The sequence below is a fragment of the Apteryx mantelli genome, chromosome 4 (assembly GCF_036417845.1).
Source record: "Apteryx mantelli isolate bAptMan1 chromosome 4, bAptMan1.hap1, whole genome shotgun sequence".
Classification (NCBI taxonomy): Eukaryota; Metazoa; Chordata; class Aves; order Apterygiformes; family Apterygidae; genus Apteryx; species Apteryx mantelli.
The window spans coordinates 12,451,414-12,523,502 of record NC_089981.1 but is presented as its reverse complement, the minus strand read 5'-3'; the positions used below and the strand labels follow the sequence as shown (position 1 = coordinate 12,523,502).

General features: G+C 47.0%; 1 protein-coding gene across 1 annotated transcript in view; it reads left to right on the top strand.

Annotated features, from left to right (window-relative positions):
- Positions 1-71,201: 71,201 nt before the first annotated feature.
- The window catches only part of LOC136991802 (olfactory receptor 4S2-like), a 1,786-nt gene continuing 898 nt past the window's right edge, over positions 71,202-72,089 (top strand). The window contains exon 1 of the mRNA XM_067295257.1: positions 71,202-72,089. This exon is cut by the window's right edge and continues 21 nt beyond it. Within this exon, the coding sequence (XP_067151358.1) occupies positions 71,202-72,089 (888 nt within the window).

The following is a 72,089-nucleotide window of genomic DNA, read 5'->3' as shown; positions in this document are numbered from 1 at the left end:
TTGGCCAGAGAGAGGCCTCTGAAGTGACAGAGGGAGAGAGACTCTCCTGGTGGGCCAAGAGGGCCAGGGCTGAGTTTTCTGCGACCAAAAAAGCCACTGAGAGGTGTTGACCTGGAAAGCAGGGCTCAAAGGAAGAACTATTTTTCCAAGGACTCACTGAATTCAGAGGTGTGTGTTCAAAACTTTTGATTTAAATTGCTCCCCCAACAGCCCTGCGATTATCTGGGCCCAGCATATCATCAACTAGTGCATGCATGTATTCTCCAAATAGACTCCTGAGATTTTTTTTGTTTTAATTACTATTTCATCATAAAACAAAATGGAAGAACTTTAATTTAAAGGGCGCATCCTCAATTAGAAATTTCCTGTGGTGACCATACCAAAATAAGCAGATTGAGTAGTAGCAGGTGGCTTTGGATGATAGAGCCATTGGGATTAATAAGATCTGGAATAAGGAGTTTACGCTGCACTACATATATCCTGCAAGTTAGGCGTATGAAATAGTAACATTTGAGGGAGTTGCACCATCCAAGTACCTCCAAACTACTTTGAAGTATTCGTAGGTGAAGATTACTACCTGTGAAATGGGATTTTTATCCAAAGGCAGAATGCACTTTTTACAAGCAATATGTAACATCTACTTGCAACTGGGCTAAAGGCCTCCTTTTTTTTTCCTGAGTAATACTTCACAAGTACTGCAATTATTGCATACGGACTGAATATTTCAGTATCTAGAATAGAGAGAGGCTAGTAATGCTATTCTTATAAAATATTTCTCTACTTAGGTAAGATTCACTAGGCCTTGGTAACCGTATGACAAAGCTGATAAAAAGAACAGCATAATACAGACACAGCTGAGGACGCTTTTGGTAATTGCTGATATTTTCCTGAGGCCTTAAAGTCGGCATTTGCATTTGGTACATAATAGTGGCACATACAGTTCACAAGCATCTTGAGGATCAGTAACATCATATTCACAAGCCTAGACCTTTGTAGTCTTGGGCTAACAACATCACAACCAACCTGGTTAGTTGGAAGGCCTCATTAGATATGGCTAAGAACATATCTCAGACACTGCCCTATGTTTCTACTTTTAATTACCCGGTACAACTAAGAACATGCCTACAATGACACATCTGAAAACTAGAGGTGTCACTGAGAGCCAGCAGCCCAAAGCTCTCTCCATAGTCATGGGAGACTCTCACCTTGAAGGCGCAATGCATCCCAATCTGAAAGAGGTTTCTAAGATACATGACGTGAAGCTCTCCTTGAACTTGTTTATACTTTCACATACAACTACACCACTACCTTTTAGACATGTGCATTTTGATGAGATAGTTAGCTTTACCACGTACTTCATGCTGATGGCTAGCGATGTATGGTTTAGCAGAATGTCAGATGTTGCATTGTGACAGGATTGGATTATCAGCACTGGGATCTAGATGTAAGGTCTCAGGTTAGAAGTTCCAGAAAGGGAGCATCTCACAGGCAGGAGGTGCATTCGTTTGGCTAGTATTAGCAAATCATCACTTGACTATCTGTACAGCACTGTATTTTGGAGCCGTGTATCACAGAGAGATTTTGTATGAAGTATTGCCCTCTTGTGGCTGTCCAACAAAAGATGGGTAACTCGGAAAGTTTTCAGCTAGTGGAGAGCACATTAAGCCAGTTTGGGAAGACGGAAGGGCACAGCCCTAGTTCTCCTAGGAATACATGAAATGTATCTGTTCACTGTGTCCATTTCTGGCATCTGTTGGGTTTATTACATAATGACTAGCTCCATTCTCTGTTTCAAAACTTCATGGGATACTTGATTTCTGATGGTCCTAGGGCTTACTGCAGTACACACAAAGAGAACTCGACCTCATGCATTTATTCCAGCCAAAGGTCTATGCAAGCATTGCATAGGGTAGACCTGTGTTTGGTAATCCTTGGAGAATACCAGCATATCTTCTAACATATACATGGGAGTCTTAATTTTGTAAGAGGCACACACTGCAAACATAGAGAAGAGGCTTTAGGAGTGATTGATAAACAATATTATCCACGTTAACACTGTAAAAGTTATTGGTTGGTAGTGTTGGAACAGTAACATATACACCAAGCTGTGCATCCAGAGGGAAAGTGGCATTGCAATAAATAAATGCATGGATGCTTCCTGGAACAAGAGTGGGATTTTTTTGATTGTTCTCTGAAGTAGTGCTGGTAATTTGTGTTCATTCTTATGCCTGGCTACACATGCACTTCAAGTAGCGCATGGATTTCACAAGTGGTTTACCTCTTGTCATTTCTGGAGGGCCTATACAAAATCATAGCTGATCATAGTAATGAATTGCTAGAATGGTTATCAGTAAAGAATTTCCTGCATAAGATTCAGCTAGAATATTCTTGTGAGCTCTCGCTATAGAACCAGTGTGTAAGTCATTCCTGCAAGTACTGAGGTACTGTTTAATATAGTAATGCAAGGTATACGGAAAGATCCTTCAACGCCAAGTCTGCCTAGACTTCTATGCACTGGGAGAGGGGAAAAAATTAAATGTCTGAGTAGCTCCTAAAAATGATAATACCGTTGTTATGAAAGTCTACAGGGAAAAATTTATAGGAAGAAGTGTAGTCTTTTATCAGATACTGGATTATATTCCATTTTGTATCCCCCCAGATAAAGCCAAAAGAACAAAATGCATTCTGGGTACACCATCCCTTCCCTGAGCTTCAGTTTGTGCCCATTGCCTATTTTCCTGTCATTGGGCACCACTGAGAAGAGTCTGGCTCCATCTTCTTCACACCTTCCCATCAGATATTTATAAACATCGATAAGATCCCCCACCATGAGCCCTCTCTTCTCTGGGCTAAACAGTCCTCTGCCTCCCTTTGTAAGAGAGATGCTCCAGTGCCTTAATCAGTTCATGGCCCTTCACTGGACTTGCTCTGGTAAGAGGCAGAGTGCTGTGCAGACTCCTGGGCGTGCGTGTTGTGGCTATAAATCTGGGTGCATCTTAACTATGCTTCTGTGCTGCGATGATGAACACTCATGGCTGGAGATAGACCTCAGGTTTGTTAAAGCACTGTGGCATGGCATTCCAGCTGTGGTGCCTGGTGCAGAATAATTGAGAGGACTTTGTTGTTTGCACACTGCTCTGTACTGAAACCAAGTGTCAAGGATGTGTTTCTTAGGGGCCTTTTATTGTGGTTGCTGCCTTTCTGTAAAGGCTAAGCTAATGACTGTTTCCTGCTGGAACTCAGCTCTCAGTGCTAATGAATGTGCATTCTTAACAGTAAACCAGTGAAAGTATGAAAGTAGTTTAAGTTTTGTTCACCTTCAGCTGTGAGTCATCATGTTGACAAGGGGTTCATAATGCATTTTCTAATTTTTTTTAAAGTATATTTCAACAACTTTAAAAATAGCATGATTGTCCATTCCTATCCCAAACCATTTAAATTCCAAAGCCAGGCTTTAAGAAGTTGGTAAATGCCTCCATGAATTTTTCATGAAGCTTTTTTTTTGGGGGGGTGGGGGGGGGGAAGGGGTCTGCCTCTGTTCTCATGTTGACATCACAGCAGAGTTGTTATGGATGGGATTGATGGGAAACAGTGCAGGTGAGGCATCTGTACCAGGGCTTTCTGTGCAGTTCCCTGTGCAGCAGGTGAACAGAAATCAAGAATCGGCATTCATCTCATCCCAAAGTAAATATTTCTCCTACACCAGATGAACTGCACCATCATAGCACCTTTTCTCTCAGCTGAAAAAGAGCCTTGGAGCCACGCACGGATGTGTAATTTCAGGGTCCGAACTAGGCAATTCCTACATCTGCAGTTAAATAGAAACCAGCAGGGCATTGTCTCCAGAACTGGTTTGGTATGACTGTCACTACTTAAATAATACAGAGCCTATCACAGTGTTGGCATGCACCAAATCCATGTCCGTCTATCTCTTTCCCTCCCCCCTCTACCCCCAAGACAATGACAGCATACAGTGCCGGGTGACTGCTCATTAATAGTTTGCCCATGGCTAACCCCTTCTGAAGTGGTAAATGGGAGAAGAGAACTGACCCATTTGGATGTGAGCCATGCTATACTCTCATAGTTTTGGCAAACAATAGTCTGCATTGACAGCTGGAAGACCCTTTCTTACCCTTTTCAGTAAGGTCATACCAATGTAATATTCACCAACAAACTGAGGCAACCAGATCATTGCTTCTGGTACCAACAGGCTGTGCAGTCACCAACAACGTTTACTACCTCTATAAATGGAAGGAATCTCTTACGAATTGTGGACTAAACTAGCACTGTCTGAATACTATGGAAAAGTTTTCTGTAGCTACACCATCAAAAAACACTTCAGATGTTTCCAAAAGCTACAGGCAAGTTAATGACCATGAATTTCCAAACATTTGCTTCCGAGTTGGGAAATGAAGCAGACAGCTGGGGACTGGACAAACATATCTTTTCTCATTAATCAAGATTTTCAAAATGAATATTAACCCAGATGGATGACCAGCATAAGGCACTACACTTCCTAAAACTCTTTCTTCTGAAAAGAATATTCTGAAAAGAAATTTCTTTAAAGCATCTAAGACTGAGCTGTTGTGAAAGGTCTGGAACTAGGTTTAATAATATTTTAAAATGATATGTGTGTGTCATTGTTTTGGCCACAAACTATTTCACAGCAAATAAAAGCTTGAGCAAACGTTAGCTGTTTCCAACAGCCTCTTTCTAATCAAAATGATATGCAGGTGACTTTGAACTGCATATCAGACAGTTGTCTGAGAGTGGGAATGGACAGCACTGTCAAGGAAATCCTGATGTAATGGGTTTAAAAAAAAAAAAAAATTCTCTGCTGGGAGCAGAGGCCAAGGCCTTTAGAAGCTATAGGGATTAGCTTCTTTGTGCTTGAGGTAGGTTTGGTCATTGCTGCTTCTGTTGGGTTTAGCATGGATATCTGTCTGTTTGAATACCTGATCTAGAAGATTGGGGTTTTTTTGGAAGGAGATTGTCTGCTGTAGAAAATATAGCCCTACTAAGAGCAGCATGCAGAGATGCAACCAGACTGCAGCACCCTGAAAGCCTTGTGGGATTATACAGGAAAATGCGAAATTCAGAGATGCAAAAAACTTTTCTGACTCTTCTTCTCTGCCTCATATACAGTTTAAGAGTGAGTGGACCAAGGAAAGAAGTTGTGACGGTGTGCTCCTTTCTCCCCCCACTGATGGGCTCTCTCCCCCTCAACCTGACCTCCCTGTAAACAGCACGTATGTAGGGGCTAGTTGAGCATGCACCAGCTAAGACCTGTCTAGCATGCAAATACGACCATGAGTCAATCATCTCCCCCCCCAATAAATAGGGGGCAGCCCAGAGCCCATTGAGCTCTCCTGCACAGCAGCGGGCTGCACTGCAGAACCTCCTTTTGAGTAGGAGCGCCTCTCAAGGTCACTCCTCGAGGCTGAGAGATTCCTTACCCGCCACAGATCCTCGGTAAGTGATCAACAGCATGCTGAACTTTTGTGAACTTCGCAAAACTTTCCTGAGTTATATCCCTGACTGATAGCACACCTAATTCCTTAGACATAAGCCGTTGACCAAGTCTGAGACTAGGACTGGATTCTGCCGCACCTAGGCTTCTCTTCGGAGGAGTTTAGAAAGCAAGGGGGTCCAGTCTGAATCTTGTGACTCAACAGGAGGGTTCGCTTTGCACTCACCCCTTTAGACATCAACCGTTGACCAAGTCTGGGACTAGGACTGGATCCAGCTGCACCTGGGCTCCTCTCCAAAGGAGTTTAGAAAGCAAGGGGGTCAAGTCTGAACCTCGTGACTCAACGGGAGGGTCTCCATTGCACACGCATCTGACCCTGTCCTTCATGCAGTAAATAATTGAGAGAACCTTGCCAATCGAACCTCGTTAAATCGTTCTTATTTACGACTGAACTTTGTTAAGTCGCTGTCTTACTGCAGTAAACGTAGTGCTGCTTCCCTCTTACGAGGGAAGTGCATCACTCCTTTCGCGACAGAAGTCTTTTCTCAAACCTTTTGCAACTAAATCATAGGTGGAAGAGACAAAAGGGGCATGTTGTAGAATGTCGTGTAGTACACCTCTGTTTTCTTCCCTGCTCTGCTGTCGGATATTAGACCAATCACTTGTAAATCCCTATGGATTTCCTATCTATGGAATGAAAGGCCAGTGACGCAAAGGACTTAGAAACTTCTTCCATTACATGCCTGCTTTCCTGTAGTTTTACTCTTGTTGTTTATTTATATCCACCATATTTAATAAATACTGTCTGTATATTAAGATAATTCTCCAAGAATGAAATGAATCACCATCTAAAGGTTCTTCTGTCTCTCTAGTTTAGAGGGAAACATCCAAATCAGAGTCAATATATTCCGCTCCTCAGGCTGACAGTGCAAACAAAATGCATAACGTAAAATACTGAAAATCTTCAGTGGCATCTAAGCACACTGCAGGGGGCTTTCAAAGCATCCTGAGGATGCTATCAGCTCACAGAAAAGAATTTCTCCATCTGATAGCAGTCAGCGTGCTATATGCAACAGCTAGGTGCGTTTATGTTCAACCTCAGTGCAACAGCTCACAATGGCAAGGCAAAATTGGAGCAGTGTTTTATATGATGTCATCCCCATGCTAAATCTCTTGATCCACAGCCTGAGAAACACAGGTGGAAAGGATGCCCTGATGTCAGCTGTCACTGTCCACCTATGTAGCCTGAACTTCATCAGTTTCTCTAGGAGGATGTCATGAGAGACTGTGTCAAAAGCCTTGTTGCAACTGAGGTAAACAAGTACCTCTCCTCTCCCCTCACCCACCAAGCCAATCATCTCCTCAGAGCAGGCTGGCAGCTTTGTTAAGCAGAGTTTCCCCTCATAAAGCCATCCTCTCTACCTCCAGCCTATCACCTTTCTTTCATATCTCTGGAAATGATGCCCAGGATTAGTTGCTCCATCACCATCCTAGGGATTGAGGTGAGGCTGACTGGCTTGTAGTTCCCTGAATCCTCCTCCTTGCCCTTCTTGAAGGTAGCAGGGGCTTTTGCTCTCTTGCAGTCCTTGGGAATCTCTCCTGTACACTTCCTTTTTAGGTTTGAGGTCAGCCAGGAGCTCCTTGTTCATCCACATAGGCCTCTTGCTACCTTTGCTTGATTTCCTGCTTGTTGGAATGGACCACTCTTGAGCTTGGAGGAGGTGATCCTTGAATATCAGCCAGCTGTCTTGGACCCCTCTTCCCTCCAGGACCATAACATATGGAATCCTTCCCGAGCAGGCCAAATTCTCTTCTCCTCAAGCCCAGGGTATTGATCCTGCCTTTTGCCCTCTGCTCCCTCCTCACAGGATCCTCAGCTCCACCGTTTTGTGGTCACTGCAGCTAAGACTGCCCCCGACTTCCACATCTCCAATCAGTCCTTCCTTGTTTGTATGTATGAGATCCAGAGTGCCTCTCCTCCTCAGCTCCTTGATCACCTGCGTTAGAAAGCTGTCATCAATGCACTCCATAAACTCCCTGGATTTCTTGTGCCCTACTCCGTTGTCCAGCCAGCCAATATCAGGGTGGTTGAAGCTCATAGGACCAGGGCCTATGGACATAAACTTTATTCCAGTTCTCTGAAGAATGCCTCACCTATTCTTCCTGAAGAGACTGTCTACAGCAGACACCCATTACATGGTCACCAGTGCTGGTCTGCCCCCAGTCCTGACCCATGAGCTCTCAGCTGGCCCCTCACCTGTCCCCACAGAGAGCTCCATGCATTCCAGCTGCTCATTCAAGTATTTCTCTTCTCTTCACACTTGAAACAGATTGCATTTTAAGCAAGAGCCTAAATTTTGTCAAATTTAACTTGATGGCTTCAAGGAAGTACTTCAGCTGCTGCCTTGTACATCATACCCATTCAACTTCATCTGCAACATCTAAGTTGATTGTAGAGAGGGGCACACTATTTCTGTGCTCATCCTGCACCACAGGTGTCTGCCTCCTGACAATATAGAGAAAGAAGATTGAAATCAGTATTCAGAGATATGACATCCCCGCTGTTGAAGGGACCATGTCTGTACTTACCAACAGTTTGTGCCATTAGGGACAAATTCAAAAGACTCTTTTGCTCTTCCCATGAGTCTGAACAAGAGTGTACTAAGCTGTCACAGCAGAAGAGTCTGGCAGGTGAGCGTTCCACAGGTCAGCTGGTGACCACTGTTCAAACAGCCTACATAAGACTTCCTCCAGGAAAGCAAAGGTTCTTCCATGTCAAAACCATGATGCTACAGAGCCTCCCACAGAGTTCAGTGTCCTGACCAACAGTAAGGGTGGGATTCAGTTCTAAGAGACACTCACAGACACTAAGCAGCAGTGGGGTGAAGGGGGTGGTCATGGCCACGTATTTTTCATTCCATCGACGCACCCTCCAGTAGCCCACCTCCTGCTTGGGGTCCTCTACATGGCAGCTGGCAGACTCATAGCAGACACCCAGGGCCCAGTGGGTTTTGTCTCCTACTTCAGCCTCCCAGTAGCGGCAGCCTGATGAATAAGCAGATGATCCCAGCACACAGGGGCAAGTGGTGAAACACTGAGAGCTGTGTGGCAGCTCCTGGGGCACATCAGTGAAATAAACACTCTTGAGATTCTCCGAGAGCACCACACTGGCATGAGCTGTCTGAGGGTCCGGAGACACATCTCCTTTGGCAGAGCAGAGACTATGAGAAAGCAGGGAAAACCAAGGGGGAGGGAGCAATGGATTCACACACCTCACCCCAGAAGAATCAGCTAGAGAAGAGCAATTACACAGCTATTTGCCCATTGACCACAAGGCAGCTGGGCATCTGTCAACCCTCCATGCCCCATCTCCTCACCATACCACACACTTGAATTGCCTTCTCTGAGTCCCTACCCCAAACTGTCTTAGCTCTATGCTATGCCACCTTTCTCCTGAAGTTGCTTACCTTCCTCTGATAGTCTGCACTATCATCTGTTTCATCTCTCAAGCGCCCCACTCTAGACCCCTTATTCAGGCAGGCACCAACAATACTGGCACCAGGGGTCACTTCTGCACTTTGGCAGAGTGACAGGGGTGCTGTTGAGCACATGCACTGATATAATGGGCTTTCTCCACAAAGGGGCCCACAAATGAGCTCTCAGGTCCATTCATTGGGTTCACCAACAAGATAAACATTTAAATGAGAAGAGTCAAGTCTAGTCACTTCAACATTTTGAACCAGGCCTAGACATACAGGTGAATTCAGAATGCCAAACAGAAGACACTTTTCAGAGCCAAGGACTGGACTCAAGTCCCAGACCTAGGTCTCTATATAGCTTGACTACCAGGGTACTTCTTCAGCATCTTCTTAAGCTGAAATAATGGCCTAGGGAAACAGGCCGTTGCCCTCTTCAGCTCAAGAGGGACAGAAGGTAGCTCCAGGTTCTTAAGTGTTTCATGCCTAAGGAAAGAAGTGACCTCATCTAGTAATCGAATCAATCACAGTGTCTAGAAGATGCCATTCCCTAGTACAAAACACAGCAGCTGTTTCTAGGAATTATTGCTATGCTAAGGTTGAAATGCTGGAAGCTTACCAAAAGTCTATATTCCCACTGAGAAACCATGACAGGAAAAAATTAAGGGGAAGAAGCTGACAGTTCATATATAGAGAGATTGGGCCCAGAGTCAGTATAACTATCCTGGTCTGAGAAAAGGCAAAGGATGGAACTGACCACCAATATATCAGGTTTTATCTTCCAGGGGGATCATTCTATTACAGTGCAATGCAGCCAGTCTCCTAACACTGCACTGAAACACTGGCATGGCATTAATCCCAGAGGAAAGGGGCACTCCTACCAAGCAATTGCATCTTCAACTACTAACAGCTCCTTCCCTATCCCCTCCCCTCCCCCCAAACAGGAAGAGGAATAGGGTACATCACCTCTGCAGAACACTCTGCATGTCCTAGAAAAGGAGAGGGAAGACAACAAGTCAGATCCCACCAACCCCCCCCCTCCCCCCATCAGCATAAATATTGTAGGGTGTGTCTGCATGCCCAGCAATCCTTTTGCCTGTTAGTGCTGGGCTTTATCTAACCCAGGTGTCATTAATTCTGCTAATTATTTGGGGGAAATGGAAAGAAAGGCAGCACTTGTAAGGTCTGGCTCATGACATCTGGATGAGTCACACCCCATTTTTACCCTTTGAGTATAAAGTCTTGCTTTCCAAGGTGCAGACCTACCATGACTAAGTTTAAAGCTCAGCCTTTTCCTCACCTCACCAAGAAAGATGAAAGTCATGTTGCTCTCAGCTAGACCACATGGAAGAGATTAAACAGGGAGATCCAGGGCTCCTGGTTGCAGAGGGCCATACAGATTAATAGTGACCTCTCAAAATGCAAGGCAGAGCTTCAGCCCTGCCCCAGAGAAAGCGACTGCCACAAGAGCTTCTTTGAAAGGCTGTGACAGAGAAGTCACCAGGAGATTAGAGAGCATCTCCCAGATGGGGACTGACCTGAGGCAACACCCCTAGGGAAGAAAGAGCCCCTCTTGTCAACTCTTCTGAGCTCACCACACCACTCCAGTTCACTCCAGCTGGGTGGGCCTAAAGAGAAGGCCCCTACCCCACTCCTCTCAGCTCTGCCCCTTCTTCCACTTACTCTCAGCTCCTTGGGCTTTTTCTCCTCCATGGATAAATGTTCCTTCAAATCCTTTGCTTTTCTGCCCAGATGCTCCACGCAAGCTTGTAGCTTATCCTGGAGAGGGAAGGGCAAGAGATTCTGCTCAGGCAAAATGGTCCAAGGCATCATATGCTGAAGCAGCACTGAGAAGGCTTGGATCATACCAGCTGAGAATCATATACCAATTGATCTGACATGTCACTTCATGCACTTTGCTTTCATGGGGTGTCAATTATAAATTCCAGCAATCCTCTGGCTATTCACACTGAACATCTGCATCAGGTACTACACTGAGTGTTTCTGGGTTAAAGTTCTGAACACCTGTGTGTACAGCAGCAATACAGGCTACAATATTCCTCTGCCTTCAAAATTTAGCTTCTGAACAGCAGCTAGAAGTGCAGACAAGGAGTCAAAGCAAGATAGTTCTATACTGTATAGCTTAATTTTTTCTAGGGAGTCAATCACCAGAGCAACTTTCCAGGAAACCTACTGTATCTCTGAATCAAAATGGAACTTCTGACTCCACCCTCAGACATGGGACAGCAGGAATTACTCAGTGGAACATCACAAATTTTGCTCTAACACTCCCTCCTGCCTCTGAAAACGACTAATCGAATCCTAAGTTGTGATTCCGAGAAAAAAAAAAAAAAAAAAAGAATGGGCGGGGGGCCTCAAAAATGCCTCCAACATTTTGGATGCAACTTGTGCAGACACCTTGGCTGGGATTCTGTCCAAGATTAAGACATCTAAATTTGGATGAATTAGATGCCTAAATTCCACTAGATGTCAGTATAGTCACAGGAGTATTCTAGAAAGCTAATTAGCTGACCATGCATCTACTGTCGGGTGAAGTGAATAAGTACACTTGTCAGACTGCTGGTTCTAGCCACCAACACAGCTAGCTCAATTGGTTGAGGTTGCTTCAGAGGGTGAAGCACACATCCCACTCAGCTGCTGGAATGTTTCTTCAGCTTCAAGATGGAGAGCCCGTGAGCAGTAACATCAGTTTCTGATGTCGGAATCATTACTGTAGTTTTGGGTGGTCTCACCTCAAGCTGGCCATGAGGTATAGGCACATTTCTACATAGAGCTGCCTTAGTTCCCGTTCCTCCTTGCTCTATCCATTAGACTCCAGTTTCTTTACTGGATCATAGAAACGAAACCCTGAGCCCCCAGCACGTACCCTCCTCCTTCTGTAGCAGGGACTGTCTTTCTCCTCCCTGTTTGCAGAGAAGAGCGGAATCTACTAATAAGTTCTGCTTCGCTGCTTAGAGCGGGTAGGAGCCAGTAGTCACTGGGCCTACACTCAGCTCTTATGCCTAGATTAAACTCCTTCCCAGAACTGGGGAGGCCCTACATCCTCTTTCATAATCTACTCATGTTCTGATCCCTAGACTCCACTTCCAAACTGTGGTGCTTGAATACAAATTTCTCTAGAGCTTCTCTGGTCACTAGCACCCTTTTGAAATATTTAGCGTCAAAGTCAAACTAGAGATGCAACACTTGTTCCCAGACTGTTCTGCTGCATTCCTGTGACTTAACAAGTATTGGTGGGTCTGAACTGCCCTACTGCCTTACTTAGGATGAGATGGTTAGAAGTTTAAAGACTGGAGTGGAAGGCCAGGTATCTCAAACCTTGTGAAGGAAATGCTTTCTAGCAGTACCTCCGGGAGATACCACTTGCTTTCCTTGTGTTGTTTGAGGGCTTCATCCAGGGGCCCTCCTGTATGAGCGAGATGGCCGTGGGAGACTGCACACACCACACACATGGCTTCCTGGTCCTCCTTGCAGAAGAGACTGATGACCTCATGGTGCCGGCAGCAGAGCTTCTCGTTCTGCATCTTTTCCTTGACAAAAGGCAACTGCCGGGCTGTCTCCACTATGCTGGCCAGCTGCCGGTTGGGGTACATGACTTGCTGAGCACAAACATGCTGACACATTGGGCAGCTGAAGTCCTTGACCGCTGGCTCCCAGTAGTGGGTGATGCAGGCTCTACACAAGCTGTGGCCACCAGGAATCATGACAGGGTCCTGCAGGTAGTCAGACTGATGGAGCAAGTGGTGTCCATGTTAAGGACCTCCAAATGACTGAGGCAAGCCATTGGTGGTAGTGCTATGAGATGGGCACAGACTTCGGGAGACAGTTCCTATATCCTGATAGAGGAATAGTCACCTGGAGAAAAAAAAAAGAAAAAGAAAAAAAAGAAAACCACACCACAGAGCAAATAGATCACATACATGCATCATGCAGCATGTGGACTCAAGGAAGCCTAAGAATCAGGCCTCATAGATATTCTCTCCTAGCTTGAGTGAGGAGAGAAGACTAGAGAAAAGACATGGGCTATGTAACCCAGACACCTGGTTCAGCTTCATTGTCCTGTTCCTCACTGACCAAGGCAAGCAGTAATTTAAGTAACAAGCATTTATTGAATTCCCCAGTACATTGCAGGAGAAGGAGTTCTTTCCCCATATCAGACATGGGGGGGGTTGAAGGCAGGCTGGAAATAGCACGCATGTTAGCAAGCATAGTAGTACTGAATATTTCTGCTCTGTCACCTACATACAGACTTTTTCCCTTGAACACACAGAGAAACAGAAATGAGAGGTCCCACTTTCATACATAGCCCCCTGAAGGCAGTCTGGAAGAGGACTTATTAAAAGATAGCCCAGGCCTCATGGCGTAGACTAAATAGACTAGCTTCCCCCTCTCACTGTTTACACATGGTGCTTACAAGATGAAAAATTCCAATGCTAACAAGTTTGTTAACAAGGAAAACATTTTTCATCCAGAGGGTGACAAAACGCTGGGACAGAAGCCTAGAGAGACTGTGATATCTTCATACTTGGAGACAGGGAAAAACCAGCTGGATAAGACTCTTAATGTCTTAATCTAATTAGGCCTACTTTGAGCAAAAGACTAAATTAGGAGACCTGCAGAGAACTCATTGAACATAAACTAGTCCACAATTTCACAACCCTGTAGATCTCCACTTCAAAAAAGAAAAAGCATACTACAGTTGAAGGAAATCAACAGGAGCAGAACACCCCTAGACAGACTGAGAAAGAACAAGGCTAACCAAGTAAGACCTCTTGATAAAATTTTAAAAGCTAGAAGCACTACGAGCTAGGCATTCAGGGCATCTAAGCTTTTTGGTCACAACACTACCTTGCCAAGGATAACTTCCAAGCTAAAGAATTTGTTAGGCAATACACGTCCCAGGTGGACTGCCACAGACCTTTGCTTTCAGCAACTAGAGAACAATTCCCACTCTTCTCCTTTACAGAAAAAAACACAGATGTGGCTAACAATGGCATTTATATAGGAGCAACAGCTGTGATTGCCACCCACATGCCCTTTCCTACCTCACCCTATGAGTATGAATATGAAGCATATTAATTTGTGGTTTTAGGGATTAGTCATGGAATCTCTCTCCTTTCCCTCTACGTTGGATGTATATTCCCTGAGATGTTGCAGAAATCCTCTGCGCCCTCCGGGGTGACCCCTTCATTGATGTTAGGAGAAACAGTGCAGGTTTCCTTGACTGCAGAAGCAACTTTGACACCTGTGGTATGGTCAGAAATACAAGTTTATTGTCCTGTTCCAGGCTGTGTTGATCAGATTCAGGACTAATCAACAGGTACCCACAAGCAGCCCTAATGTCATTAGCTTATATTTCTCTTTCCTCTCTTCCCCTCCCAACTATGCTTTCCCTTTTGACTCCTGTTTTGCTCGTTTCAGACCTGTATTTGCTATTTATATGATTATGTTGGTAACTCTAGCCTTCCTGAGCAACTTTGCTAAGACAGCAATCCTATTTCACTGTCTTTCAATATCCTTCACCCATGGGGAGTTCCTGACAAGCCTCTTTCACTCTCTGTAATGTCCAGCAGTTTCTCCTGTTTTTATCCTACTAGTGTAACCTCAGGTCATGGAGAGCCACCTGCCCAGATAGATAAAAGCCTGTTCAGATCTCCTTCTTTTTCAGAGTGCTGGGTATTACCAAGAGTGGAATAAATCCAAATCTTCTCAACATTTTGGAAAGAGACCATCTCTGTTATACGAAACAGAAATAACAGAGATAAAGTCTGTTTCTATTTTTAAGTAGACTGAAATTTAGCAAAACATCATTTCAGGACAATGTGGAACTAGAAGGTTACAGTCTAGGAATCCTAGAATAGCCTCATTTTCACACGTGTTCTTTGTGGCTTGTATGTCCAATTTATTGATAGAATTGATACAGCAGCAGCAGACTGTAGTGATGTATTCTTCTGTGCAAATAAATTGCAGTTACTTACCTTTGGTTTAATAAAGACATGATAAGTGAAAATGGATATGCATTTAACTCTTTTCATAGTCGTGGAGTTTAAGTGCAGCTGACATCTGCTATGGAATATCATTGTAATCCCATGCAGACAAATGCATTTGAAACCTTAATTTCCCCAGAGATGCTGACCATCCATTTCTGTCTTCACAGGTAACTTTGTATATCCTGCACACCTTCAAAAGTCAGCTCAGGAATTCATACATCCATGTACCTACTAGTCAGACAGTCAGTTTGTTATGAGTGTGAATGGAGCTTGGTTTGGTGCAGGAACGAGCAGAATTAATCAAAGAATGTTTTCTATCAGGCATTTGTCTAGTAGAATGCCATCAAAGTTGGCTGGAAAGAGTTGGAATCCAAGCAGTGGACTTTAATATCTTTTTCTGAATAAAAAAAAAATATATTAGTTTCACAGTTATAACTATGGCAGTGAAGGAATAGTTGGTTTATTTGTAGTAAATCTGGAGTAGCTCTACATGCACATGCCTGCTTGTGGAATTCATCTCACCTAGAGATATACCTTTAAGCATGCCTTCGTTTCTGTCTTCCATCTTAGTTTCTTCTCAATAGGGAGGGGGAGGAAAAAAAAGTAACAGGTGTTTTTACAGAATGGTTCATGTGAGTATCTTAGACATCTGCTACATGATGAGATGAGTTATGCCATAGAAGTGCCCATTTTTTCCTTCCTTTTCCCTGTTCAGGATGTGTAGAATGATAAGTTCAGGAGGCTGCAGCCAGGGCCTGTCCCTCTGGCCCTGAGCCAGGTGGGCAGAGAAGACCTGGAGATGGTAGCCGAGTTCAACCAAGAGTGCAGATGACCAGGAGAGTTCCTGGTGATGAAGCAGGTATGAGGTCAAGCTGAGAAGTCAGCCTGCGGGTCAGAGTCAGGATCAGGCCTGGTGAGGGTAACCAGGGACAGAGAGAGTCCAGTGCCTACTGGGCAGGCCCAAAGTGACAAGATAGGTGCAGGGTCAAGCTGGGAAGTCAGCCCACAGGGCAGGGTCCAGAGCAATGGAGTCTGCACGCTGAGCTGAGCTGAGCTGAGCTGGAGATCAGTGCTCCTCTAGGGTAGCTCAGACAGAAACTGAAGGCCCGGGGTTGAGCTTGAATGGGGCTCCTGGGCCCATGGGTAGGAGGTGCAAGTGGCTGCCTCAGGCGAGGATGATCAGGCCCATTAAGGCCTGTTAGTGCCCTCAGACCCTGAAAACAGTAGTAATATTAAATATTAAAAATAAATATTAAATATTAAAAACTTTTCTGTAATAGCAAGAGCTACAGTGTTGCCGTGCTCTAGCTCGGTCCTATGGCGCCACCAGGGGAGCACTGCAGCCTACTCTACTGCAGGGCCACAAGCACAGACCTCAACATGAGAGATGCTAAAATGGCGTTTATTGTGAGCTGCGTACAAGCTTACATACCGTTGCACTTGGTTTCCACCCCTAGGCTACGCGTCACACCGCGTGATCTTCCGCTACGCCTAGTCTACCGCTTCTCATGCAAATATCTTGTCTATGCAGTCTCCCAAGATCCACCACATCTCCCCCCCTTTCTAGAACCTCTTTTTCTGTACCATCAATTGATATACTCTACGCTCATGTCTATCAAGCGGTTAAGGCCGTACATGCCGTAAGCAATAATTCAAAATTAGCAAGCCGCAGCATATCGCTATCACTACTGTGAGTACTACCAAGCCTAGTGTTATAAGCCATTTCTAATCAAATCGTGACAAGATCCACGCCCCTGTGTTGACTTGTTCCCCGTCAGGAAGGTCTCTGTCGGCCCCGTCTCGGGGTTGAACGGGATGCAGTAGTGAGCTGCTCTGTGCGCCTGTGCTCATCTCCTCCAGTATGACTCTGTGGTCCCCGGAATCAAGAAGCCGTCGATAAACATCAATGCAACCATGCAGCAGCATCCCCGTCTGGCATCACCCTGTTCAGGATGGAATCTCACCAAGAATGATTAGTTACACCCCAGACCCTTCCGTATGCACATTTAAGTCAGGTCTTATGCATTTCATTGGAACCCATCTTATCTGCTCCTCCCGTTTTACCGCAGCATACCCTCTTCCCTGTGATATCAGTTCCCATCCTGTCTCCCACTCCCCTTCCCCTGGGAAGCGGACCTTCACACCTGGACCCGTCGAGGGCGGTAGGTGCCCCCAATGTCTCCTCACTGGCTCCATGGGGCAATCCCCTCTGCTGTGATGGTTCAGCACATAGAGCGCCCGATGCAGTAGCATCGCCTGTTTCTCAGGAGGGATGCCTCCCCCACAGCCTTCCGCCTCAGCTAGGGATTTTATTTTCCTTTTCAGTGTTTGGTTGGCCCGTTCTACGATTGCCTGGCCTGTGGAGTTATAGGGCAGGCCTCTGAGTAGAGTAATTCCCCATAGCTGTGCCCATTCGGCTGTGCTCTGAGAGACAAAGCAGGGTCCGTTGTCCGTCTTTATCTTCACTGGCACCCCTAGCCACGCAATGGCTAGGTTCCAGTGGCTCTGTGCCGCTTGGGCCGTCTGGGCTGGAATGACCCCATGCCCATCATTTGGCTATTAACGGATCTGAGATCGTAAAGAAGTCGAAACTTCCCAGACGCCTTCTTCTTAATTACGAATATGGAAGTGTTCCAGGGGCTATAGCTCTCTTATAAGTGTCCTGCTTGTAGCTCATGGTCTACTATTTCTCTGGCGGCTTTCAATTTTTCTTCCGTAAGGGGCCACTGCTCTATCCACACAGGTTCTTCGGTTCTCCAGGTGATTCTCATGCCGCCTCCAGCAGTGGCCCTCATACTAAATTTGTGAGCTTGAGCCTCATTTGCGCCATGGCATCTCGACCTAACAGCGAGTCAGGGATGTGCGTGACGTACGGCCGGACCCGAGCTATCAGCTCGTCGCCGTCGTCGTCCTGCACGCGGATCTCCACTGGCATCACACTCCTGTACGTACTAGCCATTCCTCCGACTCCGGCTATGTAACCAGCATCTATCAAGGGCCAGCTCTCAGGCCACTGGGCATGCGCTATGCATGTCACGTCCGCTCCGGAATCTGCCAGCATGGTTATTATCCTCCTCCCCTCGTCACTGCATCCTCCCAAGCTCAGCGTTGCCTGCACCACCAGGCGATCACCTAATTTTACTGCCAGAGCCACGTTGGACGTCTTCCTCTTGAACCTCTGCCACTGTCGGGCCAACTCTGGTCACACTCCTGCGCGGGGCCAAGATCTTCGGGAGGGACGCCCCTTTGCGATGTCCCCCCCGCCCCCCGTTTCCCGGCAGTTTCCGCTGTTGATTTTTGGGACACTCTCGGGCTACATGCCCGTATTGCCCACAAGCCCAGCATGACCCCCAGCCTTGCCACGAGATCGGTCGGCCTAGCCGCTGACAGTGTGCGCTAATATGCCCTAATCTGCCACAAGAGAAGCATCGCTGTGGTCCCTTTCTCATTTGGTCCACCGCCGTGATAAGGGCCTGCGCTGCTGCTGTTCCCTGATTCTGTTTTTCCAGTACCGTGCGGATGACAACTGAAAGTGGTGTTCCTTTAGGGATCGTTTTCAGGATGTCCTGCGTCATGGCGTTACTCTGTTGCCAGAGGCACTCCATCATGACCGCACTCTGGGCCTCAGGGGGCAAGTCTGACTCTGCAATGGCCCATTGGAGCCTGTCACAGAATTCAGTGAAGCTCTCTGCGTGTGTCTGTTTTATCTTTGTCCAGGGTGGCTCTACTTTTACTAGCTTCCTGAGTTCTTCATAGGCGGCCCGCAAAGCCTCTGTTGTGGCCATGACCTCCCGGGCTCTTAGATTTGCTGCTTGCTGGTTTGGGGATGCAAGGTTTGCACCCCGCCCCACCAAGCGATCCAGTGTGGTACCTGCTAGGTGGTGGTTCGGGTTCCCGGCGGCAGCTGCAGCGAGGGCGGCACAACGGCCTTGCCATGCCTCCTTCCACAGTATCCAATGCGTGGGCGACAGTATCGCCCTCGCCAGCTGCCGTAGGTCGTAAGGCGTGCACGCCTGGGCATGCACACTATCCAACAGCATCTGAGTTTGCTGATGTTTCAGCCTGTTCTCTTTCACCGAGGTCATCAGCCCCTGTACTATCTTGGGCTTGAGCGCCATCCACTGGACTCCTCCCCCCGGTACTGCTCTTACGGGGCAGACTTGCGGCGCTTGCTCGAACCATAGCCCCTGAAGGGCACACGAATCGGCTATTAGCCACCAGTCAGTGAGCGGTATGGACTTTGCAGGGGCCGCTTCCCTTTTAGCTCCGCTGAGCAGGTCCCTCTGTTTCTCGACCTCCCGCCTTATTTCCTCTAATGCACGCAATAGAGTGTCGACCGGGGATGTTGTTACTTCCTCTCCGCCTTTCGGCCTCCCCTTCGGCTGTGTCTCTCCTATTACACACCCCCGCAGCCTGCGCGTAACTTCTCGCAAGCCCCCGCCTTCCTCGTCGCTACTATCTTCTCCGCTCTCCTCCTTAACCGGCGATCTCACCCGAACCTTCCTCCCTCCTCTCAAGGTCGAACTCTGGTCTCTCCGCTCTGATTGGCCGTTACCCTTCCTCCTTCGCTGCACTGCCTGACTCTCCCCGCCTACAGCACCCTCCTCTGCCGGGGCCCACGGCAGCAGGGTCCTATCTTCCTCACTAAGCACCTTCCTCAAAACTGCGCCAGGCACGCAATCCTCGGGTTCGGTCCCATCGACCCCCCATGCCTCTCCGTCTTGAGCGAGATCTTGCCAGGGGTACACCGGAGGCGGCTCCTGGGATTCCACCGGTAGGATCACTGGAACCTCCCCGCCCCCGCTCTCCTGTTCTTTCACCGGGGCCTCCCCGCCCCCATCGCTAGACTTCTCCTCCATTTCCGTCTCAGCCTTCTCCTGATGAAGCAACACGTCGCGGGCGGCCTTCCAAGTCTGTATTTCCTCCCGCGACTGCCTCAGAAGGCGGAGTATAATTCCCCACGTCTTAAGATCTTTAGCTGTGTTTGTGGACATAGCTCGCTCCGCCAGCACCGTAGTGCATTGTGGCCAGAATTCCGGCTGCAAGCAGCCCCCCGGCTTATTTATGGCTCCTTCTTTCTGGAGCCGCTCTACACATAGTGTAATATCTTTCGGCTTCACAGAAGCTCCCCATGTCTTAGCTAGGAACACAACTACCTTTATTAACGCCTCCATATCGTCCGGACTCTTGGCTATCGCCCGATGCTCGCCGTCACAGCCGCCGTTCTCCCTCAGGAGACAGCCCGCACCCCCTGGGTCTCACGGCGAGACATGTCGGTCCTGCCGAATCACGTCGGGGTCACCACTTGTTGCCGTGCTCTAGCTTGGTCCTATGGCGCCACCAGGGGAGCACTGCAGCCTACTCTACTGCAGGGCCACAAGCACAGACCTCAACATGAGAGATGCTAAAATGGCGTTTATTGTGAGCTGCGTACAAGCTTACATACCGTTGCACTTGGTTTCCACCCCTAGGCTACGCGTCACACCGCGTGATCTTCCGCTACGCCTAGTCTACCGCTTCTCATGCAAATATCTTGTCTATGCAGTCTCCCAAGATCCACCACACTACAGCTTTACTGTGAGAAAGTACAATTGTGACACTTTTGACGGTGATTATTTTCACCTAAGTTTTTACTTTCAAGTTTGATGCCTTGAAGATATCCCAGCTTTGTTTTCAACTGTTGCTAACTAGTACCAGTTCAGCAGTATCGCTTCCATGTTCTGTTTCCATTCCCTTACCTCATACATCCTTGTAGTCTTTCTTTTCCTGACTCACAGTCTGAAGGTGATCATTAACCTTTTAGCAAAAGTGGGTCACATTCATCAGGCACCTTAGACTCTTTACAGTATTAGTGATGTGGGCGACTCGAGTCTTCCATGCAAGAACAAAGTTACCACACAGCAGGTGGTCCTGAGGGACAGCCTACCCTCTTTTGTTGTGGGTGAATATCCTTGAACCAATTCACATTCATCGCAGGCTAAGAATGTGCACACAGAAGAATTTTTTACAAATGCTGAGGCTGGGATTCATCTTACCTAAGTTTAGACTTCTGTTAATAAGCTGCCAAAGCATAAACCAAACTTGTAGACTATTTCTATAGCTCATGAAGGCAAATAAAAGTCTGTTTGCCTCCATAGTTTTGGAAGAGAGATTGATCACACCTGTCTCTGTCTCCCTTGAAAGGTCTATATTTATATCTATGAATTACAGGAAGAGTGTAGAGTGACCAGCTCAGGTTTATGGAATTATTTCAAGTCCCCGTTAATGCAGCTTAATGCTGCCCTGAGTTCTGGTTTTGGATCACATTCCATCTGACTCAGGGAGCTGGCTCGTAGAGAACAAAAAGCCACTGGCTTCAGTAGAGAAAGACTTCAATCTCAGCTGCTTTGGCCAGGGAAGTAGCACAGAGAAGGAAACGGAACCTGCTATAACACTGCCTCAACACACAGAGTTATTAGACAAATGGGTGTAAGACCATTTTTCCCTATTCTTAGGAAGGACTGCAAGTAAAGGTCCCATAAAAAGCTACACTCCCTCTCACTGGGGGTCATCACTCAGAGCAACCCATTCTGCCCATCCTGAACCACTTAGACCCCTTAATGTGTAAACGTAGTGTCTGAGGAGGAAATATGTTCCACTCTTCCATATCCATAGCTTTATCGTTAAGACTGACAGGTGTCATTAAGCAATAAGCAGTCAGTTCCCAGAGCAACTCTGGCAGCATCTAGAAGTACAAATTTTCTGCAAGCAAACATTTTCATGCTTCCTAGAATACCATGGGTGTTTCAGATATTGCTGACTAAACTGTGAGAGAGGACATCAGCAAAGAAAGATAAATAACCCAGACAAGCAATACCTGTTGATCCACTTTTAACCCAGCTATCTCCTGAACACCACGGCTTTCACATAGTCTAGACGAGAACTCCGGAAGCCATTACATTGCCAGTCTAATGCAGTCTGGAAGAGGACTCGGTCCAATGCAAATACATTGCAGACCTCATGGTGCAGCCCAGACAGACGAGCTTCCCTCACTCATCATCTTACACACGGCACTGCACATTCATTGTCCCAGGAGTCGCCCCCACTCCACAACACGAGCAGCCACTGTAAGCACAGTCTAACTAAGGCTGCATTACCTGGGACATTTCTGCCTGCCTAAGCCCCGCTGATGACTTTCCCTGCTAGGGACAGTCAGAGCAGATCACTCTTCAGCTGAGTAACCCAATTCAGCTCTCTGCTCTGAAGGCCAACAGTTTGTCGAACAACCTCTAAGCCCTCGAAGTAGCACAAGTAATCTAGCTTTTCTGGCAGGTAGAGATGTCCTTAAATTCATGCCAGAATCAGGGGAAGGGTCTTTGTTCGTATGTCTCAAAGGCTCCTCAGCTTCCCAGAACAGCTGTCTTCATCATCTTATCATAAAGTAGTTTCAATAAGTGTCCAGTGATATTGCAAGAGCAGAGAGAGGTTAATGGCAAGCTGTTACTAAAGCATGATATCTATGTCAACATCTTCCAATAGACCATTATTTTTCTTTTCTTCAAAAGAGTTAATTATTCAAGGACCTTAGAAGAAAATTATATGTGGGATTAGGTGCAAGTGCAAAGGCAGTGTTAAGGCAGAGGCACCAGAACTCTAAGCAAATCACCAGCGATTACCTACTTGAAGAATTTTCTATCTGCATTTGAAGAAAAATCTACCCTGATGGATGGACACATAATCTGAGCCTAGATGGTCCACAGATGAACAGGTTATCACAGCAAAATATCTGCTCCACAGATGAGCAGGCTTCCTGAAACTAGATGGTCCATGAGCCAAAGAGGTTATCTAACAAAGGACACGAGTCCAAGGGTAGATGTGTTATTAGAGACAACAGGAGTCTTCTGTGGAAAAAACAGCTAACTGTGTATCAGGACTGTGCATTTTAATGAGAGGAAGAATTATCAAGTTTGATCACAATTAATAACAGAGGTGGATTCACATTCAGATGGCATACTTAATGCTTAAACTCCACAGAGTTGCACTGCAGCTCTTCAGAGTCAGATAAGCAGAACTGATTCCTCTGATATCTTACACTGTACTGCTATTTACATGAATATGGTCTTGTTATTATTAAAAGAATTTGTATTAAAGTTTGCAGTCTAAAGCTTTGTTAAGCTTTGTTTGTGAGTTGATAGGGACAGACATGACGAGGGTTCACTGAATTTGCTAGGACACTTATGTCATCAGTTTCACTAGTAAAAAGTAGTAAGGGCAGGGAATGAGACGGGCATGTCCTGTAATCAATGACAACAAAGACACCCTTAGAGGATGATTCCTTCTGCTTATCACACTTATCTTAAGATGGGATGAATTGTCCTTTGAAGGTGATATTGCTTCCTTTGTCTATAGGGGGAGCCTAGAATAGATGTTGACTGGACCCCTAACCAAGGGTAGGGGAAATTAATTCACAGAAAGATTCTTCATTACAGTGCATCTGCTGAGACTCCTGATTAAGGCCTGGTGTCTTGCAGGAGATCTAATTTACAGACATTAAACTGCATCGAGAGTCATAAATACACCAAGTACTTCAGTAACACCATTTTTCTGAAGAAAGAATTCCGAAGCGGCAAGCTGAGTGTTAGAATATCACATTTCATATTGAAGTTGTTTCTCAGCATGTCACTCCACTAATGTTTCACAACGCCCAGGCTGCAGGTCAGCTGCAACATACAGGGAAAAGAATGAGCTGTTGCTCCAAAGGCAGTACTGAATTGCGTAGTTCTGCAAACATCGAAGCAAAGAACCTTTATCTGGGCAGGTGGAGCAGGGAGGGGCTCTATTGCAAGTGTGAAGTCCTAAAGTTTTTTCTATTTAGATAAATCTTCTGACTTGTTTCAGTAAGATGTCTTTGAAGTGAAGAAGGAAGCTACTCACTCTTACAAAGGTACATGAAATGTTTGTAGCTTTTGAAATAAGAGTTTATTTCTGGGGTCAATACTGCATAAAATATCTCGCATCTCCATGCAAGGAAGGTAGGCCTATTTCTTCATTTTAGAGATCAAAAAGATCATTTTCAATCTGCAGATAGAATCATAGAATAATTTAGGTTGGGAAGGATTTCTGGAGGTCATCAAGTCCAACCTCCTCCTCAGAGCAGGTTCAGTCAGATCAGATTGTTCCGGCCCGATCCAGCTGAACTTTAAATGTCAGCACAGATGGAGATTCTACAAATTTGCACCTAATCCAGTGTTTGATCACTCACGTTGGGGCAGGACTCCTTCAGTTTCCCAAGTAGTCCATGGAAGAGAGCAACCTGTTGATAGCAAGCTCATTGAAGCCCTTTTCTGAGAATTAACTGGGCTAGTTGCTGTGCTTTGGGGCAGAAAAGGTTGGGTAGGTTGGAGATAAACAACAGCCAGCTATGCAAAGATAACTCAGTGTCTAAAGGCAGTCTGGTCTTTTGTGCATCTAAGCAGGGTAAGCATTTTGCTCACTTAAACTGTGTACCTAACCATTATAGGCTGGTTTTAATCCTGCTGTCTGCTTCTTGAAATGGGCAAGTACTTCTGAAGATTTGGCTCAAGCGGGGAATAAACTGGCTTGTTACCTACAGTACAGACAGTATCTACAGTATCTACAGTACAGAGTAGATACTATTGCCTTTCTGGATAAAACAGGTCAGTAAGAGAATAGTTTTGTACCTATGCAATACCTTGAAGCCTATGCTAGAAACAGACCTCAGCAAGAATTGAAACCTCCATTCAGTCACCCACATGATAAGAACTCTGCTTTGAGAGTGTCAGCCAGGTTACTGCTAACCTCCAATAGATTAACAATAATTTTTCATGTGAGCTGAAGCTGGTAGAACCTTTACAGGGATGACTGATTCCCTTCTTGTTCAGGATTCCTTCCCTTTTAGCATGAGATTTTTCACCTTCTAAATGGAAAGTATTTCATTTGGTGACTCTTCCCAATTTATTCCTGAGCAGAAGATGGCCACTTTTCCTTGACAACAGGGATGCAAGCAAATGAGAAATCCTTTCTCAGCCAAACCTGGAGGATCTTGTGGTATCTGCTCCTCTTTGGGAAGATGCAAAGCTGGGTTTTCCTGCTGCTGTTGCCATTTAGTGCTTGGCACCTTTCATTCAAGAGAGGAAACTCTTACTTTCTTCTGCCAGGATGTGGATGTGTTATTTGTATGTTTACGAGTTGCAGTCCCAAAGGTCAGGGTGGTGGAGGTCCATGTAATTAAGGCAGGTCTTAGCAAGTTGGCACAGCTGCAGCCTAACCATTATATTCCTATTTCAGCAAGGCTGAACAGGGGCTGCTTTGCCCTGTTAATGGACTTTGTGGCCCATACTGAGCTCTAACTACGCTGCTACCAATGCCCGGGAGAGTTAGCTAATAGGCAAAAAATGTATTGGTGATTGCAATACAGGAAGAATGATGTCTGAACTAGTGTCAAGACCATGTATCTTCAGGAACAAGCGGGCCATTGCCCTTGGAGTGGGCCATTTGGATGATACTGTACACCCAACCGTGGCCACGAGTGAGGGGAGAAGAGTGCTCCATAGATGTCCTCAAGAAAAGCAGACTTTTTTCCTTAAAATAGGCACACTAAAAGAGGGCACACGAAAACCATTGTAGTGCCAGACTAGGACTTGTGTTTCACAGTGCTGCAGCTGCCTTTTGAATAAATTATTTTATCTTTCTGCGCTTTCTTATCTCACCTGAAAAATAGGAACAGTACTCCCTTGTATCACAAGTCATTTCAATGCGTAATTAAAGAAGTCTAGTCAGAAGCTATGATGAAAATGCTCTGTACTTCCTTGTGGCTACTGAGACAATCAATTGTGTGTTGCCAGTTTCCCATTACTTCTAGGTGTTGAACCAGTTTCTTGTCGGGAGATAACATGGGTGTGCTAGCAACATGCCTGAGAGGAATCACTGTGTGGCCATTGAGTTTATCCTCTCTGGACTAACAGAAAGCCAAGAGGTGAAGGTAACCCGCTTTTTTTTAAGCACATTAATAGGGAATCTTGGAAGGATCATGTAGATGAAGCTTGATCCCCCGGCTTCACGCACTGTGTACCTTTCCCTCAGTAACTTGGCTTCTGTGGATTTCTGTTACTCCTCAGCTATCTCCCCGAGGTTGCTGGTGAACTCTTCAGCAGTGAGGAGAGCCACTTCAGTCAGTGCCTGTGTGGCACAGCTATTCACTTGTCTCCTCATGGCTAGTGTTAAGTGTCTCCTGCTGGCAGTAATGGCATATGACTGCATGTGGCTCTCTCTAACCCTCTCCTTTATGCAACTGTCATGTCCTCAAAAGCCTGTACACAGATGGTAATCATCTCCTGTTTCCCTGGCTTTGTCCACGCACTTGCGCAAACTATCTCCACCTTCACATTCTCTTTTTGTGACTTTGGTGTTATCGGTCATTATTTCTGTGACATCCCCCGAGGATCCAGCTTTCATGCTCTGACACCTATAGCAAAGAGATGGTACTTCACATTTTTGGTGTGTTTCGTGGCATCTTCACATCTCTGGCAATTCTCATCTCCTCCATCTACCTCATCTCCACCACCCTGAGGATCCACTCCTCCAAGGGCAGATGCAAAGCCTTCTCCACCTGTGCTTCCCATCTGAGAGCTCTCTTCTTGTTTTATGGGAGCACCGTTTTTATGTGCGGTAGCCCAACATGCAGCTACTCATTGGACTGAGATAAACGGGCCTCTCTGTTCTCTACAGTGGTGACTCCAGTGCTGAATCTTACCAGCTACAGCCTAAGGAATAAGGAGGTGAAGGATGCTCTGAGGAGAGTTTTAGGTCATATCAGAGAAACTTCAGCAGACTTGTTAGAAAGAGAACTTTGTTTGGGGAAAATTTATCAAAACCTTGGTACAAAGAGTAGGACTTCCAAGGAAGATTTGATCCGCTTCCAAGGGTGAGATTCAGAAAGGTACTTAATTGTTAGAAGGGATTTTAGGTGGACTTTTAACTGGTTGTATCTGCAACTTCTATCTTGAAAGACTGTCTTCCTCTGCTGCTGAAAGCTGGAGGAATCCTGACTCTTAACTTGCAAGTTCCAAGCACAAACAGGACTCCTGCCTGAGGAGTGCGTGGCACAGAATTGCAGTTCTCTGTTCTACTAGGAACGTTTGCTCATGTAGGAAAATCACCAGTCCGTCAAGATGAGAAAAAGCTTTCAAGGATATTCAAGAGGAGAAAAGAAATATGATTTGAATTTATGGCCATTTCTGCTACGTCTTCAGTATTTGAAAGGAGTAGCCTCTTCCAGTGCAACACACAGAACCTGAAGTCCTGGAAAGGAAATCTTGGAGAAGAGACACCCGTGTTTTTGCCCCCCAAACACTAGGGAAAGTAACTGTCCCTCTCCTGTTGAATCCCCCTCTTCTGCCACTCATTACTACCTCCTTTTTCCCCTTCTGCCTGGAAACATGAAAAAACTACAGAAATGCAGAAAAGATTGACTTCTAATTTTGCTACCATTGTGAAGTAACAAGACCTTATTCCTGCTTTTCATCTCCACATATCATCAATCCACTTGAGGCAACTGAGTGAATTGGTAGTTATTTTAAGGACACTGGACATAATCTGAAAGTTAATCAAGCTGCAGTGTTCTTTCACTTAAAAGAATGACGGAATAAGATGGTGACTTACCAACAACATGTCTGTCATCAATGTGATTTTGAGAATAAACGACCAATCATTTCTGGGAGATGAGAAAGTTGGGAAAGGCTTTGGAATCCTTTTATCAATTCAACTAAGCTAGCTCTAAGGATAGGTGTTCTAGCGCTAAACGATGTTTCATCGCTTCTGGCTGAGTTTACAAATGCTGTCCCTCAGTTGGCAGAAGGAGTTGACATCTTTATTGAGCTGAAAGTGACAGAATTAATCTCAGACAGGTGAGAGGTTCCTGCCTCTGCATAAGGTTTACAGTCAAAGGGGGATGGAAAGAGGTCTTGCAGATTCCCTTTGCATTTCACTGCAAGCCTGTTAGGGCTGTTATTTCCCCTGACTTCCTCTCCTTAAAGCTGTGCATAACTATAGCAAAGATTGTGTCCCTGTGATCATCTATGGCACCCTAAAGAAGGATTTTACAAGTCTCTTTCTTTCAAACTGCTGCCAGCATATTTTACAGAGAGCTGATATGACTGCGAAACATCATTATTTTTGCCCAAAGACACACGGCTGGGGAGAAAACTTATCTTCAGTATGTTATAGTCTGAATTTTGATCAAGTAGTGATGATTAAAGGCCATCACTATCTCAGAAGACATTTATCTCGGTAACGCCAAAATTAGAATATGTACGGGGTAGTAAAAGCATTTGGACTATATGCACTGTTATCCCACTGGCCTGACGGTCCCAAAACACAGGAAAAAGAATGTGAAAATGTAGCCTTTTGGTGCTGCTAGTTGTCATCTTTCTGTTGCTGCAGAGGCTGAAGCTCAAGGTTTATCTCTTGTTTCTGATTATTAAGTATCATCAGATATGTGAAGTTCACTGTTTTTACATGTATCAGTGTTGCGCTGTCCTTATCTTGAACAGAGATGTGAGATTTTTAAACCAGATTTCTGAGGTGTCCAAAATTGTCTCTTTCAGTGGGCTCCCAGCTCACAGGAAGGAAATAGCTTGAGAAGAAATCACAGGCATCATTTTATTTTCCTGTGTATGTTTACAGGTCTCTGGGAAGAGCAATGTACACTACTACTCTTCCAGAAAAAGACAGGTAGGTTGTCATCAGAGAGCTTCCCTGCACAGCAATGAGTCATGTCTGCACACCTCTCTCTGCGCTGATGTTTAAGATAGTCAAAGCCATCTAGAGCTAAGCAGCAGCAGAACCAGCAGCATGTTTCAATCAAGAATCACAGTCTCTAACCTAAGTATGCTTTCTGACAAATATCATCAAAAAGAACAGATTTTCATAAGCCCCGCATTCATCTCAGTCCTGCATTCACCTATGCCTTAGTCTCCACCTGGAGAAACCCAGACAAAATTAGGGAATTTAAAAAGTTAAAGAGCTGCTGTCTCTTCAAATCTACAGTTTGCTTTTCTAAGAAAGCCTTCTGATCCAACATCCAGAATCCTGTTCCTCTTCTTTCCTTCCCCAAATCTCAGTTCCAGGAGGAGATTTGGGAAAATCCCTGCCTTGAATCACTTGTCATGACAGCAATGCTAAAGTAAGTCTGTTTGCAGTAGAACAGCATTGCCCAGAGTCAGGAGGTCGTAGGGGCATTTGGGGGTTTCCCTGCTGCAAACAGTTGAGGAAAACTCGATGAATCAAGAACAGTACTGTTAAGAATTTTAGGGAAATTATCAGTGTTCAGCTAGGAATTAGGTTATATTGATAGATTATAAAGCTCAGCTATGACATAAGGTCAAGGCCTTGGAAAGGTGTTAGCAGAGCTCCTTTAAATGAAGCGTTCCCAGAGACACCAGGTTGGCACAGACTGATGAAAATCGGAGTGAATGCCTGGCATTGGGGAACGGCCTCTGTGTCCATCAGTGTTCCTGGGAGCCTTGGAAAGTCTAGTACAGTGTATGTCACCCTTCACTGTAAGGCAGACACCTAGAGCAGCATCCTGCTCCTCTCATGCTCCTATTTTACCATGCAATGAATCGCAGTCCCCTCAAAGATCTCTTGCTGTCTTCAGCAGCTCTCTCAAGTTGAGGCACCTCATGTCAGCACACCAATATATGTGAGATGAAACCTACTTGTGCTGTGCCATCCTGAAGGATTTGCTTTCTCTTGGAAGCTTAGCACCACCATCACTTCTTTTGTGTAGAAACGTGAGCAGACACCACTCTCCGAAGCTCGCAGGAGCTAGTGGGAAAGCATAACCTCTCAAAATACCTAGTTATTCCTCTTAATGCCAGGAGAAGCCTAGACCTGAGACTTACACAGCTCTAAGGTGTCTAAAGGTAAAAGCCACAATACCACCCCGAAGGCTCGGGTTTGACTGGTGACAATATCCTCACATCCTTGTGACTGACAATTTCCAAAGAAAGATGAGAGCTACATGAAACCTTGGATTTAGTTTCAGTTCTACTCTTGTCTGCTGAGAAGATGGTGGAAGGGCGCATATAGATGAAAATGCATGGCCCAAGGAACAGAAGTGCAACAGTGATATGGGAGGTGCAGATAGAGAGTGCTATCAGACGCCCTTTGGAAGAGGGTGTCCTCAAAGAGACCAAAATAATGACGTAGGACACAACAAGAACCACAAAAGAGCCCGAGGAAATCAGACCACTATTGGCAACCACGATGCAACCAACCACGTAGGTGTCAGTGCAGGCCAGCTTCAGCAAAGCGTGTACATCACGGAAGTAGTGGTCGATCTCATTGGGCCCACAAAACACTAGCTGAGCGGTCAGCAGGGTCTGCACCAGGGAGTGCACACAGCCTCCCACCCACGAAGCTGCCACCAGCCGGCCACACACATGCTTGTTCATAATGCTTGTGTAATGAAGCGGCTTGCATATAGCAGCGTAACGATCATACGCCATTGCTATGAGGATGAACATCTCCGTGCAGGCAAAGAGATGGACCCCAAAGAGCTGTGCTATGCAGCCCACAAAAGAGATGGTCTTCTTTTCAGCAAGAAGGTCATAAATGAGTTTGGGAACTGTGACAGTAGAGTAACTGATATCTACAAAGGACAAGCAGCTCAGGAAGAAGTACATGGGAGAGTCCAGCTGTTGACTGTTCTGTATAGTGATGATGCTAAGCAGGTTTCCAAGAATAACAGTGGCGTAGAAGACTAAGAAGAATGTGAAGCATACTTTTGCTAATGCATCATCTTGTGTGAGTCCCTGGAAGACAAACTCCGTCACATTGTTCTTCTTCTTCACATACGTCACGTAGACAGGACCTGAAGCACAGAATAAAGCCACCTGTGATGGCATTAGAAACACAGTGTTATCAGTACACATCCATGTCGATCACTGGTATGTTCAATATCAATGTATTCCTTTTTATGTCTTTTGGGGAAAGTTTCCTTTCAAAGTCAATGCTTCTCTCAAGGAGTGACAGTTGATGTCTAACCCAGAATGTATTACTGATGTGTGTAATAGCGAGTTCGGTTTGTTTGTTTGAGGGAGTTGGTGGAAATATCCTCCAGATTCATATTTCTGATCTTTGCCCCTTTTAAAAAGGAAGACTAGTTACTAGGTTCCCTAAACATCCACTTTTGAAGTGTTGATTTGGAAATGAAAAACTGACTGAGAAGGATAGTGCATGTTACCATTTGAGTCTCAACACGTTAGTCATGCCCTAAGGAATTCTGCTCAAGCAGTGAACGTACCTTCTTTTTCAACCCTCTGAGGGAATTCAACAGAACTAGTCCTTGCTATTGCTCTCTGACTCTGGTAGAATGTCCATGCATTTCTGTGCAGCCATCAATATTCACATCATGACACAAGGCAGCTGGCTAATTAACATCACTTCAGCTATCAGTGTAGATCCTTCTGGAGGAGGTAAAGTGGACACCTACCTCATGTCTGTTTAGCAGAGATGTGCCTTTAGGCACAAACTGTCTTTAAGGCGCCCTAAGTGAAATCAGACCATGTTCAAGGGATGCCAGGAAACCTGAAGCAGGAGAGTCATTGTCCTATATGTGCTGTACTGGGCTACATCTTGTGTGGATTGGTTCCAGTTATTGCTCATGAGTTTCTGGGTTGTGACCTCAGTCTCCAAAAGAGCGGGCTTGTGTTTCCTCAGACCACCTTTCCTACAGTACATGGGTGCATACTGGAGGTAATCTGCATTAACGATGTGTTAGTAAATTTTTTGTACACCTCAGCCAAGTTCTGGACTATAAATACACCGCTGCTGAATCTCCTTTACTCACCAACACCCTTGTATTCACCTTTGCTGCACTCTAGTGCAGTACGCAAGTATCACTAGTGTTCAGTTTCTACACTGAAAAGATAGACGGCAAGAGCTGCATAACAATGTCCACAATACTGGCAAGTCCTTTGGGACCTTAATCCTGTTCCACAAACACAGGTCAATCAGTTCTTTCTCACGAGATCTCTGCCTCTTCCACCCTCCAACTTCAGCAGCAGAGGAAATATTCTTTCGTGTCTCCAGCCCTATCTCCATGCCACTCCGTGGGCAGAGGGAAAGCAGTGTGGGGAAGCCCAAAGCGTGTGTGTTAAGAGCATTGTTGCCACGATGTGTACAGCTAGAGGGGACAAGTTAAGATTGAGTACACAGGAAATGCTGCAGCTACCTATTGAGTCCTTGACTCTGTATCACCAGAAACTTCCTTTTGACAGATATTTCTGGAAATGGCATATAACTGAAAAATAAGTAAAGAAGACACCAATTAAAACAAAGGGTAAAAAAATTGAGTTCTTTCTACTTCATAAAATGCACCTCACAAAAGCCACTCAACAGTAATGCCTCTTTTCAAAGGCAGGATTTCATAGTCACGCTTGAACAAAACAAAGAAGCAAGATCAGAAAACTTACACAGTTTGTATTTGCTAGTCTCCAACAGTTTGCCTGCTATTCTCCTCTGATGACCTCTCGGAGCACTTCAGGCAGTTTCATCAAAACCTCTCAGCTCCAAGCTGCTTCTTGTGTGTCACGAGAGCAGTCCACATCTCTGCCAGGGCTGAAAACTACAGGGGATGAAAGGGACAGCCTGAATGTCTAGCTCCATTTCTCATTCTGCAAAAACAACTTCCAAGAGCATCTGCAAGAACAACTCTCTCTCTCTCTCTCTCTCTCTCTCTCTCCAGATGGGGAAGTTGTGGCAGAAATATTTCAAGTAAATTGCACAGCAGAAGCACAAGCTTACCAGAAGCAATGAGATCGCAGAGGCATGTGAAGTTTTCTTTGTCAGAAAGAATCAGTGGACGGGGAGCTAAAATATATGTTTTGGACAGCTATTAGAGTAATCTCTACAGGGTGACTCTGGAGCATGATCACCTAGACCATGTCACATTGTGGGGGGGTTTGCTTGCTTTCTTGCTTGCTTTCCAATGCTGTCCAGATAAATGGACTTCATTTAGTATTAGCTATGTGCTTCTTTTGGAAACATTGCTATTTAAAATCAATGTCATGGCTGACCATTTGCCAGAGTTTGTGTTCACATTACCCTTGCAATCAAACATTTTTTGAGTAAAGATGTCTCTTACACGTGTCAGATATTTTTTCCCTTCGAAGACAATATTTCACATATGCTTTCTTCTTTCTTATTAACTTGCTCTTACCATTGCACGTTTGCAGCATAAATAGATATCAGAACTGTGCTATATGACTGTTGGCACTTAGACATCTGGTCTGTACACGTTTGAAACAAGAAGTAAACGAGGAAATCATTTCAAGACTTTAAAAATGTTTGTGGTCAGGCCTCACTACTTGCCAGGTATGTTTACTCAGGCAATGCAAAATACAGAAGCAGCTGGTTAGTCCTCATATTAAGTCATTATAAGAATCTGGGCCAATGTGTAGAGGAATCAAATGTTGTTGTTGTTGTTGTAGTCGCTTTCCATAAGCTATGGTCCCGCTGTTGCCTGCTAGCATCCGGCAGCTGGAAGAGAAATCAGAAAAATCATGGCGTTCTTCCCCAAAACATTTAAAAAAAACCCCAAACAGTTTTAAAATTATAAGCCTTAGCTTGAACTGGCCGTGTGCCCTAACCCCTTCGCAGTTTCAGTATGAAGGGGGTCAGTGGGCCCCATCTGTCTTTCTACCTGCCCCACCTACGGTGAGACAGACCAACCTCTGAAGGCGCCTGTCCCTCTCTGTTGACAATGGTGCTGAGCTAGACAACTGTCCTTCATTGCATGAAGAATTTAGACTGCTACAAATAGGTGGGGATGGTCCCACCTTTAGCTGTGCCCACAGAGTGTGAATGCTGGGTGAGGGACATGCTGACCCGGGCCTGAGGGACACTATCCCTCTAAGCCTTGAGAATCAGGATTTATCCCAGTTCCGTCCTGCTGGCTGCCATCCACATAACCTACCACGGTGAGGAGAAGACACTGAGACGTCCGCAGTGTACTGGTGCATGCCTGTGAAACGGGAACCCACTCTGCCACCCCCTGCATAGAGCAGAGGACATTCGGGGAACCAGTGCATTTCTGACATTGTCCCACCGTTTGGTCTGTAGATCTGCCGCTCTCCTGTGCAGGGAACACCTTCTTATCTTGAATCACACTTAAGCCATGTTAAGGTGCAACACAAGTGCAAGCAAGTGTTTACAGGGAACATGAAGTGAAGGAAGGAAAAAGAAAGTGCTTTATTTACTTTGAGAGTGCATTACACAGATGTCTTTCTCCCTCACGCAGCTCATTTGCTCTTTTCCTCCTGGCAAGGTAGGAGTCAGGGTCCCGTGGCTCCTCGTGGCTCCTTCGTCCTTGTGGAGAACCTTAGCTGCTACAACTAACCTCCCTGTGGCAGCTGTGACTGGCTCTGAGATGATTTAATCTTCCATCTTCACATTTCTTCTCTTCCCTCCTGCAGGAGTAGCTGCTCCAGCTATTCCCTTGGAATACATGTTTCTTCCTTTGCCTGGGCCTGTAGATGTGCCCTGTTGGGCTAGGAGTTATCCTGCGTACAGGAATTATTCCCCAACAACTCTTTTTTTTCATTGACACATAAAATTGTGCCCCCCAATGCTTTCTTTGGTGGCGACAATATCCTACAGTGAGCAATTTATCTTTCACTTGGATCTTTGATTCTCTATTAGTCTAAACAGTAAAATGCAAAATCTGAGGCAGAGATGAAGGGCAGAGGGGATGGCTAGGAAGGAGGGCATTAGTGATAGGTGAACTACTGCAGAAAGGCAGAGAGTTGCTGCACTGGAATGGGAAGGGGAGAAGCTTCTCCTCATATCACCTGCATCAGCAAATGACCCAACCAGCATCTAATATCAGCAGTTTAATTGCTAACCCATGGATTCAGCATATGACAATGCAGTACTCCTAAGAAGGCATTTACTCCAAAGTAAAGGGGAAGGAAGCCTTTGGTACAATTGCTTCCAGCAGCAGGTGACCAACAGCCTTGCAGACACCATGGGCCATTGTTTCCTAGCTGAGTAGATTACAGAGTAGATGGAGTTTGTCTGACGGAAAGTTTACACCTGGGAGAGCTTGGACTAATGGGATGCTCTGCCTGGAACACATTTTAATATTTTTGATAGCATTCATTTCTTTATTTGCTGGTGTCTCAGCAGTGCTTGGAAGCCCCAGTCCTGGGCCTGTGCTATTCAAAAAGAGAACATAAAGGGAAGCCCTGCTAGTCACAGAGTTTACAATGCCATTCCAATCAAAACATGAACTTTCAGGGTCTTCCTAATTACTGCAACAGCTAAAACCAAGCTTTTCTTCAGAAGGGAGCTTTCAGTAAATTTTCCAAAATGGAATTATAGTGAGAGACACTTGATTTTCTCAGCTCCTGAGAAAATGTTACCACAGTTCTACACCTCACCCTTTTCTCTCCAAACTTTTCTATTCCACAGTTTTCTCATGGCACTTTTCACCTCCTCATTTCTCAGCGTGTAGATGAGTGGGTTCAGCATGGGCGTGATGATACTGAAAAACACAGCTAACCTCTTGTCCTCCGAGAGACTGCTGGATGGGCGTAAGTAGGTGAATGTGCATGGCCCAAAGAAGAGAATCACCACAGTAATGTGGGACCCACAGGTGGAGAGGGCTTTGTACCGCACTTCGGACGTTTGCCTTCTCAAGGAAAACAAAATGACAATGTAGGATGTGAGCAGGATGATGAAAGAGACCAAACAAATCATTCCACCATTGGCAACAACAATGATGCCTGCAACATAGGTGTCGGTACAGGCCGGTTGTAGTAGGGGATTGACTTCACAGAAGTAGTGGTCAATTTTGTTGGGGCCGCAAAAAGGGAGACTAACGGTTATGAGGGTCTGCACCAGGGAGTGCACAAAGCCCCCCACCCATGAACCCATCACCATCCAGCCACACACACGCCTGGTCATGAGGGTGGTGTAGTGCAGGGGTCTGCATATGGCAAAGTAGCGATCATAGGCCATCACTGTGAGGATGAAGACCTCAGCGCCGCCGGAGATATGAAACCCAAATAGCTGTGCCATGCAACCCCCAAAGGAAATGGTTTTCTTTTCAACAAGGAAGTCAGCAATCATTTTGGGAGCTGTGACAGAAGAGAAGCAAGTATCTGCAATGGACAGGTGGCAGAGAAAGAAATACATGGGGGAGTTCAGACGTTGACTGCTAACTACAGTGACAACGATGAGCAGATTTCCTGCCACAGTAACAATATAGAAGAACAAAAACACCACAAAACATATTTTCTGCACCCCTTGGTTCTTTGAAAGGCCCAGAAGAATGAATTCCTTCACACTGCTTGCATTCTCCATGTTGATCAGTTGGGTGCCAATATGCAATATACAGCTTATACACCTGGGAAAATAAAGACAGACACATGATTCATCAGCATTTTTTCATTATTAATGATGAGTTCTATATCAGAAGTGGATACAAACCAAGAAAGATATAGCATTAGTATTAAGCTTTTGAAGTGTTTAGTTTCTCTCATGTATTTTTTAACGGCTATTTAATTCTCCACAGTACAAAACTTCTGCCATGGCTTTGGTGGCACAGAGATAGGTGCACTTTGTGATATGTTCCTTAATCCTGGTGCTCCAGGATTTTGAAGGACTGCCTCCATGGCTGGTAGCCTTCCATGCACTAAGGACAAGGCCAGAGTGTTCACCTTGGGCACTACAAGGCAGATAATGCAGCATGTTTGCCCTCAGGGGAGACAAAGTCCCTGACAGCAATCTTTGTAAAATGGGTGTCTTTAAGAATACCTGGAAATATTGCTCAGAATGATGATTTGTTTTATAAGTACCCACAATCTTTGAATTCTTGTTTAGAAGGGAAATGTACCCACAGGCAGAGAAAAGAACTCTCTTGTGTATATACATTTTGAAACGTAAATATGAAATGTCACAGGCTGAAAAATGAGTTCTGGGAAGGTTATCTATCATGGAGGAGAAAAAATTGCACATATGACTTAATGTAGCATTTCACATTGTTCTAAATCTCAGCATTGTTTCTATCAGAGGAAGGAAGAATGAAAGACTCTTGTGAGATCTTCTGTCCCATCACTGTACTGATTTTACCTAGTATGATTTTTGATACGCTCTGCGTGATGCTTTCAAGGGTTAACTTAGCTTAATGAAGCTAATCTAACTAAACTCCTTCAACAGCCAGTATAAGTCTCTCTATAGGTTGATTCAGAATGACTAAATTAGGGTCCTTTGCAGAACCCTTTTTTCCTCCACTCACTATGAGGAGCTTAAGCAAATTAGCACCACCAGCTTAGAATGAACTTTAGAGAATAATCCCTTTTGGTTCCTGAAAGTAGCTCAGAGCTTTTTGTAATGCCATCCACCTGTTTTAGGTTATGGCTGAGCTCCTTGTCCCTAGGCATTTCTACATCCATACAGTTTCTCATTCGAGACAAGGTCACATTCCAGCATAAACATGGGACTTCTTTGGTTCACCCTGTGTTCCAGCTACAACCCATCGAGCATTACATGTCACTAATAAATGAGTAGCCTACATCTTTAAAAAGAGTGTAACGTCTCTAGCTTGCCATTATGCACCGAGACCACCAGAGTTCCTTTGGTCAAAGAAGTCTGGGAACCACCAGATGAAAGTCTTCACAGAGAGTTTAAGGTCAGCCAAAAGCAGGCACTCTTTTAATAAAAATATCCCCTGTATGAGCTTCCTTCTAGGATCAAAACATTCCCCGTCAGCTGGTGTTAAAATGCACCATTTTAAGTCCTGCAGAATTACATCACAACCAGGTCTTCTCATTTGTATTCGTGATCTGTGAGCAAATCTGTGGAATGATTCAGTTAAGCCAAGTTATCCACCAACTACTTCCATCTGCAGCATAATCAGAAATTCTCGTGCAGGCACAAAGGGATCAAGCATCCACAGGAAACACTGAAACTGAGAAAAGACAAGATTACTTTCAAACCCACAAAGTGAAGCCGAGAGAGGAGGTGGGGAAAGGTAGGGACTTTTCCTATGCTTGCAGTTGTACTTACACTAGATGAAAGTTTTTCAAGCAGAAGGGTAAAATTTACATGGATGGTTCCCCTTCAGATATTTCTACAAGGAAAAGGATCAGTAAGAACAACGGGAGGTCAGTTTCTCCCTCGTCTTACCAGGTCGTGATCCTTTCTACCCCTCTTCCTTCTACTGAGCAACGACGTAGACTTCTCAACAAAATAAATGACAGGGATGAAATGAGCACACCTTTATGGCTGTGCAGTACCCAGTCCAAAAGAAATAGCTGGGCTCCATCCAAGCCAGAGCATGACTGGAAGCATACCACAGCAATCGCAGGGCCATATTTAGGCAGTCAGAAAGGAGTGACCAAGAGAGAAATGGTCAGGGGAAACTATATGCCTGAATACCAGCAGGTGGCAAACTCCTGAGCTAGAAACAAGGTGTGCTTCTACAAAAGGACCGATTCACAATTCAGACAGCTCGGCTATGTGTCTTTCTTGACAAGGTCCTTTCCATCACCACCAAACTGCATTTAACAAACTACCCATCTGTCTGATCTCATCTCATCGCCTTAAGTCATGTAGGCACCTGTACCTAAGCTAGGCATATTACACCTGACCAGTCTACTTGTAGATGTGATGAATCATGTGCTGCCGGTACCCGTTTCTCACTGCTGACTCCAAGAGGGTTACTAGAATGACTAATTCAGTAGAGGATTGCCACCAGTTATGGCTTATCTCTTCAAGTGCCTTTGCAGGGGTAGACCTGAGCTATATGACATAATGCAATCAGCTGCAAAATAAAATGAATCTCATGTGTACTCTTAACATCTCAAAAAGGGTGAGAAATTGCACCATCTCCTTACTGCATGCATTCTTCCCTAAAATCTCAGGTGGTTATGGGAAACAAAAGAATAATATCGAAGCAATCGAATCTGCGGCTGTAGAACTAGCTCTGTATATGATTCTAGCCAAAGATAACTAGAGACAGTTGATAACTTCAGTGGAAGTTCCTTTCTGTGTTTTCACATTTGTGCAAGAAGAAAGGAAAGGGAAGAGGAAAGCATAGCAAAGCAAAGCAAAGCAAAGCAAAGCGAGAAGCCAGAGAAGCTGTAAAACTTACCTCGCCTGTGTTTAGAGATCTAATTTTTTGTGCAAGGCTGTACAGCTTTATCTCCTCAACTTCTGTCTTCCCTGGTATGAATGTGTTAGAGCACAGCGCCTTTAAAGAACATAGAATGGCTTCTGGAAAGCTTCCAAAACTTGCTTAGGAGGTGGCTGTTAGTGTATAATCCAGTCCCATCTAATTTATTACTTGCTTTCGTGTGTCACAAGTGTATCTTGATGTTTCCTGCCTGTGTGAGAAGTGGTTTAATAGGCTGTGTGGATGATGTGACCTGGGTGTGCTGAATGATGCTTTCATATCCCAGCAGCTACACAAAGGGCTGAGAAGTAAACCATTTAAGTACCAATCTTTAACCCTCTCCCAGGAAATCTTCTTCCTGAAGGGCTCTTGGGGCTGGAGGAGGGAGGGGTGGAGGCTTAGTGAAGGGAAGGCGTGAAAGAAAGGGGCAAAGGAGGAGAATGAGTTCTGTCTTGACTGAAAGGTTTAAGTAAATATATTTTAAAGAAACAGTTGTCAGTCAATGCTTTTATAATGATATCACAAAGGCATTTCAGGGTTTCTCCATAAGAAATAACAGTCAAAGGAGTAGCTGAGTATTCAAGTGGACAAGCATATGCATGGGCCTATCCAGCTAACGCTTCTCGGAGTTCTTCCTTACTCCAAGCTGATAGTTGTATGGATTTCCCATGTGTAAAGGGCCATTAGGTCCACTGCTGTGGCTTCCTAGCATTGTGAATGCTAAAACAGTCCATTTGTAATCTAGATATGTTCTCTCCTTTTTTCACTTCTGTGTATTCCAAAAAACATGTAAAAGAGAAAACTTCATTAAAGGAAAAAAAGAAAGAAACCTCAAGCTGTAGGAAGAGTCACCATCCTCCAGGGATGGTAAAGAATTCCTATCGCAGGAGTCTTCTAAGGACAGGTTGGGCTCATTTCTCTCAGGAGTGGTTACGATGAAGTTTTTATAGGGACAGAAGATGTCCTGGGTGACCTCTTGATGACCCTCCAAGTCCTATCTCACCAGAAATTTCATCACTGGAAATCCAGTGAATAAAGCCTCTTTGCAAGAATTTGCATGTTTTAACAGAGGTCAGTCAATTACCAAGTCAGTCAAAAAAATCCTTCATTTACGCATTGGGAAACTGAGGGAGGACGTCACCTATTTAATGCCGATGGAAGCCAGCGAATTTAACCCTGACTTAGTCACTCTAGGCTCTTCTGCAGAAAAAAATGAATGTCTCTGGAGGCAGATTCATCTGATCTACCTCAGAACTGATTTTAGGATGCAATTAGGTCTGAAATAGACATCTAGCTTTTAAACAAAATAACTGAGGGCGGACAAATCTCACTGTCATGATGGGCCCCATCTTTCTTAACCTGAGCAGCTGCAGTCAAAGGTGAACCTATGAAATGAAACCAACGAAGGAGGACAGCAGAGAGGTCTCATGGTTTCTAGTGAAATCTCTGCTAAAGCAGTATTGTAATCAACCATTAAAGGGCTTCTCCAAACCTTGTTTACTGGCATGAAATGGCTTCAGGAATACTGCTACTCCATAGAATTAAAACAAACAAAAAAGAAAAGTTTTGACCCCTGTTAGTTCTTTCAATGTTCTGGTGCAGACATTTTCCCTTCTTTCTCTGCCCTCAACTTAATTTCAAAAAATCAGATTTAGATCCATTCCTTTTAAATCCAGCCCTTCACTTGCTCACAAACTGTTTAGTGTTAATTAGCTCCACGCACCAGCCAACCCAGAAAGAGTAATGGAGAAACAAAGGAGGGAAGGATTGAGGGCAGGAGCCAAAAAAAAACAAACAGAAAGTCTGGAGGGCTGGCTGGAGAGGCAGAGAAATGCCCTTTCAGCCCTGCAGCAACAGGCAAGTGCCAGTGCCAGGAAGAGAGGTGACCCTCCCAGCAGCTACTGGGAAGACAGTGAGATAAGGTGCTGTGGCTGGGAGCTGAAAGCTTTCTCAGAAGCACTAGGGTGAGAGGCCTTGCATGGCACTGCGTAAGGGGAGCGAGGCATCCCCAGTGTGGGGCGAGACGGTGGTGGGGAAGAGATTTGGCACAGGCACAGGAGGGTGGCTGATGGCTCAGCAGGAGCTGTGTGCTGCAGCCACACAGGGAAGGGAAAAGCTCCTTACAAGCACCTTTCTCTCCACTGCCTGTACAGGCAGCCTAGGGCAACTAACTCATCTGGAGATGGCCATCTTGGGCGAAAGCTGGGAGAGATGAGTTGAGATGTCCTCTGGGGACAGCGATGGAGAGGCTCAGGGTGTAGGTGAGGAATTGGTGCTCTTCTCTACACACACAGAAGCACCACGCATCACTCCAGGACCCCTGTGTGTTGACCAGAGCAGCCGTGGCACCAGCTGAATGGTCCCCTAGGTGTTCAGGCCTGAAGGATGTTTCTATATAAGCCCAAAATAGCCAGGATGAAACTCATCCCTGCTGAGAGTGGCCTCCCAGGAGCTGCCAGAATGCACTGGAGTCCTGCAGGCCTGACCTCAAGTCAAAGTGAGGGAAAAGACTCCCTGTAAGGTTCAGGGTCCCAAAGACATGCCCAGCATCCTGTGTCACTCTTCCTCCCCACGCTCTGCATGCTCTGCATAGCCATGCTCTGTGCACCATGTCCCCTTCCACAAGGGGGGACCACGTAATGAGAAGAGGCACTGGCATGGTGTGCAGACAAGGATCGCTCTCACCCAGCTCCCTGGTCCCCAGCACAGCCCTGCTCGGAAGGGGCACGTCACCAGCTGAGCTGCTCCCACCGCAGTGGAGATGCCCTGGCTCCGCTGGGGGCTGAGCACTGCTGCCCACCTCCCCTCAGTCCCCTCTGCAGGCTGCCCCACCCTCCCACACCTCCTCGCCAGCAGGGATTTATACAGCAGTCTCTGCAGCAGTGTCTCTGGGCACTTGGCTTCCTTCTCCGCACGTTGCTTTCTCTGCAAACACTTGTCAGAAGGTGACTTTCCCAGAGCCATGGAGCCGGTGCTGATAGTTCCTCCTGACCAGAAAGTAAATGACCGGGTTGGTGCTGCTGTCCCAGAGAGATGAGCCAGGGACAACCAAAAATGGGAATTTACCAATGTTTGGCATGCAATGGTAATGCTTTTTCACTACTTCTCCCTTCTTCAGACAGTCTCACGATATAAAGAACACAAGAACTGTCTGTCCAAAGTTATAGCTTGACTCTTGCACTGATGCTTTGCTTCCCAGCTGCATCCATGAGCAGCTCTAGTTTCACAGACCTTGCAGAAGATGGCCTACTGCTGCTCAGGGTCACACAGATTGAGAAATTGTCAGTCCTCTTCCATAATGCCTGCTGCTGATTTCACAACCTCCCTCAACACAACTTCTCATTCCCCAAGGGTCCACTGTCACTGCAGAACCTCCCTTAGCACACTCACCACTACCGAGTGTCCTCTTCTGACCTCAAAACCTCTCCCAACACAGGTTGTCACCATACATTGTCCCCTACTACTTCACACTACCTGTTCTGCTGTAGGGTCTCCTTGAACTCTGTAGCCAGCCTTATGACACCTCAGCAGCCACAATTCTGCAACCTCTCCTAGTGTTACCCTTCAATAGCACCTGTTCCAACTCCTTTGGAGGTTTTATTGACTGACAAACAATTTTCTCCATGTAACAGTCTGTTCAGTGCCACATTTACCTCCTTAGTCCTCAAGCTGTAGACTGTGGGGCTTACCATTGTATAAAACACAGACATCACCTGGTCTTGGTCAGGCAAGGAGCCAGAGCTGTGGGCTGTGTAGCTGGAGTGCCAAAGGATATGGCAAAAACTCTCAAGTGCTCAGGATGCACAGGTGGAGAAGGCTTTGTGTCCCCCCTTCCCAGGATGGCAGAGATGATGTAGATGTAGCAAAATGCATACCTCCAGTATGACAAAGATGTCACCTAAGATGCAAAATGCTACAAGGTTGATCTTGTTAACCCTGATGTCAGAGCAGGAGAGGCTCATCAGGGGTACCACACCACAGAAGTGACTAGTGATGCTGGAATGGCAGAAGGACACCCAAAAGGCCCAGCTGCTGTGTATCATTGAGATTAGAGACCCACAAGAGTAAGAACCAAGTCACAGCTGGATGCTGAGGCTTCAAAACATGACAGCTTTGTATAGCAGTGGTTTGCAGCTAACAGACCTTAATGGGCCTGATCATCCTCGCCTGAGGCATCCACTTGCACCTCCTGCCCATGGGCCCAGGAGCCCCATTCAAGCTCAACCCTGGGCCTTCAGTTTCTGTCTGAGCTACCCTAGAGGAGCACTGATCTCCAGCTCAGCTCAGCTCAGCTCAGCGTGCAGACTCCATTGCTCTGGACCCTGCCCTGTGGACTGACTTCCCAGCTTGACCCTGCACCTATCTTGTCACTTTGGGCCTGCCCAGTAGGCACTGGACTCTCTCTGTCCCTGGTTACCCTCACCAGGCCTGATCCTGACTCTGACCCGCAGGCTGACTTCTCAGCTTGACCTCATACCTGCTTCATCACCAGGAACTCTCCTGGTCATCTGCACTCTTGGTTGAACTCGGCTACCATCTCCAGGTCTTCTCTGCCCACCTGGCTCAGGGCCAGAGGGACAGGCCCTGGCTGCAGCCTCCTGAACTTATCATTCTACACATCCTGAACAGGGAAAAGGAAGGAAAAAATGGGCACTTCTATGGCATAACTCATCTCATCATGTAGCAGATGTCTAAGATACTCACATGAACCATTCTGTAAAAACACCTGTTACTTTTTTTTCCTCCCCCTCCCTGTTGAGAAGAAACTAAGATGGAAGACAGAAATGAAGGCATGCTTAAAGGTATATCTCTAGGTGAGATGAATTCCATAAGCAGGCATATGCATGTAGAGCTACTCCAGATTTATTACAAATAAACCAACTATTCCTTCACTGCCATAGTTATAACTGTGATACTAATATTTTTTTAATTCAGAAAAGGATATTAAATTCCACTGGATGGATTCTAACTGTTTCCAGTCAACTTTGATGGCATTCTACTAGACAAATGTCTGATAGAAAACACTCTTTGATTAATTCTGCTCGTTCCTGCACCAAACCAAGCTCCATTCACACTCATAACAAACTGACTGTCTGACTAGTAGGTACATGGACGTATGAATTCCTGAGCTGACTTTTGAAGGTGTGCAGGATATACAAAGTTACCTGTGAAGACAGAAATGGATGGTCAGCATCTCTGGGGAAAATAAGGTTTCAAATGCATTTGTCTGCATGGGATTACAATGATATTCCAGAGTAGATGTCAGCTGCACTTAAACTCCACGACTATGAAAAGAGTTAAATTCATATTCTTTTTCACTTATCATGTCTTTATTAAACCAAAGGTAAGTAACTGCAATTTGTTTGCACAGAAGAACACATCACTACAGTCTACTGCTGCTGTATCAATTCTATCAATAAATTGGACATAGAAGCCACAAAGAACACGTGTGAAAATGAGGCTATTCTAGGATTCCTAGACTGTAACCTTCTAGTTCCACATTGTCCTGAAATGATGTTTTCCTAAATTTCAGTCTACTTTCAAATAGAAACAGACTTTATCTCTGTTATTTCTGTTTTGTATAACAGAGATGGTCTCTTTCCAAAATGTTGAGAAGATTTGGATTTATTCCACTCTTGGTAATACCCAGCACTCTGAAAAAGAAGGAGAACAGGCTTTTATCTATCTGGTTAATGATGGAGCTTCTATATGTGTGTATGGACATCTGGAGATCAAGGGTCTAAAAGCAAATCTGGTAAATAATACAGTCCTTATCTGGAAAAAAAAAAAGCAATTACATAGCAACTTATGCTTGGATCATACAAGAACTTCCAAAGTGAACACAGATGTTACTGGCTGGGGAGGCAGCACAAGTATTTGGGGAAGCAGAGTAAAGGGAAGACAAGAGGATTTTCTTCTGTGAGGTGAATTGAATAACTGTGAAACTTCCGCCTTGCAGGAACTAAGTTACTGTGCTCCTTCAGCAAATTATCCATTATGAACGTATTAATTATGTCACCAAATACGTCAAAAGTTCAACATCTGGCAACAAGAGAAATACAGGGAGTTACATTATCTGTTTGTGTTAGAGTAACTGACTCTTAGGATTCAGTTCTTCTCACCTAAATTCAGGCATCCTACTGAAGTACCTCATGCTGGTGCCTAGGAGGTTGGAGATCTCTCAGTAGAGATAAAAGGGAGAAATGGGTGAGGATTCTGGGTGAAAACACTCATGTCATCTACCAGGAAGCACCTAAAAGCTTTGTCTGAATCTAATCTAGTCATCTAAACCCCCTCTGGACTCAACGGAGAGAGACAGGCAGTTCCTGGAGATGATTCAACTTGTCCTAAGGAAGAAGCGCTCTGTGAAGATGCTAACTTCTTTCTCTCTGATGAACACAGAGGAAGCCTGATGAGCTTTAAATAGGTCACTTGCATACAGCTAAAGCTCAGTAAGGAAGTCTTCCTGTATGTTTTCCCCAAGTGTTTCACACCCATGAGCATTTGAAAGACTAATCATGGAGCCTGGCCTCCTGCATTGCTGTGGTATGGAAATATGGTGTGATGGCATGGCGCAGAACTGCAGGCTTGGGAGGGTAAGGCTGGTGGATTTCCGGGGCAGGATTTTTGTTTTTGTTTTTTTACACATGCACGTGCAATTTCACACATGCTTTCTCCATGTCATGTGGATTAGGCTCCATGCATCCCAGATTTCGGGATGTGCATAGTTTACCGTGCACATAAAGACAGTCAGAACAGCACACGGTGCAGCTCAGTGTGATATTTCAGAGAACGTGAAATGCATCTCCTGGACAGAGCTGTGCAGTAGATCCAGACCCAGCATGGATCTTGAGCACATGCCACATGTCTATACAGCAGTGAAGCAGATGGGATTCATCTCCCTGCAGTTAAGCTATTTAAAAGTTAGGTGACTGAATCTAATCTAGTTGTCTAAGCTGCCTTTGTAGTGAAAGAAGGAGGCAGGCCATTCAAGAAGATAATTCATCATCTCTCTCTTGCAAACTCATCTTACAGGGACGTGGGACATTTTCCATTTCCACTCATTTCCTGCTGGTATTTTAAATGCTATCTTAAATTTGCCCTCACTCCCACACCTGCAGAAAGAGAAGGAAGGTCAGAAGCAGTGGGGGAGTCATTGGTATTCCTGGTGGAGGCTGCTCTCCAAAGATCTCCCATCTTTGGGCAAATAGTGTTTCTCTTCAATGGTGAATTCCTACTTCTCTAATCTTCCTTTTGCATGAGAGAGCAATGTTGAAACATTGAAATGTCTTCTGGGTCAATTATGCTAAATTTCAATTGAGAAAAATCAAAAAGCTTCATTTTGATCATTTTGATTAATTTAATTTCAATAAAGAAATTATTAGATATTTCAGAACGTATACCATAGACATTGCAATACAGTCATATAATATGTAATAATAGAGTGTGTTTTGAATTAAATGAAGCTAGACAAGAAAGTAGGTATGAAAAATGCTTTGGAAACTGGAAGTACTTCTCCACCTGAAATGTAACAATGGATCAATTTCAAACTATACCAGCTGACTAGCTGGGCAGTTGGTTTAAAAGGAAGTGCTAAAAACCTGGGAATAGGAGCACTTACAGAGATGATTTATTTATTTATTTATTTATTTTTCCTTGGGAGATGTTGTGCTGGAAGCGGGAAGGGGACCTGTGGGAAGACAGAAGCACTGTGGGATGCGTGGAGGAATACTGGGACTTTTAAGTTAGTGATAATTCTGCATGCGTGTCCATCACATGCACCTCTAAGCGCACGAGGTTTATCAACTGGAAATAACTGAGTATGTAATTACCTCACAGGAACAGCTTTTGCGAAAGAGGTCTTCAGATATGCATGGGGGTGAGGGCAGACTGAAATAGCAGCAGGTGGCTATGGCCCAAAAGTGAAGGGGCTCAGCTGGACTTCAGGGAGAAATAACAGAATGGTGGAAACAGTGAATTTAGGAGCAGAGTTAGCCAGCTACAAACGAGGGACATGTCTGCAGAGGATGCGCAAATGACTTTTTTGCAATTTCTGATTGCCTCACAGCCTGTCTTTGCTTGAAACAAGGTAAACCCTGGCCTCAGCTCAGTTCTGCCATTACCAGCATTCAAAGTATGTGTCGTTACCTGTGGAGGCTAGGTTGAGTGCCAAAGAGTTGTGCAGGGACAGCCCTGAAAAGCTGGAATTCACTACCCGCTGCTAAGGATAGAGAAAAAAAAAAAAAAAGACACAGTTGCCAGTTTGGGGAGGGGGCTGTTCTTCCTTCCCTGCCCCACTCCTTCAGTGACCACCTCCATTTATGCCCCACTGAAATTTTCCAGGATTCGGCTCTGTTGGGGTCTTGGTAATTTTGCTGCCATTACTTAGAAACCCAATTTTTCATTTAATTTTAGAATAAAGAACATCCTGAGGGAGCCTAGCAGGGAGGATGGAGCCCACCTGCAATGTGAGCTGCAGGGAGGGATTATTCCCTTGCAACAGAACTACCTCAGAGCATCTTGTCTCTATGTCTGAAACACAAATGGCCATGAAAGAAAAAAGGATCGTTCTCAGCCCCATGTCTAAAGGCAGCAGCTAAGTCTGTAACTGGCCTGGGGTCATAACGAGCATCCTTAGTTGGACAGCTCAAGACCTGACAAAGCTCATTAATCCCACTATTAGTCAAAATCAGATTGCTTTAATCGCATTGCTCCAGGAACATAGTCCTGGTGTGGAGGCCAGAGTGCACGGTGGTCGAAATCTGCCACAGTCACTGCCCCTGTGGGCCCCTGCTGTGGAGGTTTGAGCCGGGGCCATGGGGCAGGAGGTCTCTGTGTTGGGCTCTGTGGGGCACCGGGACAGAGCTGGGGCCATGGGGCAGGAGGTCTCTGTGTTGGGCTCTGTGGGGCACCGGAACAGAGCTGGGGCCTTGGGGCAGTGAGTGGCAGCTGGGGCCATGGGGCAGGAGGTCTGGGCTGGGGCTGTGGGGCAGGGGGAAAGAGCTGGCCGGGGCTCCATGGGGGCAGGGGCCGCATCTCCCCGGGCTGAGCCATGGTGCCCCATAGCAGCCCTGCTCCCAGCATGCCGTGGGGATGCCCCAAGGCATGCTGGGAGTGTGGCTGCCACCAGCCAAGCCCTGGTGTGGCAGAGCCGAGGTGCTGGCAGCCTGAGGGCGCTGCCTTCCTGCCAGCTTAAAGCCATGGGCTCTATGCAGCCAGTGCGTCGCTGTCTGCTTTCCGGGGGCATGCAGTCGTGTGCCTTGCAACCTCCTCGATCGCCTCCTTGGCACACTCCAGGCTCCTTTGTGCGACCTTAGATCCCTTCTCCATGCATGTGCTGATGCTCTGGTCCCCTCGGATGCTCCTCGGACCACCCTCAGGGCAGACTGAGAAGTAACCAGAGAGGGTCACCAGAATGTACTATGTGCAGGCATTATTCCCGTGCCTCGTTCGGGTGTGTGATACTGCGTTGTCACGCTGTAGACGGGAAGCTGCTCTCAGTCTCCTCCACTGGGAACCCAAGCAGTGGGATGGCACTGCGAGTGTTGCAGGCCCCATCTGAGCATCACATTTTTCTTCTGCAAAACGAGTGACTTTAGAATGGAAATGGGCTTTTGGGGCTCCAGTGATAATCTCCACCTGGCGCCACCCTTCTTTTGGTTTTGCCCTGTTAGGATCACATCTTCAAAACCCCCCCAGTTAGAACCCACCCCAAGACCAGGATTCACAGACGTCGTCTCTAACGCAGAGAGAATTTAGTGCCGAGGGAAAGAAATGACCTTTCCGATAAGCACTTTTATTTTTCTTGATTTTCCCAGGCTTTGACACCGTTTGGAGGCATTCATGCTGGATTTGCCTTAACACAGTTTTCAGGGTGAGAGAGCAAACCCCTCTGCTCCTTCGCTAGGCCATGCCATCTCCATGCCTGTGGCCTAGGGAAGCAACAGCTAGGAGTTGGCCCTTCCTCCCCAGAGGCTGAGAGAGTGCAGTCACAGTCTTCCTCTTTATTCATCCACTTGCTCATTTAGGCCTTCCTTCCTGAGCAGAGCCTCTCCTTGCCAGCAGTTGTAGCTCCGCAACCCTGATCTGGGGACACTGCGGGAGTGGCATGCCTGAGGTGAGCCCCAGCCTGGGGGACCCCTCCTGTGGCTCCCCGTGCCCCCTGTTGTCCTTGGGGAGTGGGCAGTGAGGTGCAGGCAGCTCCCTAAAGTGCCCCAGGCAGCTCCCCTTGCCCTTGCAGGGCCCACCTTGGCAGCACCTGGGGGGTCAAGGGGTCCTGCAGCCTCTCTGTGACATGGCCTGGGGCATCACGCAGTGCATCGCAGCAACAGCTGCGCCCTCCCCATATGGCCCTGGCAGCCTGAGCTGAGCCCAGGTGCTTGGGGCTGCTGTCGCCACGACTCTGCCCTGCCCTGCCCTGCTCTGCTCTGGAGCAGCTGCTGTGCAGCGAGCAGGAGAAGGCGAGAGGAGGTGGTGGCACAGTGCGAGATGCTGTTTGGTGACCTTCCCAGCAGGTTGTTGGAGAGGAGCGTTTCTTCCTGCCACAAGAGCTCTTTGAACTAACTCGGTAGGCTGGGAATTCCCGCTGTGCCCCTAGGGAAGTCCTCGGTGCTGCTGGGAATTGCTGCCTGCGGGAGCCCTCCATAATATGGCGCTGTCAGGGCTGCAGAACTTGCACGTTTAGAATCTTTGCTCCCCGGCAGCGCGTCCACCCCCGTGTTACTAGTCCCTTGTCAGCTGTGGTCATAGGACCTTTGGTCCTCGCTCCAATAACTCTTTCCTCCTTTGCCGCTGTCACCCCTGTGGTCCTTGGCACTGTGGAGCCAACCTGGTTTGACAGGAGTGTTTTGGAGGTGGACAGTCATGGCTACTGGAGTCTTTGAGCACTGGGAAGGTGCATGAGAGGAGCACTTGTAAAGGTGCTTCATGTCTGAAGAATTTGCAGACGGCTCCTGTGTATTTCCCTGTTGCTGCTGTTTTCGGTTTTGGATCATCTTTCCAGCCAGACCTTCCAACTTCTGCCCCTCATTTCTGTGGGCTCAGTAATTTACGTATTCTCTTGTGAACCAAACGCTTGCTTCACTCACAGGAGATTTACCTTGTCCTCTTCAGCAATTTTCTTTGCCTGAGAAACTTCTGCAAAAGTAAAGAGCTTTACTTCTGTGCTTACAAAAGTTCATTTGTGGTTCATATGCTCTTTGAGTTCAGGTTCTGAGGAAGAATGGACCTCAGGCAGACTGAGCGAGTCCTTGCAGAAGTCAAAATGACTTTACCTTACTCCTTTTCGGTAAGTAATGGATTTCACACAGCACAGTGATGCCAGTGCACTTTTCGCTCAGCTGAGAAGAACTTCCTCCAAAGTGTACCACAGTCTAAAAGAACCTGCATCTTTGCTCCCTACAGGCACGCTATAGCGTGAGAGAAAGGAAGCCTGTTGTATGCTATCAAGCTCCACTGGAAAGTAGGTTATAGGCACAGCTTCTCAGAAGGGCTAATCTCTCGTGTAGAAGGGGGATAGAAGATGTTAAACGAAAATGTAGCTACGCACAGCGCAATCAGAAACTATGTCTAGGTTCTGTAATTGTAGGGCCATCAAAGGCCGGTGGACACCAAGAAGGGGAAGATGGCCAAGATGCTCACAAGGAGTATAACCTTCGGCGCAGGAATACTGTTGTCCAGTATCAAGAGCCTTTGGAATGTGGGTTACGCACGCAGTTTGTCAGAAGGGCTGATTCCTTGTGCTTAAGGGTGGAGCTATAAGTTCTTGAATGAAAATGTGCATATGCAGAGACAAACAAGAAATGATGGCTTGGTACTGTAACGACAGGGTCCTCAGAGGACGATGAAGAGCAGGAAGAGGATGACGGCGAAGATACTCCAAAGCCATCTAACCTGCGGCAAACTGCTGAAGACACTCAAGCCCCACTGGAAGGTAGGCTATATGCAGAGCCTCTCTGAAGGGCTAATTTCTTGTGCAGAAGTGGCATACAGGGTGTTGAATGAAAAGCTATACGCGCACAGACAAATAAGAAGTTCTCGCTAGGTTCTATAATCATAGGGGCAACACAAGAAGGTGAAGGCCGAGAAGGGGAAGATGGCAAAGATCCCTGCAAGGAGTATAACCTTCAACCCAGGAAGACCATCATGTACTTCCAGCATCCACTGGAAAGTAGGTTCCATGCACAGTTTCTCGGAAGAGCTGATTTCTTGTGGATAGTGGGCTAGAGGTTGCTAAATGAAAAGACATATACCTCCCACCCAACCCCCCCCCCCACACCTTTCATTTAAATTCCTTGCCTTCATTCTGCAGGTAAAACTCTCCCTTTGGGATCGAGATGCCTGTATCCTGCGCACACTGCAGTTCTTGGCCAGTGTGCAGGCTCACTGCTGCTTTTCATTTCTTCAGGGCCATCTTCTCCTGACAGGCAAAGGGCTGCTCCGTCGCAAAGCCCATGCTGCAGAAGAACAAACAGGTTGGTGTACGGATAGTGATAGTTCTCAGGGATCCATAGCAGTGCCACTCCCATCACTCAGTAATGCTTGAAAAGATCTTCCGATTGATGGCCGTGATGGGAAAATTGCAGCATTGTAGCTGGCACAGCTGGAGGGTCTAGAGGAAGCAAGGCTTTTCCTTTGGGGGAGAAGATAACTTTCATTAGCCCACAGCTTTTAAAAAGGCAGGATTTGGGGGTCAGCGATGAGATGATTGCGGATTGTCCTGGCTGAGATTGGGGATCTGCAATTCTTCTGTTCTGCACTTGAAGCCAGAATCCCCTTCCACAAATTGTCATTAGATGATTTCATCGTGCAGTATAAAAATGTCCACCTGCCTTTCTTCATGCTTGCATAGTGAACGCCAGTCAAGACTAGGGAATATTTCATGGTTTGGGAAGTTTAGGCCAGTGTATAAACGCTTCTGCACTCACTTGCCAACATGAAAACCACAGCAATCCCGCTAACTGCATGTTCAGTTAGAAAGCCCCTTTCCCTTTCTCCTCCATTCACATCTGGTGTCTTCCCCAAAGCTCTGGGAAAGACGAATTCAAGGCAAAGCACGTGGATGGAAGGAAAACCGGAAGCACCCTGCCGGAAGCTGATCCAGTGCAAATCCAGAGTTCGGTAAGCAGTGGTAACTCATTGTGTCAGTGGGGACTTTTCCAGGGGTCAGGAAAACCTTCCCTACTGTGCTGCCGACAGCTCCCGGGCTTTACACTTTCCTCTCAGGGAACTTCAAGATCGTCCTGAGCCTTTCCTTTGTGCTGGCATAGGAAAAATTTGGAGGAAGCCTTTTTTTTCCAGGTGGCAGCTTTCTCTGACCTCTGACATGTCTTCTGTTGCATGTCTCTTTAGGTATGCTTTGATGGTGTGGGTGGTCTCTCTCACCACATTTCAGCCTTAAAGGAGATGGTCCTGTTCCCACTGCTTTACCCAGAATTCTTTCAGAGATTCCAAATCCGACCCCCCAGGTAACGGGCAGTGCATTTGAACTACAGAGCTAACTGCTGCAATATGCTTTTCAACATGAAAAGTATTCTCCTTTTTTTAACTTTCTTTTTTTTTTTTTTGGAGGGGCAATATCTCAAGACGAAATGGTTAGCTTTATATATTCTTGGCCAACAAAGCTTGACTCACTGGATGTTGAAATATGACTTGAAATCCTTCCCTTTCCATACCTTTAAAAGTGTGCAAATCTTCAGATGCTTTGCTGCTTTGGTCACAGGAATTCCCTTTTCTGGCTGATGTTTTAAGGAGGGTGTGGAAACACAGAAGACCTTTTTTGGCCTCCCAGCTGAAGGCTTCCTCCCCAGTGCTTCCAACAAATTCTGGCAGGCACAGTCCAAGAGACTCCAACTGTGGCAGGGAGAAAGACAGGCTTTGCTCTCAAATCTGTCTAAGACGGGAAGTGTTCTGGTTAGGAGGGAAGGCCGCTTTGCTTTCACAACGGGGGCTGTCATGGGCACTTTTCCATGTCTTTGTTGTAGCTACGTACATCTCTTCTTTTCATGTTGCAGAGGCTGTCTGTTCTATGGCCCACCAGGCACTGGAAAGACACTGGTGGCTCGAGTGTTCGCAAATGAATGTAGGCAGGGAGACAAGAGAATAGCATTCTCCATGAGAAAAGGTGCCGACTGCCTCAGTCAGTGGGTGGGAGAATCCGAGCGACAGCTGCGCTCATTATTTCGGCAGGTAAGGAGGAAATGCGCAGTAGGTTGGGTCAGAGTTGGACCTCTACTTTTCCGGGGTGGACGTCTTCCAGGAGGACTTGGCCTCTTGGGCAGTTTGGCAGTGTCTCCTGTTGAAAAGGGAACATCGGTGTTTCCTTTTCCCGTGCCGTGCTGCTTTGCCTGAGGGGCTGGAAATCTTGCAGATGTTGGGTCCAGCACAGTGCCAGTGCCTTTGCAGCCATAATGTTTATCCTGCATGTTCTCGCTGCGTGGTGCTCTGTTTCACATACGTCAGTATGCCTTCATCTGTACTTCCCTTCCAGGCCTATGAGATGTGGCCTTCGATTATTTTCTTTGATGAGATCGACGGTCTCGCTCCTGTGCGCTCCAGGCGCCAAGACCAGATTCACAGGTACTTCCTTTCGCTTCCATCTCCACGTCATCTGCTTCATCTCTAGGAAAAGAAGACCCACCTGCTTGCCTTTATAGGACACACACACACACACACACACACTCTGAACTCCTCGAGTACAATGACACAGAGCTTCATAGCAGTTTAAAGGCAGGAGTTGAAATCAGGTCACTAAGCTTGGTGTCCGGACAAGGTCTCTCTCGAGACCTTGCCTCGCTTTTTCTGTCTTACCATGAGTCCTTTCGCTAACAACAGCTCATCCAGAAAAGCTTCTCCTTTCTGAGCGACGTGACTTTGGAGAAAGGCATGCCAAAGGTAACAACAGCTACTAACCCAGGGAATCCAAACAACATTTGTTTGGTAGTTCTATTGTCGCAACGCTCCTGGCGCTTATGGATGGCTTAGACAGCAGAGGAGAGATCGTGGTCATTGGAGCCACCAACAGGCCAGACTCCCTGGATCCTGCTTTACGAAGGCCTGGACGCTTTGACAGGGAGTTCCTTTTCACCTTGCCAAACAAAGAGGTAAGGCTGTTTCATCAACCTTCCTGCTACTGGCACAGAGCCTTGCTTGACAAGAAAACCGGCTTACTCCACAGCATCTCTGAGAGCGAGCAAGGAAACAAGTGGCATACGTGCTGCACACCTCCGGTTCCCCACACAGAACTGGCAGGAAGGCTGCAAACAGGAGTTTCACTCCGCCTGGAGCACATGGACATTCTTCCTTGCCCAAGGGCTTGCTCTTTGCTTAGTTAGTGAGTCCACCTAGGCTCTTGCCTTCTGAGGTTGCCGCCTTGTTCTCAGTTCTCCATTTCGGAAAGCCTCGGGGGAAAACTTGGGCTTGAGTGTGGCCGGGCTGGGAATCCTCGGAGCCACCCAAAAGCATTTAGGGAGCTGACATTGTTACTGGTATTAGCAGGGAGCTCGGGCTCTTTTTCTTTTTCTTTTTCTTTTTTCTTGTTTTCTTCTGGCTACCCCAGATTCTTTTGTCTTTAGTTCGCATTTTGTGGGGAAAAGGACAAAAAGGTTATTGGATTGAAGGCTAGTAAAAATGCACAACAAACTATACTGGACAGAAACAGGAAACACTTCACTGAAGCTCTGGCAAAGAGCAGCGATGAACATAGGCACAGCTTGACATTTGCTCGTTCAAGGACAGCAGCTGGAGTCAGAATTCTTGCTCCTACTACTCTACTTACTCTTCCTATCTACTTGAAAAGTACTGAGCTTTGAAAAGCAGGCAGTGTGTTACTAGAATGTAAACATTTCTTAATTTTAGCAGAGGAAGACAAGCAATTACGGGAATGTGACGGGGGGAGGGGGACTGCGCATTGCTTATTTGCTTTTTGAGAAAGAGGCTTAAGACAAACCACAGTGTGACCACCTGGTTTGTAGGCTCGAAAAGAGATTTTCAAGATCCACACCAGAGACTGGAGCCCTAAGCCCCTGGACGCACTGCTTGAGGAGCTTGCTGAAAAATGCGTCGGTAAGATGAAAAAACTCACCGAGTTCCTGCCTGTGCCTGGCTCCTGACAGCGTCTGAGCTTGTGCCAGGCAGTACCCAAGCTGCTTCTGTCTCCTTGCCTTCCCTTGCCTCTGAGAACATGGAAGGCTCTGGGGGGCGTCTTCCTCAGGAGCTAAGGTTGGCTCAGAGGCCTACTTCCGAAGCACAGGCTGTAGGGCGCTGGGCCTCCCGTAATGCAAGCTCCCCAGCAGGGCACTGCTCTGCAGTGCAGGAACTCTTTTGCCATTGCGCATGAAACTCTTCCCCTTTGGGCCACATGCAAAGACTTTGCGAGTGTCCCTCTGCAAAGCCTGTCCTTGACTGCTTTCTGCTGCCTGAGACTGACATCCCTTTGGATTCTGCTCTTGTTGCTCAGGATACTGCGGGGCCGATATTCAAGCCCTCTGCGCTGAAGCTGCCCTCTGTGCTTTGCATCGACACTATCTGCAGATCTACACAAGCAGTCACAAGCTGCACATCGATGTTGCTGCCATTGAAATCACAGCAACAGATTTTCTTGTGGCTATGCAGAAGACTGCATCAGCTTCACAGAGGGCTGTGGCTTCCCCTGGACAACCACTGCCACCCCTTTCCAAGCCACTGCTTCAGAACACGCTACAGAGACTCCTAAAAGGCCTCCAGAGGGTATTTCCCCACGCAGCACTTGCACTCCAGCAGGACCAACAGCCAGGTAGGGCTTCACTGCCTTCACTGCCATAAAACTCTCCCAAAGCAAACACTGCTAGTTTGTGCAAGCAACAGAAACAAAGCTTTCAGTCAGGATGAGGTGAAACTGAATGGTAGAGAGGGCAGAGCCAGGAACTCCTCCCACTTCACAGTACAGAACTCTATGTTCTCCACTCAAGCATCCAGTTTCCGAAGGCTGTCAGCATCATCTTTCCCATTTGCAAGGAGAAAAGGAGCTTTCACCGCTAGCAAAACATAGCTTGCGCAAATCCAGACGCCTAGGAGAGCTCTGTAGAGACTGAAGGCTTTGGAAAACGGCATTCAGCGTATGCCCCTCAGACGAAGAAATACAAGGCCCCGGGTTTCAGCTCGCATTTAGAAGCTGTCTTAGCGCAAGAGAAGGTTGCAGACTCTTCAAGAAAGTTAACAAGCGTCTTTTGCCTTCTCATGGTACCACTCATTTCTTAGAAAATGACTGCATGGACAGTGATGAGGAGTCACCTTCTGGTCCTGAAGATGAGCCGTTTCCTCCAAGGCCTGGCCAGCAAAAGCAAACCTTCCTTAACTGTAACAGGTAACTGCCCGTGTCCTTTCATTGAAATTCTTCTGATTGCTGGGGCTTTCCAAGCTGTCGTGGCCATTGCAAGTGGGAGGGGCGTTAGATGAGGGAGGACAGAAGAGTTAGTCCAGGGTGCTTTGGTATCAAAAACTGCAAGCAGGAAGCACGGAGATATAACTAGGTGCTACAGTTGTAGGAAAGCAAGTAGCTCCAGCCGATCATCCGGAAGGAGCCAGCCTCCTTTTCCTCCACCAAAGACATCCACAGACAATTAGGGCATGCTGATTTCACGCATGCTGTTCTTCTAGGATTCAAGGCCAAAGAAATGTGTTGTCTCTCCTCTTAGCTAAAAAAATGCAGTGTGGGTTTGTGGAGTCACCTAGCTTCCCAGATTGGGAATGCAGGAGTGACTCAAGAAAATTGAGGAATGGCCAGCTAAAAGGGCATAATAAAAACCCTGCAAAAAAGGCTTCATTTGCGATCTTTAAGCCACTATGCTTACATTCATATTTTGATATTGCAATGGGAAAGTAATTCAATCCCACAGTGGAGAAGTTAGCTTATGGGGTCCCAGCTGCATCAGTAATTTTTCTCACTCTCTCTTACTGTGCTGCTCAGGAAGGCTTCTGACCCACAGAACTTGGTCCAGTCTCTAGGCTCCTTGGCCTGAGCCAGAAAAGGTCTTGCAGTACTGGGAGGGCAAAAAAAAAGAAAAAAAAAGGTGCTGTTCACAGATGTATTCCATGATAACAGAGCAAAAACCACGAGAAAGTTGTATTTGCAATCTAGGAGAGAGCACACAAGGAAAGATGAAACCATCTGAATGAAGGAATCTAATAAATATCCTCCAGTTCTATGGACTCACAGGAATGTTTTGCACTTTGTTAGATACAGCTAAGGCCTTTCAGAGTCCACGGCATTTCTTTTCCCACAAGGTTCTTCTGCTCCTTCCTGACCACCTTCTCCATTTCCAGTGGACCCCCTGCACCTAAACTTGACCAAGGCAGAGGCCTCAAGGCTGCTCAGTCAAGACATCCTGAACATAAGAGCCTCACGGCCGGGGGGAAGAGATCCAGACCAGCGTGTGCTGGACAAAGAAAGACACCTTGAACATCTGTGTCTTGACTGATCACTTTCTTTGCAAACTTCTTGTTTTGCAGTTGCGCTCCTAGCAATGCTTGTTGCCAGCCAGCATGTCACAGGCCCAGGTTCTTAATCGCTGGAGAGCCCGGGTACGGGCAAAGTTCCCACTTGGCGCCTGCACTAATACACGCGCTGGAGAGGTTTGCGGTTCACGTGCTGGACCTGCCGGCTCTCTTTGCTAGCAGCACCTCACCCAAAGAAAGATGCGCACAGGTACCTCTTCTCTCTGCAATCTCACAGGATGAATAGACTCAGGGGAAGCAGGCAGACCTCCCGTGGTTAATGGTGGTGGCCTGGCTTTCCTCTGCTTCCTGTGGTGTTTATTTCACGCTGAAAGAACACTTCTTGTACGCTGAACAATGCAGAAGAAGGATGTTGTGCATGAGCACATTTTCCATTCCAGGCTAAACAGTAAGGATGTTGCTAGCAGCTCAGGGAGCTCCAAGATGCTCTTGATAAAGCCCTCTGCATGGCAAGAGCTGCTGCTCATGACAGTGAGCTCTCCAGAGTTGCTTCCCTTGCCTCTTCAGGCTCTGTAGCTCCCAGGAGGCGCCTCGGCCTCAGCCTGACTGCACGTCTTGCCCTTTCTCTAGCCTCCCTCTTTATAACACTGAAATGCAACCCAGGCTTGGGAGGGGGGAAGAAAAGGGTTTCTCTTCTCTCATCACACCGCAGGGAAGAGGCAAGAACATGCTTGCTGGATTCGAGCAGTGTAGCAGTGGCCCCACGCTGATGTGGACCCTGCTGAAGGGCTGGGCCTGTTTTTTCAAGCACACTACCACTCGCACCGGGCGTGAGGCTCTGGGCGAGTTACCTGACATCTAAGCAGTTTGGAAATCAGGCAGAGATTCAGGCCTGCCTCTCGCTGTGGAGAGGCTGAAGGAACTGGGTCCAAGCAGCAATGTTACCTTATTCTTGGTGGCTTGTTTGGACGCTTTGTCTTTGTGCACTCCCGTTTTGCAGGCAATTTTGATTGATCCATTGTTGTTCAGCAGCAGCCTCTGCTACCCGCTTCAACAGTCTTCTCCAAACTTCCTTTTGACTAGTTGATCCGAGAAGCCCGGAGGACAGCACCGAGCATGCTTTCTATTCCACATATCCATGCCTGGTGGGAGGCTGCTGGACTCACCTTGAGAGCTACGCTCACAACATTACTAGAGGGCATTCCAGCATATGCTCCAGTGCTGTTGCTCGCTACGTCGGATGCTTGCCATGCAGATCTCCCGCCAGAGGTATTTCTCTCACTGCCTTCCCGGCTTCTTTCAGTCTCATGTTAATTTATCACTCCATTAAGCACCCAAATACTGTGCTCTCCTAAGCCATTCAACACCGGCATTACTAGGGCACCCTGCTGGCATCTCTTCCCTCTGCAGTTGCCACAAGGCTTCAACCTGAAGGGCAGCAAGGCAAGTAAATCCAAAACAGGCAACCTAGGAGATGCTCAGTGTCCTCCCTTGGAGCACTGGAACCTCGGGTCGCTTCACAGAGCTTTAATCCTAGAGGTGTTCCTTAAAGAAGATGCCCTAAATTGCCCTGCCGACCCACTGCAATCTCGCCTTTAAGGCCAAGAAGCAAACTTGTTCTAGTCTCTCCCTTATTCAAAGCATTCCTCAGCTTCACTGGAAAAGGAATTCATCTTTGTGGAGCAGAACACACATTTTGGGGGGGCTTACGGCTGCGCTGTCTTTTCTCCTCCCACCTCAGGTACGAGCTTTATTTTCTGAGCTTTACGGAGAAGTTTTCAATGTCCAGTCACCTAGCGAGGAGGAAGGGAGAAAGTTTTTCGAGGACTTGCTTGTCCAGCAAGCTGCTAAGCCTGCTGCACCACAAAAGAAAGCAGGTGAGCCTATTCTACAAACACAGCGTTGCTATCTCTAGCTTAGCAGCCATTCGGCATTTGCTTTGGTAATAGATTTCCTGGCACGAAGGTTTACTCTGCTTGTGTCCGAGTATCATCACTTGGCTAACCTTTTCTGGTTGACTGAAGCTTGTCAGGCACGGGAAGTCCTCCTGCCTGTGGCATCACCACCTGAGCCTCGACTGCTGAGAGAGGAGGAGGAGAGGCAGCTCGAGGAGCAAGGGGACGAGACATGGCCAGCGGTGCCTGCAGAGTCCAGTACACCCCTCTCTACTGGCAAGTCCTTTCTTCCTTTTTTCTTTTTTTCTTTTTTCCTTTTTTGGATAAGATGCCAATGACATTGATATCTTCCCTCTTGTCATGGCATACCTGCTTTTGGTGATGCCGGTGGCTTTATGCCAGAGGCATTCCATTTCCAAATCAGGTGCAGCATGTGAGGTCAGTCCCCAGGACAGTCACTCAACGTGCTTATGAAATAAAGCCCAGCCACAGAGCTTGGCTCACACTGTAAAACACTGGCCTCGATGGCCCCGCAACAGCTAACTCCTCAAATGTAACATGTTGTTTAGAGCAGTTGCTGAACACTGCACAAGTTCTTATGGTGATAGGAAACAGTGAGGATCTTTCCTTTGCTTTTGCTTCCTTTTTCTCTTCCTCTCCCTCTTGCCTTCCTGTCCGCCACCCCCGCACCAAGTAATGGCCGTCTGTCTGTGAGGCCTAGACAACCTCTGCTTTTGGAACACAGGGGAAGGAGAGCTTGTCTCCAAAGACTTTTCTGCTTCTCACCTCTTTTACTTCCTGTGATGAGAGACAAAGCCACCTGAGCTTATGACCTTGCTTTGTGCTCATGCCTTCGGTCTACAGTCTGCTCTGCGCACAAAATCTTCAAGGGCATTCTTTTATGCATGATATAATCTATTCAGTTCGTGCGCTTTTTAATTCTAATAACAATTGGACTCCCTTCGCTTGCTGCCCTCTCTCCCTCAACACATGCATGTAGTGAGCCAGCACAATGGTACTTCAGTCCCTCTCACCATTTCCCTTGTGCACCAAGTAAGACGACGGTGCTAGATTTTGCAGACAGAACTGCTTAGCTAATGCTTTGGCTTGCTTTTTCTCCTATCTCTGTGCAGCTGCCTGCAGACAAAAGCGAAGGAGGAACGCATCGCCCTCAGAGAGCCTAGCAGAGAAGAGGAGGAAATGCTCACCCCCTGCTGAGAAGGAAACCAGCGTCTCTCTCAGGGTAGGTTGGAGCTCACTGATCCACCTTTGCTTCCCGCTCTGCTGACGACCCTTGAGCTATCCATTCTGCCAGCAGAGCTGCAGGCATGGGCAACATTCAGCTAACGGGGAGACAGAAGCACCTCAGGAGGCTCCCACTGCCAGCTGGCAGCCCTCTTTCTAGAGGCTCTGTGGCCTCTCTTCAAAAGATGCATTTTGCAGGGCCCTGCATTGCAGCCACAGAAGCTCATCCAAGGCAAGAGGGCCTTTGCTGTGGCAGCCGCTGTCCTTTACTACAAAACGGGCCATGGCAGTTCCTGCTGTTCTCAGAGAAGTTCACTTGCAGTTAGGATCATGGAGGTGATAGCCTGAGGAGCAGCACAATGCTAGCTGAAACTGGAGCCTCGCTTTTTCTCGCAAGTCGGGCACAGGAGCTCATTTCCTGCATGGAAATCTGCTGCGATATTTAGTCTGTTCTTGGACGTTTCACTCCTTTTTTATTTAGCCATACAAGGAAGGAGGATGCGAGTTGTGTGGGACCATTTTCTTTTGTGTCTGAACACATCAAGAGCCTATTCAAATGATCTCGTGCTAACGCAAACTTGTACTGTCTCCCTTTTTTCTTCAGCATTCTTTGCTGAATGTCGTTGGCGACGCCACAAAGGACTGCAACATCCGCCACCTCGAAAAATTACACCTGGTGCTCAGCCAGTGTGTTTACCGCCATCGGCAAGACGATGACAAAACGCAGTTGATAGAGGTACTTTGCTTACACAGCACTTCCTGTCACTGTTCTGCACTTCTTCCTTGTGCACAGTGGATATCCTGCTTATTCGCTATTCCTCTCTTTCCTGCTTAGCAGTCTGTGTTACATACGAGTTGCTGACTTCCACCTGGAAGGCATCTACACAGACTTTCATTTTATACAAAGCAGCTAGCTACAGGATTTTACATTTCTATTCCAGCTTATAGCAAGTTTGCCTGTGTCTAGTTGGCAATTATTATTCCTTTTTTATCTTTTTTTATCTTTTTTTAGGAAATGAAGGAAGAAATTGAAAACTTCTCCCGTGCTCAGTTACAGGAAACGTGCTCCTACTCTGCCATTCTTTTTCATTATTTGCTGTTTAGTCCTCAGTGCACAATTCAGTAAAGAGAGCCTGTAGTTATAATATAAAGACATCTGTTTGTATATATATCCAAATACAGCGAGGCTATACCAATAAAGCTCATATCAATCCTTTTAAGCTTTCTTACTGGCTGTTTGTTGCTGTTGGTGTTCCACACCTATTGTGTATACATACATACATGATCTGTTGAGATCAATGTGTTTGGCCTTCCTTTCGCATGTGCATTGCCTGAAAGTCTCGTGCCTGGCATTTTTAGGAGACCAATGGTCGTCAGTGCCTTTGACCTACACACATCTGCACGTCTTCCAAGTAATCTCAGTGCCTCTCTCAAAAGAAAGCAAGGGAAAACTTGACCATCTTTGCCCAAATGGTGACAGGCGGTTTTTCTGGCGTCACCTGGGCTACTGCCTATGCCGCTGTCTATTAGGCAAGGTTGCAAGGCAGCGCGGAGGTCATTCTTCTTCGGACCTGCTTGTGCCCCCAGGGATTCTCAGAGAAGGAAAACAAACCTGCAGCAAGCGTCGGGGAGGAAAACTCTTCCCCAGGCAGCGGCACTTTGCTGTGCTCGGGGCGCCCCGCGCCCGGGCACATCTCAGCCCGCAGCGCTGCCTGCTGCCCGCCGCCCCCCCCCAGCAGCTCTCTTCCGCCTGCTCGGCGGCAAGCGGCGCTCGCGCTCTCTCGGCCCCTCGCCTCGGCCCCGGCCCCCCTTCTCGGCCCGCCAGCGCCCCCGGCAGCCGCTCCGCCGCCGGGCACGGCTCTCCCGGCACAGCTCTCCGCCCGGGCGGCCGAGCCGAGCCGAGCTGAGCCGCGCCAGCCCCCGGCTCCCCCGGCGCCCACCCCCGCCTGCAGCGCCCGCCCGGCCCCCACCCGCCGCCACCCGCCGCCACCCCCAGCGCCGCCGGCAGCCGCGCTCCGCGCCGGGAGCCGCCCTCGCGGCGGGAAGCGCCCCCGAGCCCCGCCGAGGCTGCGAGCCTGCCCGGGGCTGCAGCGCCCCCAGCGCCGGCTGCCCCTGCACCCTCGCCCCCGCCACGCCTGTCGCGCTCTCGGCTCCGCGCAGCGGCCCCGCGCCCCGACGCCTCGCCGCCCGGCGCCCGCGCTCTGCCCCGCTGCTGCCCCGGCCCGCCTCGCCCGGCCGCAGCCTGTGCTAGCGCGCCCCGCAGCCACGGCGCTCCAGCCCAGGGCGCTGCTCTTCCCCAGCGCTCTCCTGCTCGCCCCCGCCGAGCCTCAGCGCCCTCGCCACAGATGCGACCAGCGTGTTCGTTGCACTGCTTTAAAGGCTCGTGTCTGGCATTGTAATACAAGAAATCGGCTTGGGGCAATGGAAACTCCCTTGCCAGGCTTGCTTGCCTGGATCGGCAGCGGTAATGGGCCTTCTTCCCAACAGAGAGCTGCCAGAGGCTGGTCACAGCCTGCCCTTCTGAGCGCAGATCCAAAAGCTGCCCTGGCAGATGGCCATTGGCAGACGTCCGTCGCAGAGCAAGTGGCCGTGGGAGCATTGTCTTTCTTTTCCTGCTTCTGCCCGCTGCAAACAGAAATCAAGCAAAGAGCAGGCAAGAAAATCAGGAGGAGAGAGCGCTCCTGCCCTTCCCCTTTGTGCAGGGCAGTGCTGTGCGATGCAGCAGGAAGAGCCGAGAGCGAACAGCTGAAGGCGCCACACACACTTTACCCCAGACTTTGGAGAAACTCCAAGGCAGCTAAGCACTTATGAAGGAAACAACCACCCGAGCTGTAAAACTGTGAGCATCCCTCCCTCAAGGGACACAGCCTTTGCTGATCTGGTTTTACATTTGACTCTCTGTGTCCCCTCAGAGAGGGCTGCTGCCCAGGCGCTCCTGCTCCTCCTCATCTTCTACCCTTTCACTTGAAAAGCCCTCCCTCCTGCTCTCTCTCCTTGCTGCTAGCACTGGTGTCGAATGGTAGTGCTCCGAATGGGGCTGCTGCTTGCCTAGGTGCTTGCCCAGCACTCCCTGGCAGGGCAGCGCTGCCCAATGCAGTGCACTTGCCCCAGACAATGGGAGCATCAGTGCAGCCCTCTTTGGCTTCAAGAGGTTCAGAAACCTCTTAGCCTGGGATTTGCACCTGCATCTTAGGGAGGAGAGTGTGCTGGGAACTGACAAGTATGGACTTGGTGGTGTGGCTGTGTGTTTCCTTCCCCTTCGGAACGAGCAACAGATGAATCCTCTTGCTGGAGGGCCTTCAAAAGCACTTGCCTCCTCCACAGAAGGCATCCACCACTGCCCCAGAATGAAATTGTCCCACACCAAGAGGAAGCTCTCAGCACCTCTAGTTGTGGCTCAGCACAGGTCCTGCAGAGAGAAGGGTTCCAAGCCATGTCTCTGCAAAATAATTTCTCTTTTCCTGCTTGCGATGCTCTGAAAGTGAGTATGCCATGACAGCTTCCTCCACATCTGGCCCTGCCTTGCTGACCATCTCTTCCAAGTTGCTGACTTGGCACGGCCAGAGAAAGCAAGCCCTGCTGCTGCTGGTGCTGCTGCCAAGAGGGTTTCCTTGCTCTGGAGTCCATCTTCACTGCCCGGTGGGAGCAAGGGAGGGCATTTCCACCTGCTGGCCTGCAAGAAACCTGTCATGCTTACAGTGCAGCCTCTCAGCAGTAAGGGCCACCAGTGAGCAGCATCAGCCACTCAGAAATCTGGGAGAGGCTCCAGGGAAAAAGCGGAGAGAGCCAAGCATGTGCTGGAGAGACTCCTGGGCCCAGGAAGGAAGCTGTGGCTCTATATGCCGCAGGGAGGTTTGTCTCAATGGGTTGTGCTGCATCCAGCGACCCGGCACCTGCCCAGTGGGCCATCACTCCCGGGCTCTCTTAGGCTGCTGCTCTGATCCAGTGAAGCCACAGCCAGGCACAAGCAATTTGACCGAGGAAGAGGTGGGGCACGCTGCCCGCCTGGCCTCTCTGCCTCTGCACATGAGACTTCCTTCCAGGCTCCTCCAGGGAGCAAGTGGCATCTGTCTCCATGCATTCAGATCCCTTCTTCCATCTTCCCTAGCAAAACTCCCCTGCAGCCTCGGTACGTTTGCTACTCACACAAAGTCCAACACATTTTTCCCTTGGCTGTCCAGATTCCCCTTTGATTGGTGCTATCCGTCGCGGTGTCTCTGCAGGCAGCAGGCAGCGCCATGGGGTTCCTGCGCTGCTGCCTGCCAGCTGGCTCCCCTGAGCTCCCCCAGGCAGGGCCAAGTTACTCTCCTGCAGGAGCTGACTGCAATTTGCTAAGATCCCGCATACCAGTGCACTGCAGGAATCTGCTGGAGCAAATGGACTGCTCACCTTTGCCTGGCACTCAGGCAAAGTCTCCATGGTCCTGGCACTTCCTATCGTTGACTAGGCAAGAGAACAAAGACTGCATGTGGGAAATGCATGTGGTGCTTCATTTTAGAAATCACTGCTTTCCAAAGTCACTCTGCTGGTGCGGAGGGAACTGTAAAGGCACACCATTCTAGTGGCTTACCTCCAAGCCAAGGAGCTTAATTGAGGGAAGTCTGGTCACTCTGGTTGCCCCTGGAGCAGTGATGTGCAGAAAACACAAAGCATCTACCAGGTGATGTTTCCATGTAGCACAGGCAATGGACAAAGGCGGAGCTCTGTAATACCAAGCTCTTCTTTTCCCTCTCTCCTGCAAGGCAGCAGAAGGTTTAAAAGTGCTATCCCACACTGCAAGACATCCTGCAGCAGGCAGGAATCCAGCTGTGCTCACGGCAAGCCCCTCTCTGCCATGTACTCAGTCCTGCTGCTCTACCTGCTTCCAGCAGAGGAAAAAGCAGCTTTCCCTTTTCAATGGAGGCCAAAGTGAGCCGTGGTGACAGCTAGATGAGGCTGGTGTCAATTTGCAAGCTCATGGCTAAGCAGCTCAGGGAGCTCTACATGTTTACACATGGGCTCTCTGCGCCCGGAGGAGGCTGTGGACTTAGGTGGATCTTGTGGGAGCAGCTCTCCATTGCTCTTGGGACTCTCCAGGACCCCTCCTTTTTGACATCCCCTGTTTGCAGCGATTCCACCCCATCCGCACCGCTCTCTGTCTCTCTTTTTCTCCCAGATGTCTCTTGCCCCGAACCTCCAGCCTGTCTCCACCTCTCCCTGCTGCCCCAAGACAGGCTCTCTCCAGGCCTTTCCCGGTCACTCGCAGGGGGAGGTGGTCCTTCCTGCCCCAGCCCGGGACTTGGTGTCGGGGAGTGGGGAGGGAAGGTGAGTGCTGGGAGTGCTGATGTCCCTGATCTCCTCTCTCCTTCCTTGTCTCTCCTAGGAGGTGGCGGGAGAGGGGAGAGGGGACAAAATGACACCGACAGCAGGAGCTTCACCATGGTGGACACCAACACAACAGCCCTTTCTCTGAGCTACACGGCCACAGGATACACAAACTCTCAGAGGACTGCAGAATCTCAGTGCATAAGAGATTACAGAGTGGTGATAATTTTGAGTGTCTCTGTGTGGGCTAGTGGGGAATGGGATGGTTGTGTGGTTCCTGGGCTTTCACATGAAGAAGAGCCCCTTCACCATCTACATTCTGAACCTGGCCATCACCGACTTCTCTTTGCTCCTCTTTCTTCTTGTTATATTACCACTAGACATGGTTATAGAACTATATCTTTTCCAAATATCTCCTGATGGATCTGTTTCTCCTGTGGTACTTTACCAGCATGTATCTCCTGACAGCAATGAGCATGGAGAGGTGTCTGTCTGTTTTATTCCCAGTCTCGCACCGATGCCGTCGCCCAAAGTGCTTGTCCAGAATTGTGGAATTGTGTCCGGAATTGCTGTCACCAGAGGGCTGGAGGGGGAACTCATCTCTCCCAGCTTTCACCCAAGTTGGACATTTCCAGATGAGTTAGTTGCCCTAGGCTGCCTGTACAGGCAGTGGAGAGAAAGGTGCTTGTAAGGAGCTTTTCCCTTCCCTATGTGGCTGCAGCACACAGCTCCTGCTGAGCCATCAGCCACCCTCCTGTGCCTGTGCCAAATCTCTCCCCCACCACCGTCTCGCCCCACACTGGGGATGCCTCACTCCCCCTTACGCAGTGCCATGCAAGGCCTCTCACCCTAGTGCTTCTGAGAAAGCTTTCAGCTCCCAGCCACAGCACCTTATCTCACTGTCTTCCCAGTAGCTGCTGTGAGGGTCACCTCTCTTCCTGGCACTGGCACTTGCCTGTTGCTGCAGGGCTGAAAGGGCATTTCTCTGCCTCTCCAGCCAGCTCTCCAGACTTTCTTTTTTTAATTTTTTTTTTTTTTGGCTCCTGCCCTCAATCCTTCCCTCCTTTGTGTCTCCATTACTCTCTTTCTGCGTTGGCTGGTGCGTGGATCTAATTAACACTAAAACAGTTTGTGAGCAAGTGAAGGGCTGGATTTAAAAGGAATGGATCTAAATCTGATTTTTTGAAATTAAGTTGAGGGCAGAGAAAGAAGGGAAAATGTCTGCACCAGAACATTGAAAGAACTAACAGGGGTCAAAACTTTTCTTTTTTGTTTGTTTTAATTCTACGGAGTAGCAGTATTCCTGAAGCCATTTCATGTCAGTTAACAAGGTTTGGAGAAGCCCTTTAATGGTTGATTACAATACTGCTTTAGCAGAGATTTCACTAGAAACCATGAGACCTCTCTGCTGTCCTCCTTTGTTTGTTTCATTTCATAGGTTCACCTTTGACTGCAGCTGCTCAGGTTAAGAAAGATGGGGACTCCTGTGATAGGAATTCTTTACCATCCCTGGAGGATGGTGACTCTTCCTACAGCTTGAGGTTTCTTTCTTTTTTTCCTTTAATGAAGATTTCTCTTTTACATGTTTTTTGGAATACACAGAAGTTAAAAAAGGAGAGAAAATATCTAGATTACAAACGGGCAGTTTTAGCATTCACAATGCTAGGAAGCCAGAGCAGTGGACCTAATGGCCCTTTACACAGGGGAAATCCATACAACTATCAGCTTGGAGTAAGGAAGAACTCCGAGAAGCATTAACTGGATAGGTCCATGCATATGCTTGTCCAGTTGAATACTCAGCTACTCCTTTGACTGTTATTTCTTATGGAGAAACCCTGAAATGCCTTTGTGATATCATTATAAAAGCACTGACTGACAACTGTTTCTTTAAAATATATTTACTTAAACTTTTCAGTCAAGACAGAACTCATTCTCCTCCTTTGCCTCTTTCTTTCACACCTTCCCTTCACTAAGCCTCCACCCCTCCCTCCTCCAGCCCCAAGAGCCCTTCAGGTGGAAGATTTCCTGGGAGAGGGTTAAAGGCTGGTACTTAAACGGTTTTGTTCTCAGCCCTTTTTGCAGCTGCTGGGATATGAAAGCATCATTCAGGACACCCAGGTCACATCATCCACACAGCCTATTAAACCACTTCTCACACAGGCAGGAAACATCAAGATACACTTGTGACACACGAAAGCAAGTAATACATTAGATGGGATTGGATTATACACTAACAGCCACCCCCTAAGCAAGTCTTGGAAGCTTTCCAGAAGCCATTCTATGTTCTTTAAAGGCGCTGTGCTCTAACACATTCATACCAGGGAAGACAGAAGTTGAGGAGATAAAGTTGTACAGCCCTTACACAAAAAATCAGATCTCTAAACACAGGCGAGGTAAGTTTTGCAGCTTCTCTGCCTTCTCGCTTTGCTTTGCTTTGTTTGCTTTGCTTTGCTTTCCTCTTCCTTTTCCTTTCTTCTTGAACAAATGTGAAAATACAGAAAGGAACTTCCACTGAAGTTATCAACTGTCTCTAGTTATCTTTGGCTAGAATCATACACAGAGCTAGTTCTACAGCCGCAGATTCGATTGCTTTGATATTATTCTTTTGTTTCCCATAACCACCTGAGATTTTAGGGAAGAATGCATGCAGTAAGGAGATGGTGCAATTTCTCACCCTTTTTGAGATGTTAAGAGTACACATGAGATTCATTTTATTTTGCAGCTGATTGCATTATGTCATATAGCTCAGGTCTACCCCTGCAAAGGCACTTGAAGAGATAAGCCATAACTGGTGGCAATCCTCTACTGAATTAGTCATTCTAGTAGTCCTCTTGGAGTCAACAGTAAGAAACGGGTACCGGCAGCACATGATTCATCACATCTACAAGTAGACTGGTCAGGTGTAATATGCCTAGCTTAGGTACAGGTGCCTACATGACTTAAGTCGATGAGATGAGATCAGACAGATGGGTAGTTTGTTAAATGCAGTTTGGTGGTGATGGAAAGGACCTTATCAAGCAAGACACATAGCCGAGCTGCCTGAATTGTGAATCGGTCCTTTTGTAGATGCACACCTTGTTTTTAGTTCAGGAGTTTGCCACCTGCTGGTATTCAGGCATACAGTTTCCCCTGACCATTTCTCTCTTGGTCACTCCTTTCTGACTGCCTAAACATGGCCCTGCGATTGCTGTGGTATGCTTCCAGTGATGCTCTGGCTTGGATGGAGCCCAGCTATTTCTTTTCGACTGGGTACTGCACAGCCATAAAGGTGTGCTCATTTCATCCCTGTCATTTATTTTGTTGAGAAGTCTACGTCGTTGCTCAGTAGAAGGAAGAGGGGTAGAAAGGATCACGACCTGGTAAGACGAGGGAGAAAGTGACCTCCCGTTGTTCTTACTGTTCCTTTTCCTTGTAGAAATATCTGAAGGGGAACCATCCATGCAAAGTTTACCGTTCTGCTTGAAAAACTTTCATCTAGTGTAAGTACAACTGTAAGCATAGGAAAAGTCCCTAACATTCCCCACTTCCTCTCTCGGCTTCACTTTGTGGGTTTGAAAGTAATCTTGGCTTTTCTCAGTTTCAGTGTTTCCTGTGGATGCTTGATCCCTTTGTGCCTGCATGAGAATTTCTGATTATGCTGCAGATGGAAGTAGTTGGTAGATAACTTGGCTTAACAGAATCATTCTGCCGATTTGCTCACAGATCACCAAGACAAATGAGAAGACCTGGTTGTGATGTAATTCTGCAGGACTTAAAATGGTGCATTTTAACACCAGCTGATGGGGAATGTTTTGATCCTAGAAGGAAGCCCATACAGTGGATATTTTTATTAAAAGAGTGCCTGCTTTTGGCTGACCTTAAACTCTCTGTGAAGAGTTTCATCTGGTGGTTCCCAGACTTCTTTGACCAAAGGAACTCTGGTGGTCTGGGTGCATAAAGGCAAGCTAGAAGCGTTACACTCTTTTTAAAGATGTAGGCTACTAATTTATTAGTGACACGTAATGCTCGATGGGTTGTAGCTGGAACACAGGGTGAACCAAAGAAGTCCCATGTTTATGCTGGAATGTGACCTTGTCTCGAATGAGAAACTGTATGGATGTAGAAATGCCTAGGGACAAGGAGCTCAGCCATAACCTAAAACAGGTGGATGGCATTACAGAAAGCTCTGAGCTACTTTCAGGAACCAAAAGGGATTATTCTCTAAAGTTCATTCTAAGCTGGTGGTGCTAATTTGCTTAAGCTCCTCATAGTGAGTGGAGGAAAAAAGGGTTCTGCAAAGGACCCTAATTTAGTCATTCTGAATCAACCTATAGAGAGACTTATACTGGCTGTTGAAGGAGTTTAGTTAGATTAGCTTCATTAAGCTAAGTTAACCCTTGAAAGGATCACGCAGAGCGTATCAAAAATCACGCTAGGTAAAATCAGTACAGTGCTGGGACAGAAGATCTCACAAGAGTCTTTCATTCTTCCTTCCTCTGATAGAAACAATGCTGAGATTTAGAACAATGTGAAATACTCCATTAAGTCATATGTGCAATTTTTTTCCCCTCCATGATAGATAACCTTCCCACAACTCCTTTTTCAGCCTGTGACATTTCATATTTACGTTTCAAAATGTATATACACAAGAGAGTGCTTTTCCCTGCCTGTGGGTACATTTCCCTTCTAAACAAGAATTCAAAGATCATGTGTACTTATAAAGCAAATCATCATTCTGAGCAATATTTCCAGGTATTCTTAAAGACACCCATTTTACAAAGATTGCTGTCAGGGACTTTGTCTCCCCTGAGGGCAAACATACTGCATTATCTGCCTTGTAGTGCCCAAGGTGAACACTCTGGCCTTGTCCTTAGTGCATGGAAGGCTACCAGCCATGGAGGCAGTCCTTCAAAATCCTGGAGGACCAGGATTAAGGAACATATCACAGAGTGCACCTATCTCCGTGCCACCAAAGCCATGGCAGAAGTTTTGTACTGTGGAGAATTAAATAGCCGTTAAAAAAAAATACATGACAGAAACTAAACACTTCATAAGCTTAATACTAATGCTATATCTTTCTTGGTTTGTATCCACTTCTGATATAGAACTCATCATTAATAATGAAAAAATGCTGATGAATCATGTGTCTGTCTTTATTTTCCCAGGTGTATAAGCTATATATTGCATATTGCCACCCGACTGATCAACATGGAGAATGTAAGCAGTGTGAAGGAATTCATTCTTCTGGGCCTTTCAAAGAACCAAGGGGTGCAGAAAATATGTTTTGTGGTGTTTTTGTTCTTCTATATTGTTACTGTGGCAGGAAATCTGCTCATCGTTGTCACTGTAGTTAGCAGTCAACGTCTGAACTCCCCCATGTATTTCTTTCTCTGCCACCTGTCCATTGCAGATACTTGCTTCTCTTCTGTCACAGCTCCCAAAATGATTGCTGACTTCCTTGTTGAAAAGAAAACCATTTCCTTTGGGGGTTGCATGGCACAGCTATTTGGGTTTCATATCTCCGGCGGCGCTGAGGTCTTCATCCTCACAGCGATGGCCTATGATCGCTACTTTGCCATATGCAGACCCCTGCACTACACCACCCTCATGACCAGGCGTGTGTGTGGCTGGATGGTGATGGGTTCATGGGTGGGGGGCTTTGTGCACTCCCTGGTGCAGACCCTCGTAACCGTTAGCCTCCCTTTTTGTGGCCCCAACAAAATTGACCACTACTGTTGTGATGTCCACCCCCTACTACAACTGGCCTGTACAGACACCTATGTTGCAGGCATCATTGTTGTTGCCAATAGTGGAATGATTTCTGTGGTCACTTTCTTCATCCTGGTCACGTCCTATATTGTCATTTTGTTATCCTTGAAAAGGCGAACGTCCGAAGGGAGGAACAAAGCCCTCTCCACCTGTGGGTCCCACATTACTGTGGTGATTCTCTTCTTTGGGCCATCCACATTCACCTACATACGCCCATCCAGCAATCTCTCAGAGGACAAGAGGATAGCTTTGTTTTACAGTATTATCACGCCCATGCTGAACCCACTCATCTACACACTGAGAAATGAGGAGATGAAAAGTGCCATG